Here is a 72,089-nt window from a genome sequence, read left to right on the forward strand (position 1 = left end):
GCAGGCGCATTGAGGATGGAGCGGCCAAGTGAGTGGCCGCCTCTCAGTGCGCCTGCACAGATTGAAGAGAGGTACGGCCGCGGCGCAGGCGCCAGATATTGAATGAAGACAGGCAGTTCCCTGGCCCTGTCAATCAACAAGCGGAGGGGGCGTCATTACTATCGGAGGATGCGGCTGCTACCAGCAAGTAGCCGCCCTACTTGCTGGTAGCAAGGTAATTTACATATTATAAAAATCGATTTTTAGCAAATTCTACTGAACGAAAATCATGAATTAGCTTATGTATGCTGAGATCGCAGTGTAGGGATTATTAGTAAAGAAAAAAAAAAACGGTTTAATGGGGTGACAGAAGCCCTTTAAGAAATGAAGGTCAGTCAGTCAGCCGAAAAATTGGGAAAACTTTGAAAGTAAGGGCTATTTGACCATGAAGGAGAGATGACCTGGCCTCCACAGTCACCGGACCTGAACCCAATCGAGATGGTTTGGGGTGAGCTGGACCGCAGAGTGAAGGCAAAAGGGCCAACAAGTGCTAAGCATCTCTGGGAACTCCTTCAAGACTGTTGGAAGACCATTTGAGGGGACTACCTCTTGAAGCTCATCAAGAGAATGCCAAGAGTGTGCAAAGCCGTAATCAAAGCAAAAGGTGGCTACTTTGAAGAACCTAGAATATGACATATTTTCAGTTGTTTCACACTTGTTTGTTATGTATATAATTCCACATGTGTTAATTCATAGTTTTGATGCCTTCATAGTCATGAAAATAAAGAAAACTCTTTGAATGAGAAGGTGTGTCCAAACTTTTGGTCTGTACTGTTGATGCGCCGATACATACAAAAATCACTCCAATTACTGAAGCTTCCTAAAAGGACACACATTAGTGAAATGTCCTTCTTTACCACAGAAGAAACAGAATCTTCTCTGACCTCTAGAGTTCCTATTACCAGGGCAAGGAGAGACCTGACCTAACTGTTTAGGTTCATCCCCAGGCAGTGGTTCAAGTGTCACTGTGCCCCGAGGGACAGGAGGAACAGTTTCCCCACAAGATAGTGCATCCTGGTTGAGGGGAACCTTGAACCTCTCCCTCAGGCGTCTATCAATCCGTACGGCTAGGGACATGGCCGCCTCCAAAGAATCGGGTTTTCATGAAATGCAAGGGCGTCTTTTAGTCTCTCAGACAGCCCCTGACAGAACAGACTACGGAAAGCTGGGTCATTCCACTCCGAGTCAGTCGCCCATTTTCTCAATTCAGCACAATATGATTCAGCAGAACGTTCTCCCTGGCTCAAGCTAGGCAGCTTAGATTCAGCCAGAGAGACCCGGTCTGGATCATGATAAATCAGGCCCAGGGCTCTGAAAAATTCATCCACCTATCAGAGGGACTGAGAACAGATCAGCAGAGAAAAGGCCCAAGACTGAGCATCACCTTTTAGCAGAGAAATGATAATCCCCACTCTTTGATTTTCGTCTCCAGATGAAATTGGATGTAGACGAAAATACAATCTACAAGATTCCCTGAACCGAACAAAGTTATCACTTCCCCCAAAAAACCTATCTAGGAGAGCGACCTTAGGTTCAAGACTGACCTGGTTCCCACCAGCAGCGCCAGACGCCATGGATCTTTGACACAGTGCAACCGAATTGCGGAGGTCAGCAACCTCCAAATACAATCCCTGCATGCGATCCACCATCAAAAAATAATAATTTTTTATTAGAAACATGTGGAGGCAGAAATAAATGGAAATGGATTTAGGCCTAAATTCATTATCATTCACAGAATTTTTTGCGATACCCTGTGTTTTGTTGTGCTGATTACACTGTTAATGTACTGATCACCTATATGCTGGGTTTAATCAAATTAAACAATCCCCCAAAAAACTAAATTCTAACAGTGTGGGTATGCCGTAGAATGAGCAGAGACTGACGATTGAGGCCTGTTGCTTATTTTTATGCTAACACTCACAGGTAAATTATTGCCCTACCCTATGTATTGGTGTACTGATCACCTATAAACAGGTTTAATTAAATTGAACAATCCCCCAAAAAATAACATTCAAACTGTGTGGATATTAAAAAAAAAGAAAACATGTTTAACCCCTTAAGGACTCGGCCCTATTTCACCTTCTGGACTTGGCCATTTTTTGCAAATCTGACCAGTGTCACTTTAAGTGCTGATAACTTTAAAACGCTTTGACTTATCCAGGCCATTCTGAGATTGAATTGACCTGCGGTTTGCGGTAATCACTGACACGGGGGGGGGGGGGGGGGGGGGGGGGGGGGGGGGGGGGGGGGTGTGTCACGGGACCCCCTGCGCATTTAGCCGAGGTGCCTGCTCAATGATTTGAGCAGGCACCTTGTTCCGATCACGCCAGCCGGGCGGCGGTGATCGGAACAACACATGACGTACCGGTACGTCATGGGTCCTTAAGGACTCGGGAACCATGCCGTACCGATACGTCATGGGTCCCTAAGGGGTTAAGGGTCAGACCTGAAGCTCAATTTCATGTTATCACTCACAGGTACATTTTTGCCCTACCCTGTGTATTGGTGTACTGATCACCTATAAAGAGGTTTAATTAATTTGAACAATCCCCCAAAAAATAAAATTCCAACTGTGTGGCTATCAAATAAAAGAAAACATATGTTTAAGGGCCAGACCTGAATTTCATGTTATCCCTCACAGGTACATTTTTGCCTTACCCTGTGTATTGGTGTACTGATTACCTATATGCTGGTTTAATTAAATTGAACCCCCCCCCCCCCAAAAAAAAAAAATAATCTGTGTGGATATTAAATAAATAAAAATGAATGATTGAGGAAGAGGTCTGACCCTTAATATCATGTTGTCAATCACAGGTAAATTGTTGCCCAACCCTGTGTATGGATCATCTATATGCTAGTTTAATAAAATTCCATAACCCCCCCCCCCCCCCCCAAAAAAAAAAAAAAAAATTGGAACCGTATATATGTGGATATTAGAAATAGATTTAGCCCTAATAGTTAATTCTCAATCACTGCTGTATATGGTTTAAAAAAAAAAAAAAAGTAAGATGACTTGACAGAGTTCTCACTAGTATTCTATATGATATACTAGATTGATGGTAGAACACGTGATGTACAGTTTTGGCTTATTTCACTCCCCCACCCCCCAATGAAAGGATTTCTGGGAAAATGAGGGGAAAATGAAAGGATTTCCTTGCAGGTAGCTGTTTTTGAGGTTTGCAGCAGCTACAGTTCGACTAGGAGGCACAGCCAGCCTCAGCTCCTCACTCCCTGGTGACAACTTCCCTGCTTGTCCCTATTATACATAGACAATTCTTCTTCTTCTTTGTAATTCTAGCCTTTCCCTTCACTCTCCCTGGCAGAAGAATACAATCTTGATTGATTCCTGACTGTCCCCGACTCCTTAAGATCGTTTTCTTGGCAGACATTGCTACACCCAACCACCCTCATGAGTAAAGCTAAAGGGCTTGTCCGAGCCCCAAACCAATGTTAGTTATGGCCCTGAAAGTGTATAGCATAGAGAAAAAAGCCACACACCTCTTCACCAGTGCTCCATTCCAGTGCTGAGCATCCTGTCCTGACTACTTCCAGTCCCCTGTGGACCATAAGTGTGACATCCTGTCCGTGGTCATGTACAGTGTACCATTCACTGGCCTAGGCGGTCACATACCACTTGAGGACATATCAGAGCAGAAGCCAATGGCTGCATGTGACATTTCCAGTCCACAATGTGACATTTCCAGTCCACAGGAGTCTAGACACAGCAGGGACAGGAGCCTTAGATCTGGAACAGAGCGTCGGTGAGGAGGTAAGTGGCTTTGTTCTTTATGCTAAACACTGCCAGGGCCATAACTAAAATTGGTTTAGGAATTGTACAACCCCTTTAAATAAAATTCTCCTTGTTTGTTAAATATTAAACAAAGTGAATGTACTATATTGTACAACTGGTTATTTTATGCTACTGGAGATTGCACAGTAGATCCCTGTTGTGTGTCAGAAAGGGCTAAGACACATATTTCTTCTCTCCTCGGTAACAAAGTGGATGCCTGATGGTGCAAATAATAACTGGCCGACTGTTATTTAATTGCCAGACACAAAATAACACATACTTTACTTCTTGCTTTATAGCCAGACCATAACATGAGTTTTTTTTTATTATCAGAGGATAAGGCAGAAGATCTTCTCTGTGTGATACCAACCGTGCAAAACAAGGTAATTCCAATAAAAAAGCTGTAGGGAAAAATGAAGCGTAAATGTAGTCACCTTCAGCACTTATCATGCTAGCCTTTTATTGCGCGAAGCTCCGGTTTAGAGTCAGTTTAAAAGGTTCCCACGTTGTGAGCAATTCACCAATATACTGTAATGTTATCAGAACTAACATACATAAAAATTCTATATTACAGTTTTACTTCCATCATTATAAGCCCCTTTCCATGTAACCTGCTATGGTATATGAATGTCATATGCGCAGGATCCCCCCACAGAGCAGAGATATGTTAAGGTTGTGTTCACAGTTGCGATGGGAATCTGATATTCTGATCCGACAGAGCATCAGGCTGCCGGAGCTCACTGCATCCGGCATTGCCACACATGGTGGTGTACTGCTGGATCCCCATTGACTATAATGGGATCCGGCGGTGATCTGGCATAAATGCTGGGTTTTCAGACGGATAAATGATGCTGCATGCAACAATTTTTGTACGGCCGACAGCCGGCATTTATGCAGGAACAGCCTAACAGAACAGCCTGCCGGAATAGCGAACGCAGCCTTAGTGGCTCTCACTTTGGTGGACCCATCTCAATCACTATTAATTGGACAGTAATTCATTTTATTGGGCAGCACAGCATTGCCTACTGTCTAGGTAACTGATTGTGCTAATAATTACATGGATCAGAATTACTAGTGGTTTTGCACATGGGTGAGGAAGCTCGTAATGGCAATGCTTTATGACCCTTTACATTAGTGGTCAGGGCCCTTGCTGTCTTTGTCTAGCCCTGGCTCTTTTCCATCAGCGGTAAAGAAGCTGATGATTATAGGTCTATCATGTGCATTGTTTCAGCTTGTAAAGGGATCAGTTCTGATAGGGCTCCTCTTACAACAACAAAAAACATGTTCTCTTGCAGATCTTGTTTCTGAGGCTTGCAGTTTGTGTCTTTGTTGTTTGAATACATTTTTGCTGCGATTCCAGTTCAGCTCTGCAGTTTGGGTTTCTTCTCTGGGTTCTAGCGCCTCCTGCTGTTCATGTTAGGGTCATTATTTCAAATGAGGATTTTCATAGGGATATCTTCAGCGACAGTGAGGGTCAGTGATGTTTGATTTGAGGGTCAGTAGTCAGGGACAGATATAGGGAAGATTGAGGGAAAGCTAGAGTCAGGGTCAGTTATTGTCTGTTATTTCTTGTTATCCTCATCCATTACTTGTCATCCTAATCGTCCGTCTTCTTCATAACCTGACATCATCTTCATACGTTTGTGCTCTTATCCTTGTATCATTATCTTTTGGGTCCTGTCATCTGTGGTTATCTTTTCTATATTTTTTTTCCTGCCAGTGTTGGCCCTACTAGGAGTATCTAAATACCAGGAAACAGCATCAGTACCAGTGGCATAGCTAGAGTTCTATGGACTCCAGGGCAAACTTTTGATGGTGGCCCCTCCCCACGCCGTGCCCAGTCGCACCCTCTGTGGCCGCGATCGTTACACCCCTAGTCCCTGATCCCCAGTAATGCCCCCATAATGTCCCCCACTGCCCCCAATACTGTCCCCCACTAATGTCCCCCACTGCCCCGAGTTCTCACTCACATGTAATGGGGCCCGGTATTGTCACTGTACTTCATGCCGGGCCCCATCAGAGCGCTCAGCTCAGCTGCATCATATGCGCTCCAGCATAAGGCCCCGGCGCTGCCCTACTAGAATTAGTCATGAATTAAATGCGTGAGCGGAGCCTGACTAACATTGGTTAGGCTCCGCAAACCTGCTTAATTTGTGACTAATTCTAATAGGGCAGCGTCGGGGCCTGATGCTGGAGGTCTGGAGCGCATATGATGCAGGTGAGCTGAGCGCTCTGACACGGCCCAGTATGAAGCACAGTGACAAGGCCGGGCCCCGTTACATCTGAGCGCAGCGGGCCACCTCCCCCAGCCAGACCCGGTTGCAGCCACACCCTCGATCTCTACTCCCCTAATTAGTACCCAAAAAGGTGAATGCTATAGGTGAAGTTCAGTTCTGCACTCTTGTCAGGGCCATCTTTAATATTGATTGGACCCTGGGCAAGAATTTTCTTGGGCCCCCTGGATCCCGCCTTCCCACAGCCTAGCATACAATCACGCCCTCCACCACAACACACACACAAAAAAAATAATCCACACACCTCGTAGAGTAGTAAACGTTAATAATGATGAGTGGCACTAGAGGTGTTCCTTGGCAGTAATGTACATACTGCCTTTTTTCTGAAAAGGCAGTGTTTACATTAAAAAGCTTGCAGAGACATTCTATAGACACCAGAACTACTACGTTTAGCTGTTGTGGTTTTGGTGACTATAGTGACTATAGAATCAGCACAAAAGTATCAAATACAATGGCTGTATCATTATTCTAAAAATTAAAAAAGCACAACTTCTGACACAAATATAAAGTATTTTGCAGATTATTATTTTTTTCTTTTACAATGTGCAGACAGTTCTGTACTACTAACCCCTCCATCCACCCCTACATACAGGGTAATACAGCGCCCCATACCTCTTACATCCAGTGACGTCTCTTTGATGTAGATGTTCTCTTTCCTCATCTTCTCCTTTCAGACTTTCAGACCAGACCACCATTTTTCAGCCATTTCTCGTCTCTGCAGTTTCACAAACAAAATCTTAGTTTACTACTTTTCCATCATCCTCCCATCTTCTGGACAAATCATCCTACCACCCCCAATACTGTGCCGCTGTGCTCCCCAATACTATACTGCAGAAACAGATAAACCCCCTGATAATAGTAGTACCATGCAGATAGTGCCCTTCAATAATTATTGGCACACAGTGCCCTAAAATAACTGCGCCCAGCAAATAGTGCCCCTGACACTAATAGTGTAAACATAATGTCCCCCAAAAATAATTGTGGTAAGCTGATACTGTGCCAAGGTGCCCCCATAGTAATAGTGCTCCCAAAAGTCCCACCAATAGGAATAATTCTCTGCTAGAGCACACATTGTGGTAATAGTGCTCCTACAGTGCCCCCAACATGTCCCCACTGTGCCCCAGAAGTAATAATGCTCCCATAGTGCCCATACTAGTAATCATGTTCCCCATAGACTCCCAGTAGTAATAAAGCCCATCATAATGCCCCCCAGTAGTAATAATTTTCCTTATAATGTGCCTGTGCAAAAAATACCCCCTTTTAATGCCCCCAGTTGAGCTAATGTCCCCATCGTGCCCCAATAATGTGCCAGTATAAAATACCCCTATATAGTGCCCCCAGTAAATGCCCCATAGTGCTCCTCTCCCCCTTCTTCTTAGTGCCCCCCATAATGTACCAGTATAAAATGCCCCATATATAGTGCCCCAGTAGATTCCCTCAGTGTCCCCAATGATTTGCAAGTATAAAATACCCCTTCTTAGTGCCCCCCCATAGATAAGCCCATAGTACTCCTCTCTCCACCTCCCCATAGTGCACACCATAATGTGCCCCAGTATAAAATACCCCTATACAGAGCCCACCATATAAAATACCCCTTCTTTGTGGCCTCAGTAGAAGCCCCCATAGTGTTCCTCTCCCCCTTCCCCCATATAAAATATCCCTTCTTCGTGGCCTCAGTAGATGCCCCCATAGTGCCCCCAATAATCTGCCAATAAGAAGTGCCCCCATAGATGCCCCCACAGTGCCCCCCAATAATGTGCCAGTAAGATGTGCCTCCATAGTTGCCCCCAATAATGTGCCAGTAACAAGTGCCCCCATAGATGCCCCCCAATGATGTGCCAGTAACAAGAACCCCATAGATGCCTCCCAATCATGTGCCAGTAACAAGTGCCCCCATAGATGCCACCAATCATGTGCCAGTAACAAGTGCCCCCATAGATACCCCCCAATCATGTGCCATTAACAAGTGACCCATAGATGCCCCAAATCATGTGCCAGTAACAAGTACCCCCATCGATGCCCCCCAATTATGTGCCAGTAACAAGTGCCCCCATAGATGCCCCCAATCATGTGCCAGTAACAGGTGCCCCCATAGATGCCCCCCAATCATGTGCCAATAGCAAGTGCCCCCATAGATGCCCCCCAATCATGTGCCAGTAACAGGTGCAACCATAGATGCCCATTGCCCCCCAATCATGTGCCAGTAGTAGCACCATATAAAAAAAATAAACACTTATACTTACCTCCATCAGGCTGGCAGCGATGCGATGCAGGCCTCTTCCGGCCTGTGTCCCGCGCTGTACAGTTCAGGGGGCGCGATGACATAATCGTGCCGCCTGCATCGGCCTCTGATAGGCTGTAGGCACTAGGCCTGCAGCCTATCAGAGGAACGGGGAAGGGAGACACCTCTCCCTCCCCTGTCCTGCCGCAGCACTTCCATCAGTATCGCTGTCCTGAGGACGGCGATTTAGATGACTATGGAGATGAGCGCTTCCACAGTGGAAGCGCTCATCTCCCTGTGCCCTGCCGCCGCCCCCCCCCCCACGTCAGCAGTGGCCAGCGGGGCTCAAGAGGAAGCTGCATTGGGTCCCCCAGGAGCAGCTGCCCCTTTTGCCCCGCGTTAAAGACGGCCCTGACTCTTGTGAACAACCAGTGTCTTTACAAAGAGCAACTAATAAAGAGCTCAATCCATAAGAATGTGGAACTGACTCTCTCCGACCAAGGCCTTATGAACTTGTAAGGTGATATTTGATGCCCTTCATGCTGTTGTTCTGGAGATCTAAGGGCTGTATAACACCAACAGATTATCTGACCAATATCTGTCTAATCAGACCAATAGTTGGTGTGTATAACTAAAGATCTGGGTGTGTAAATGGCCACCTGACCAATGATTGGTCAGAAAATCTGTCAGATAATCTGTTGGTGTAATACAGCCCTTAGTGCAAACTTCAGCTAGTCTTGCAGAGAAGGTACAATGTTCCCTGGGGTCTCACTACAATGATGAAAACATTGCAAATAGAACGACTGACTCATAAGACACAAAATCCACACATAGCTTGTAAAATGTACTTTGTGACATGTTGGGTAGATGCCTGGTTGAATGAGAGAGGACCTAGGACAGTGATGGTGAACCTTTTGAAGACTGAGTGCCCAAACTTCAACCCAAAGCCCACTTATTTATCGCAAAGTGCCAACACGGTAATTTAACCTGAATTCTACAGTCAAACATAGTATATCCATGTACTCTATCATTTAGCTATAATAGCCTGCTACACTACGTGCTCTGCCTGTGCTGTTCATAGCGAGCCCTATGCTGATGAAGGGCAGGAAAAATCTAAGTCATATTAGTGTGCCATAGACTTTTTCCAGGGTGCGGGTGCCCACAGAGAGGGCTCCGAGTGCTGCCTCTGGCACCCGTGCCATAGGTTCGCCAACACTGACCTAGGAGATGTATGTCCTGAGTAGGCACAAACCATTCATTGAGGCGATGCTGTTTAACCATCATATTGTATGTACAGATGTAGAACATTTCTAAAATCTGTCATTTGAAATTTGGAGAGGTCTTCTTAAAGTAGACAATTCTATGGATTTTCAAAGTAGACTGTAGGCATATATAGAACTTAGGCTGAGTTCACATCAGCGTTTAAGTTCTCCGTTCCTCTAGTCCGTCCGGAAGTAAAATAAAAAAATAATAAAATAATAATTAACGTATCCCTTTTCTCCCCATAGACCTCAATTAACAGACGTAAGCATCAGTTTGTGTCAGTTATTGTCCAATCCATTGCGAATCCACTTTTTTGGATGTAAAAAAAAAAGTCCTGTCTACAGTTTTTTTTTTTTTTAAACGGAGAACTGAAACGCTGATGTGAACTCAGCCTAAGGTTACATGCACATGAACGTGTCCGTTCCGTTTTTTTTTTGCGGATAGGATGTGGACCCATTAATTTCAATGGGCCAGCAAAAAATGCGGACAGCACACCGTGTGCTGTCCGTATCAGTATGTCCGTTCCGTAGCCCCACAAAAAAAATAGAACATGTCCTATTCTTGTCCGTTTTAGGCATTGTTACAATGAATCCACAAAAAAAAAACCCCGGATGGAATGCGGATGTCATCCGTACATACGGTTGTTTGCATGTAGCCTTAGGGTACTTTCACACTAGTGGATTTCTTTTCCGGTATTGAGTTCTATCCTAGGGGCTCAATACTGGAAAAAAACTGATCAGTTTTATCCTAATGCATTCTGAATGGAGAGCAATGTGTTCAGTATGCATCAGGAAGTCTTCAGTTCAGTTACTGTACGGTTTTTGGACGGAGAAAATACTGCAGCATGCAAAATTCCCGAACACTTGCCGGAATGCCGGCATTATTTTCCATTGAAATGCATTAATGCCAGATCCCAAGTGTTCCGGAAAAACGGATCCGGTTTTGTGGTCTGCACATGCGCAGACCTTTAAAAATGTGAAAAGATAAATACTGGATGCGTTTTTCCGGATGACAACCGGAGAGACGGATCCGGTATTGCAATGCATTTGTGAGACGGATCCACATCCGTCTACAAATGATATCCGTTTGCATACAGATTGCCTGCTGGAATCCAACAACGCAAGTGTGAAAGTACCATTATCTGAATGTGTGTAATTCTTCTTATTAATATATTGGTTCAAAAGGATACATATAGCATTGTGACTAGTGTTGAGCGAACATCGCCTTTTAGCGATGATAGCAAATCAACAGTTGTCTTTTATTCTTGACAAAACAATAAACGGCAGTGACCTCCTTGCTGCAGCCGGCCTCAGTCCGTATCTATAGCACAACACAGGTATGGTATTGCACAGTACCGTAACCCCACAGGGTGTATGTGGACCTCGCTTTGTCCTCAGTATTTCAGGCACTACAACTCCAGCTCAGACTCTGTTCCAACACAGTGCTCCACTGTCAAAGAGAGGTAATCACCACCACCTGACACTGCTGGCTGTTTTGTAGGCCAGTCAAGACCCGGCCTGGAATGTGGGGAGTAGTCACCCACCCAGCACTATAACTACTCCCAGTAAGAACCATCCCGGATCAGCTATTCACAGCTATACTAAATAACCAAAGTGTCAACCACCTATTGCCGCTGACACCTGAAATACTGGCTCTTACTTCACCGAGGCCAGGAACCTCAGTGACACAAATCTACCATCAACAATGGTCCCTTGTGCCTTCCTACATTTTAAAAAAAAACAACATACTTCCCTCATCTGTTTGAGCGCGAACAGCCGGCCGCCGCCATCTTGATTGAAGATCCCACGTGATATCCCGTGTGCGGTGATGTGTGATGTTACCACGCTGGCCGACGTGATGAGATTTCGCGCTGGATCTACAACTATTGTGACCAGTGTTGAGCGAATAGAATTCCAGAAAGAGGAATTCGATCTGAATTTCAGGGAAAATTTGATTCGCCATGGAGCCGAATTTCCTCGTGCTTCGTGGTAACGAATCGATTTTTCCTGAATGGCGGTAAAAAATAAAAAAAATCATATTTACCTCTGTTTGAGCGCAAAGAGCCGGCCGGCCATCTTGATTGAAGATCCCGTGCGAAATCCCGTGCGCGGTGACGAATGACATTAACATGCCGGCCGACGTGATGAGATTTCACGCTGGATCTACAATCAAGATGGCGGCGGCCAGCTCTTCGCTATCAAATAGATGAGGGTAAGTCTTATTTTATTAATCTTTTTTTATTTTACACTGTATTATTGCTGTCAGATGCCACGATCAGCTATGAACGTGGCATCTGAGAGGTACAATGACGGGAGCGGCTCAATCGCCGCTCCCTGTCATTGTACCCACTACTTACAAAGAAATGCACTTCGTGACAAAGTAATTCACCACAAAGCAAATTCTTTTTTTTTGTTCGGCGAAGCAGCCAAATCCTATTTACCAATTCTTCGCTCATCACTAATTGTGACCATTTGTGTCACTTTGTGTCATTCCTCTGTTATATAAATAAACAATCCTTTTGTCAGCGTGTATAGACTTGTCCACATAAGGGCTTGTTCACATGAACGTGCCGTATTTTGCGGTCTGCAAATTGCAGATCCGCAAAACACGGATGCGGCCTGTGAGCTTTCCACAATTTTCAGAATTGAATGGGCGGCCCTTTATAGAAATGCTTATTCTTGTCCGCAAAACGGACAAGAATAGGACATGACTCATAATTTTTGCGGAGCCTACGGAACGGAGCAACGGATGCGGACAGCACACAGAGTGCTGTCCGCATCTTTTGCGGCCCCATTGAAGTGAATGGGTCTGCACCCGAGCCGCAAAAAATGCGGCTCGGATGCAGAACCAAACCACAGTCGTGTGAACAAGCTCTAACAAGGAGAACGGTAACACCCAGAGCTCAATTAATCCATACATTTGACGGAGCTATAACAGAGGAACCACACAACACACAGAACTCCCTCTCTAGTTGTTATTTTTTATATTGTTTTATGAGGAATACAAATAGATACTAAAACAAATGGGTGAGAGGTTTTCTTCAAGTATAAAGAGACCAGCCATTCTTAAGTTCTCAGAACCCCAGTTCTTTATTAACCACAGCTTGCTCACAATAACATACAGGAAATAGCACTAATGAAGAGTAGAATATGCAGGCAGCAACTTCCATGGGGCAGAACAGTTTCAAAATCGCAACTATGTTTGACACTTGGTGGCTGTTAGGCAATTCCACACTTGGCACGTGCACCCTGTCTAATGATCCCTGTAGATTTGCTAATAACATATTCAGGAATTGTATTTTTTGCTAATAAAGGAACCTCTCCTTTTTACTGAACCAATGGTAAAGTTCAATAATAATAATCTTACAGGCTCCATACAGAATTACCTTGTATAAATTAGTCCTCAAACAGCAGGGAGAGAGTACAGGGAGCGAATGCTGGGAGAACTAGGACCATGATGGCTTAGGTAAAGGTCCTTGTGCAAATCTGTTGCTTAGTTGTCTTACTCTGCGACTACAAGTGTTTGTTAACAGATTCTATGTGCCTCTCATATGTAGTGTAATTCACCAAAAACAGTGACATCTATTCCCCAGGTGTTACAAACTATCAAACTAATGTAATAGCAGTTTAGCCTACACCGGAAATCACTGTAAACGTCTTACCATGACACACAAGGAAGGAGCGTTTTGGATTTTTTTTTCGGACAATAAGAACCTCTCTGGACCCTGACATGTAATAACATCATTGTACTTGGGTTTAGAAAGACTGAATTAACAAAGTGGAAAGCTTACAAAATATCCAACGTGGCTCAGTGAAGGCAGGCCTCGCCACCTCCGGCCTAGTCATTACTGGAAGGTTATGCACAAAAGAAAAGGCAGCATGGAATGAAATTTGACATAGGTATTTTGGAAAGATTCAGCAAATTCATTTTGAGAAGAAACAGACGACACCTAAAGCCTGTTACAGGACATGTAAGGTTATGAAATAACTTGCATAATGCAATACTTGTAATTTTTTAACAAAAATGTAAGTATTTACAAAATAAGACCACATTTTTTTTACTTTTTTTTTTTTTAAACATGAAGCAAATCATTCTGCAAAGAGACCACATTTTTTTGTTTTTTTCTTAGATTTTTTGTTCATCATGAGTTCTTGTCGTTTTTTTTCTTTGTTTTGATTTTGTGATGTCATACATATTCCATATTGTTATCGCATGATCCGTAAATATAGGCAAATAAGTGACTAATGTTGGTATATTTTCAGCCTGACAGTTCTTCCTGGAGTTCCTTGTTCCTACGGACCTCAGCGGCATGCCTCTCCTGAAAAAACAAACAAACAGTAAGTAGGTAGTCAAGATAAGTTACTCGGAAGTAGTACTTCTTCACCATAAGGCTACATGCACACGACCGTTGTGTGTTTAGCGGTCCGCAAATTGCGGATCCGCAAAACACAGATGGAGTCCGTGTGCATTCCGAAATTTTGCGGAATGGCATGGACAGCCTTTAATATAACTGCCTATTCTTGTCTGAAAAGCGCTGACAAGAATAGGACAGGTTATATTTTTTTTGCTGAGGCCGCGGAACAGAGCAACGAATGCAGACAGCACACGGAGTGCTGTCCGCATCTTTTGCGGCCCCATTGAAGTGAATGGGTCCGCATCCGAGCCGCCAAAACTGCGGCTCGGATGCGGACCAATACAACGGCCGTGTGCATGAGGCCTAAGTATGGATAATATGTGAGCCTAAAGCCTCATGAGCATGACCGTACTTTTGGTCCGTGTCGATTTGCATTTTTTGCGGATTGCACACGGACCTATTAATTTTTGTGGTTCTGCACAGCACAAGAATGTCATCCTCATTTGTACGGCCGGGCCGCAAATGATAGAACCTGTCCAATTCTTGTCCGTTTTGCAGATAAGGATAGACTTTTTTACAGTGGGTCCTGCGAAAATTGCGGGATGCACACGGACCGCTCCCGTATTTTGCAAATCCGCCGTTTGCGGACCACAAAACGGATACGGTCATGTGTAGAACGACTAAGGCTTCATAGCACACTGACCCCTTCATTTCCATGGGGTCATGCACACATCCGTATTTGTTTGCTGGGCTGTACGGCTGTTCCACAAATTGTAGATCATGTCCTATAATTAATTGAATTGCAGATGAAAATAGCCTTTACTATTGATGGGAGTAAGAAAAATACGGAATACACACGGAATGTATACACATTTTTCAGATCTGTTGTTTGCAGACTAAAAACGGACATGGCTGTGTGCATGAAGCCTAACATTAGATAAATCAAAAGCTGACTCTGTAAATGGGCATAGCAGCCCAGCCTCATACAGCAGACTGGGCCTGAGCTGCAGTACCAGGCACAGGTACAAGCATATGTACGGCGCTGTGCCCGTGTAAACAGTGGCGGGGCACTGGAGTGCATCAGCTCTGTCATTCTGCCGACCAGTATGGCGGGTTTATATTGTCTATACAGGCACAGTGCGATACATACAACTGTAGCTGTTCCTAATACTGTAGCTAACAAGCACCATAAGGTGGGCGATTTAAATTTTTCTATGAACACTCTGTATAGCCTTTTAACAATGAATAATCTTTTTAAAGCTCTCATGACATATTCTTCATTAAAAAAAAAAACTCTGGAGCATCGGTTTTAGAATTCTGCATTGTTCCATTCCTTTGTTCAAATTTAAGAATAAAGTGATCACAGGGTCCATACATCGTCTGACATCGCCTAATCAGTCGGACTGTATAGGTACACGTTCTTTTGACAAGGGGAATGGTAATACCTGGTTATACTGTATTTAGGAGGAATTACAGAGGAACAGTGCATGCAGAGCTATGAGATAAGATTTTCCAGGATTAATATTTCACAGGGAAAACAACGATCTACTAAGGGTCCATTCACACGTCCGTGTGTGTTTTGCGGATCCACGGATGCGTGGATCCGCAAAACACGGACATCGGCGATGTGCGTTCCGCATTTTGCGGACCGCACATCGCTGGCACTTAATAGAAAATGCCTATTCTTGTCCGCAATTGCGGACAAGAATAGGACATGTTCTATTTTTTTCGGGATCGGAATTGCGGACCAGGAAGCGCGGATCCGCAATTCTGGATAGAAATGAATGGGTCCGCAATTCTGTTCCGCAAAATGCGGTACGAAATTGCGGACGTGTGAATGGGCCCTAAGACAGACATATCAGGAGCGATGATGGGCCCTCTTTAAAGGGGTTCTGCAGTTTGTTTAAACTGATGACCTATCCTCTGGATAGATCATCAGCATCTGATCGGCGGGGGGCCGATCAGCTGTTTGAGAATTCAGCGGCGCTGGCAGTAGCGCTGCGGCCTTCTCGCTGTTTACCGCAGGCCCAGTGACGTCACGACTAGTATCAATGGCCTGGGCGCCGCTAAGCTCTGCTCACTTGAATGGAGCTTAGCCCCGCCCAGGCCATTGATACTAGTCGTGACGTTACTGGGCCTGTGGTAAACAGCGAGAAAGCCGCGGAAATACTGCCAGCGCCACTGCCTTCTCAAAGAGCTGATCGGCAGGGGTCCCGGGTGTCGGACCCCCGTCAATCAGATGCTGATGATCTATCAAGAGGATAGGTCATCAGTTTAAACAAATTGCAGAACCCCTTTAATATACATAGAGCTTCTTGATAAAATGTACAAAGGAACATATGAAAATGATTTATTTTTATACACCTTATCTACTTAACATTTGATGTCCAACCCGTAGTAAAAATGATTAGAACTCATTTCTCGCCTTCCTTTCATTTTACTACAAACTTTGCAGCCTCACCTTCTCCTGAAGACGTTCCAAAAGGGAAGCTAAGTGGGCTTCACGGTTTTCTTTAATCTGTTCCATTTTAAGAATCAGTTTTTCCTCTGCCATTCGGCTGAAGTTATTGTTTTCCTCCAGAGCCTTTTGGAGAACATCCCGTTCATGCTCTCGTTTCTCTGCCAATTGCTTCAGGATTTGGGCTTCCTGAGACTAGAACAAAACAGAACGTGGCACTGGGTACTACGCTGTGCCTGCAATCATCGGAAACTGTTTTCTCAGTATTATCCATTTCTACCGAAATATAATTTACACTTGGTAAAAGATACAATTTGCAGCAGAAAAATAGCAAAACACCTTTTTTGTACATTTTTTTTTAGACTTTTTGTGATTTTACGCTGCTCTAACCACTTTTGAAAAGTGGGCATAGTGAACTATAATATATTATTTAGGTCTAGGACGGATTTAAAAATGGCAACTTTTTGAAAAGGTGCAAAAAAACAAAAACAAAAAAAGGGCAAAATCTTACTCCAGTGGAGAGGTGTTTTAAAGAGAGAGTACCTTTTAAGGGTCTGGAGCTTATCATATAACTAGCGGGTTGTTTAGGGCATAGTGAAGTCATGTTACAGAGCTTACTAGTTTCTCTATGTGCCGCTCCGTTCCCCTGCTGTCCCCCCCGTAACTGGTTTCCCGCCTGGTATGTAAATTCATACCATTGGTACAGGGTGGAGAAGACGGTCGTGTTTCTCAATGGTCGTCTTCTTCTCCCTGGCTGTGATGCTCTCCGCTGCGATTGGGCAGCTCACAGCTAGGGAAAAGGAGACACCCCCTGAGAAACAGGGCCGTCTTCTCCAGACCCTTGAAAGGTCCTCTTTAAAGAAAAAAAACCTGGAATAACATCTCTAGGCAAAATGTTTTTAGATGTGCCCAATTTATCAAACAGTATGTGATCTTTGATAAATTTGGGATAAATTATGGCAAGGCAGACTCAAGACAAACTGACTAAAAAAATTCCCCTAGTGGAATCCCAGTGCGATTGAACACAATAGTAAAACTCTATTATCCAGAATCCATGGGACAATTGTTTATGATTTTCTGTACATATATATCCTTATATTATCTGTCTACACGTTGTTTGTGGTATTGCAGTTCAGCCTACTGGATTACAAAAACGTAGATGCTTTCTTCCAAGAATACTCCCAGACCAGTTTATTGGCTGATGGCCGCAGGGGTGGTGGTTGGGTAAGGGGTGTCAAACGATCAACTAATGATGGCCTAAAAAATCTGGACAACCCCTTTAAATAATAACAACAACCTACAGGCAATAGACATGCAAACAACTTTTATAAATCATGTAGTGTGTGAATTTATATGGTCCTTTAATCCCTCACAGGCTTTTATTATACAGTGCATTATCATTTATACCATGGTTATATCAGGCTCGGACTGGCCCACAGGGGTACAGGTGAATCCCCCGGTGGGCCCCTGAGCTAGGTGGACCCCTAGTCTCCCACCCCCTGCAAAAGTGGCACATAACGCAGTAGACTGACTGCACTACATACATATACTCAGTGTACAGCACCTCCACCAGCCTATGGTCATATAAAAACTTAGATAGATTATTAAAGAAACTCCACAGTTTATTATTATAGACACAATCAGAGCTGAGCTGGCTTCTAGGTATAGGGGAAAGCCACCAGTGTCCTCTTCTCCCCAGGACCTACCTTCTCAAAGTTGCTGCAGGGACCCCCATATTCAATCATCTGGTAGCATCTTGCTGTTGTGTGAGCAGGGAATATTTGAATGTATCCGTACGGTGGGCCCCCAAAATACATTTTACTGGTGGGCCCTAAGCACTCCAGTCCAACACTGGTTTATATCATGTGATTTGGATTCTGACATAAATGGGAATTCCTGCAGGATTGATGTATTAGATTGGTCATAAATATTCCTAAAACTAACTCAAGGAAACCTCAGAGGAGTTGTAGCAATTATAACTGCTGCTGCAGGGCCTGGAAGCTGAGGGCCCACTAAGGTTCTGTGGGGGAAAAACATGGTGGTGTCTTTATACTATCTCTTCTAAAGCTGGCCGCCATACACTTTACAGTGTTTGGCCTACAGCAATTTCTCCCAACCGTCCATGTTTATGCATGCAGAATGCGCATGTTTTCTGAATGGAGAGATTGGAGTATGATGGACCAGACACTTCTGGTGGTGACTTGTCTCCAGTGTCGGACTGGGGTGCCTTGGACCCACCAGTTGTTTGTTTTGTGGGCCCACTGCAACGCTACATGCAAATATTTCAAATACCAATAAGAGTATATGTAGTTAAATATTAAATCACTTAGTAGTCACACCGTAAACGTAATTATACCATTATATTAACAACATGATTGACATACGCAAACTGGTTTAAAAATTAAAAACAACACAATTGTGGGGGCCTGGACAACAGGATAGACATAAAGTGCAAGTGCAAAATAATAGGATGGTATTAGAAACACAGCATAGCAATGGAGCTGTGGAAATATGCTAAATATGCAGAAGAAAATATAATATAATAAAGATGTATATAGAAAAGAAGCAATTAATAATACCAACCAAAGTATACAATCCCGTATCAGGTCAAACCACCACCACGCCAATGCGCGTTTCGCCGTCAGCTTTCTGAAGGGGTAGTGGCCGGTGGGATAGCAGAGCAAATATTTATAGTGCTATGGGTGGAGTATTGCTAAGTAGGTGTAATCAGTTTAATACAAATGCACCAATACCAAACATAGCTCAGTAATATGATCGTCTCAAATCCCATTTTGACCAATCAAAGGAGACCCCAGTTACCTGTTTCCGATCAACTAATAAATGGGCTGCTGGCTTACCGTATGGCGCACCATCATCTCAGCATGCCACCGACCACGAGACGCTCCCGCAGCACCCGGAAGACACGGAGTGCACAGTAACTTGCGCAGTCCGCATCATCGCGAGGCCGGGGGAGTGTCTCGGGGCTGCGCATGCGTCAAAGGAGTCCTGGCTCTTAGGGCATCTCACAGCATTAACTCTGTGTTCTTTACTTCATGTTATAATATAATCCGATATTGCCCTGAGTGAGTTACAGACGCTCCCCCGGCCTCACAATGATGCGGACCGCGCAAGTTACTGTGCGCTCTGTGTCTTCCGGGTGCCGTGGGAGCGTCTCGTGGCCGGTGGCATATTTTCTGCATATTTAGCATATTTCCACAGCTACATTGCTATGCTGTGTTTCTAATACCGTCCTATTATTTTGCACTTGCACTTTATGCTGTGTTGTTTTTAATTTTTTAACCAGTTTGTGTATGCCAATCATGTTAATATGTGTTTAATAAAATATAATGGTATAATCACATTTACGGTGATTTATTATTTAACTACATATACTCTTATTGGTTTTTGTAGTCTATTATGTATATGGGTTGATGTTACTCTAGAAGGGAAAGTAGGCTTGGTGTTCATACATGCAGATATTATCTGCTCACACAGTGGCACACAGCAGCAGGACAATACACGACGATTGCTTATGAAGGTCCCTGCGACGAAGGCAGGACCCCTGATGAAAAGATGCTGGCCGGCCTGCCTCTGCTTAGAAGTAACTCAGCCACCTGATGTATCTATAATAATAAACCGGGCAGTTTGTTAAATAATCTATCCAGTTTTTATATGGAAATAGGCTAGTTGAGATGTTATATGCTGGCTATCTATATGTAGTGCAGTCAGTCTACTCTGCAGGCGGTGGGGGACTAGGGGTCCTCCTTGCTCAGGGGACCACAGGGGGAGTCACCTCTTCCCCCGTGGACCAGTCTGAGCCTGCTTATCTCACATGTGAAGAGAAGGATCTGTCATGTTGAAATCCACAAGACCTTTACCCTGACGTCCTGTTGAAATTGGTTTGGCCATTAATCTAATGTGTATTATTCCTTGTACAGAAACTCTGATATATGAGATTAATATCCTTCAGTTCACTTTGAACAAGGTTGGGGCCAATTTCTGGCTTTGCTATGGAGCCATATGAAATCTAGTCAAACCTCTGATCAAGGTCTTCTTGAGCTATTGCTTTATTATAGTGCCATGCGTTCTTAGATATTGTAAGTAAACTTGTGGTGAAGATAAGTTATCTGTTTCTAGTAATCAGTGCAGTTCTCAATAGGTCTTAATTCAACACATATGTTTCTCCATTAGTACCAGTTAGCATATCTTTTTTAAAGGGACACTTCCATGAGAAAGGGGTATTTTTTGTTGCCAACAATTTTTGGCTGTTTTTCGATTTCATTTCAGCAGTAGTCTGCCATTGAAATGGCAAAATATTATCCTTCTGTAGCAAGGATACACAAACGATAAGACCTCTTAGGCCTTGTTCACACGTCAGTTATTTGATCAGTTATTTCCATCAGTTTTTGTGAGCCAAAACCAAGAGTGGGGGTTACATAGAGATAAGGTATAAGGGAAACATCTGCAGCTGTTCTGTGTTTTTGACCCGCACCTTGGTTGAACTTGATGGATTTATGTATTTTTTTAACCCTATTAACTATGTGACTATGTGACTATGTAACCTGGTTTGGGCTCACAATAACTGATGGAAATAACCGGTCAAATAATTGACGTGTGAACAAGGCCTTATATAGACAGTTAACCCATTTTCTGTTAACTGTGGGTAAAATGTTATCTGCAAGGGAATCCTCGTAATAATAGTAGGTGTAGGATTGGGTTAGCAGCATGACAGCTCTATTGTTCTCTTGATAGACCTAGATTAAGATGTCAACAGAAGCCCATTGCAATGAATGGTGCAAAGTTTGATCGACTAATTGAGTCACTACAGGGGGACTGTCTGGTCACAGTGATGGCCTGACTGAAAAACTTAAGTGAGGCTTTTTTCTGTGCTAAAAGTCCAAAGAAAGAGGAAGTTAAAGAGCCAGGACAGGAAGTGGAATACATGGAATGATTTAAAAAATGATATCCAGAAAACAATCCTTTAGACACGAAGTAAGAACTTTCTTTATCCCTACTTATTATCTTCTTATTTTTCTTTCATCTTCATTTTCTCTTATATTGGGATGACATTTGGGGCTTTGGAACCAGATTCTAGGTTTCCATAGAGTTATGGACTCAAGTTTTTCCAAAATATTTTCAACTTACTGTTCAACGGTTGTCCTGGAACCAAGTGATATTCTAATTTGGGGGAGCACTGTATTCACATATTGGTTGTTAATATGTAATAATTGAATAAGGAACTGTCATTTTAACCCTATATAATATAAAGACATATATACTACCTTTCTTCTCTCCTCTGCAGCTTCCAGTTTTGCCTGTATCTCTTCTAGGGAAAGTTCCTTCTTCTTTGGAGAAGCCAAGGTTCGTGGAGCCTCAGAGACTGGAGATGGTGGCTTTAGTATCAGCTCAAAAGCCTGGCCAGATGCACGCTTATTAATCTGTTTAACTTCCATATCTAATCAGCAAAAAAAAATGTTGCATTACGTTAACCTCAAAAGGCTGATCATTTTGAGAAAAAATGGCAAAGGTTTTGCAAAAATAATAACTTGGCTAAATTCAAACTTGTTTTGTAGCTTTCATAATAGAAGCCACAACCCTCTGCCGCCTCTGCTGCACAACAGACGCCCCCGCGCCCCTTGACTTATAGCGGGGTCTGTGGGGTTCTGCAGTGGTTTCTGTCACTTTGATTGGAAGAAGAGCACTGCATGCAACTCTGTTCTTTCCATCAAAATTTACTTAAACTGCCGTGATTGTAGAGCCTAAGCTAGTAAAAAAAGGCAAAAGTACAAAAATGTCTCACAATAAGGGTCTATTCACACGTCCGTTTTTTCTTTCCTGATCTGTTCCGTTTTTTCAGGAACAGATCTGGACCAGATCTGGACCCATTCATTTTCAATGGGTCCTGGAAAAAATCGGACAGCTCAATGTCAGATTTTTTCCAGGACCCATTGAAAATGAATGGGTCCAGATCTGGTCCAGATCTGTTCCTGAAAAAACGGAACAGATCAGGAAAGAAAAAACGGACGTGTGAATGGACCCTTAGATCTACATCATACAACTTCCATATTATGCAATATTTAAATGAAGGCTTATATGTATAAGGCCTCATGCACACAGACGCAGCTGATTTTGCGGTTTGCAAATAGCAGATCCACAACACGGATGCCGGCCGTGTGCGTTCCGCATTTTGCAGATCGCAACATACTGCCCTCTGTTAGAACTGCCTATTCTTGTCTGCAAAACGGACAAGAATCGGACATGTTGTATTTATCTTTTTTTGAGGGCCTGTGGAACGGACATGCGGATGCAGACAGCGTACGATGTCCGCATCTTTTGTGGCCCCATTGAAATGAATGCGGACCAAAACCACAGTTGTGTGTATGAGGCCTAATTGATATTGTTTGCTATACTGGCAAGTGTGATGAGTAGATGACCACGTGTACTATCATGACAGTACTGGTTATAATAGTTTCTGCAAAGAAAATTGGGATCTGTAATCAGCTGCATTAGTATAATGTGCTTTTACAGTAAATATATATTGTGTTGATTTTACATAGGACTTCAGTCAAACCAACTACCTGCAGATTGTTTTAACTCGGCATATTAAAGGAATTGTCCCACAATTAAATATTAATTTACTCTATTATATCACACAAAACAGAACACCTTTTCAATTGTAATATTTTTTTTTTTCTAAGGCTCCTGTGTCTAGATATTGCTGTAGAGTCTTTTTACACTGCTTTCTAGTAAAAAGAGACATCCCTAATGAATTATATTACAAATTTTCTTAAAATCACTGTCCCTACACAATGTTAAACTGAAATGACCATTACATTTTAAATAAAATCGATGTAGCAGAGCAGAGTACCACTGCCTCCTCTTGTAGATTGTACAGAGTTGCTTGGAAGTGTGCGCCTGATGAAGAGACTGAAGTTGTCTCAAAAGCTTCCTATCTAACATCATTGCTTCCGTTTTTGTTAGCCATTAAAAGGTATCATATCTGCAAGACTCTTATTTTGTTTCTCTTAATAAGAGCACTAAACTAGCATTGGAAGTTTCTTGTATGCTGTAAAATAAAAATTGTACTTTTACACATTATATATCAGTTTGGAGAAAATGCACGTTTGGCACTTAGTTGCTGTAGTTGTATCCTGAAGACAGTCTGTGCGTAGAGCTGGTGACACAAATGATGCCCATGAATTGTTCGAGCAGTAGTGCAGCTTCCTTGCTGCTCTTCACCACTGTCGTGTCCATAAAAATACAGTATGTCAGTCAAATAGCAGTATCAGCAAAGGATTGCCCATGCTATTATGGCTGATACACAGAATTAATTACATGCAATATTACGTTGGTCACATAACAACATCAATGACCAAAAAAAAAAGGGGGTTAGTCAGCACATCCCAATGCACAGGTGCACACTGCCATGGCTAGAAACATAGAGACAAAACACAATGCAACATGACTCTGCAAACCAAATAAAGAACAATAATGCCATAGTCACAAAAAATATTATAGTGCTAATGCTACGCCTATTTTATAAAGTGAGATGCTTGGCAAATGCATTTTGTACAAAACCATTTGGGCCCGTCTGCCAAACGTCAAGGCGATCTCTGTAAAACGGGAACCTAACACTAAATACTACCTGTTATGTGCCATAATGGCTGCCATAAAGTTCAGGAAGTGTTGGTTCCACATGCATGCTGGGTCCACTCTGCCTTTTACCATTTTGGTGCCATAATGGCCTCCATTACTTCCAGGGGATGCAGGTACCAACATGCATGGCGAGCCCACTCCATACCTTTTCAGAGTGGACCCAGCATGCATGTGGAACCAACACTTTCTGAACTTTATGGCGGCCATTATGGCACATAACAGGTAGTATTTAGTGTTAGGTTCCCGTCTTACAGAGATCGCCTTGACATTTGGCAGACGGGCCCAAATGGTTTTGTACAAAAGGCATTTGCCAAGCATCTCACTTTATAAAATAGGCGTAGCATTAGCACTTGAATATTTTTTGTGACAGGCATTATTGTATTTTATTTGGTTTGCAGAGTGCTGTTGCATTGTCTTTTTTCTCTAAATATCAATGACCAGTCACATAGTAGTGTCCTCATAGCAGTCATTAATACAATATACAAATGTGCCAAACCCAGGGACCCTATAATACAAGGCACCTATGTTCTCCATCCCTATAACAACTTCCACGTGAGCATCTACTTGAATGCAATTACTGTATTTCTTCCTGAGCAAATCTGTGCCGACGAGGATTAGCAGAATTCGTTATATTCTGACATCGTGCCAGGAATCTTAATTGCCCCCTGAATTTTTTACAGCTATTCAGCGTGGGGTTGGGTATTCAGTAGTCACCCTTGTCATACTGTAACCTTATCAATCATATGGAAACTATTGATCCTAGCCCGATATCTACCATACTAAGAAGCGTAGTAATTTGAAGGGAAAGTCCACTACCCCAAAAACTGGAGTTTCCCACTGTTTTCATCGTTCTCTATGAATATTTCTTTGCCCCCATTGTTTCCTAAGCTGCAGCTCTAATACATTTGGGATGTAACATAAGTTTTCACCAGCAGGTGATATGTGCAGATCTCTATGCTCCAGTGGAGATATGAATGTGTACTTGTCCTGGAAGTGTGTATTCAAAGACACCAAGAGCGGAATTTCCGTGTGTATGTATGGTGAGATTTATTAAGAAAAATTTGACAGAATCCCATGGCAAAGAGTGCCTAAAACGTGCAGTACTTGGCGTCTACCAATTTTATTGTGTTATGTGCCTATTATGTATTTTGATATTTTTTGCAGCTCTATCAATAAAAGTATCAAGAGAAACTGCTAATTGTTCAGTTGTCACCAACTCATAGATTCATGCGTCAATGAGAAATCTTTCGCTATGGGTCCGTATAGTCTGTACTGTATGGACACGCCATGTGCATTTTCAGTAGATCCTGGTCCACGCTCTCTTGCTTCTTTTTACTGCTTTATTGTTGCATATTCAGACAAGTTTTAGCCCATCTAAAGCATAGCAGCTGAGAAAGGCTTTGGACAAGCCGAAATGCTGTATGTTTTATCTCAATATGCAAGAATGAAGCAGTAAAAGGAAACGAGTGCATTATTCTACCAGCACTCAGCTCATTGGGTGGCCATGAACATTGTTATAGACCGTGAACACCAGGTGGCGCCATACCATGTTAGTAAATGACATAACTCTTCAGCTGTTCAGTTTCTAACAGCATGTAAATAGCAGATATTCATTTTTTTTATGATCTACGTGAAAGCTGTGTGGAACTGAGAAACACTGGTTTCTACAAGGGGTTGTTACACGATTTAATACTCTACGTATATCAAGGTTTCCCAACCTGCGGCTATACAGCTGTTGGAAAACGTCATCATACCCTGATCGTCAGGCATGCTAGGGGTGTAGTTTTGCAACAGCTTGAGGGAAAGACTAAGCAAGTGAGGGTAATTGTTCTATACTTAACTGTCATATGAACTGAAGCAATATGCTTATGGATCTGTTGGGTAAATATGGAGACATATATACAGAGAACATGCACAGGCCAGTTACTCACCATCAAATGTGTATGCATTGATGTTTCGGGGCTCAGAATGGAAACATGAGCAGATTAGAGACAGCATAGATAGCTCCTTCATTTTTTCCTTGTAGGCTGGAAAAAAAAAGAAAATATATTGTCTGTTAATCCCTTAAAGGGGTTGGACCATCTCACACATTTGTGGCATATTGCTAGGATATTCCTCCAATGTCAGATAGGTGCACAGCTATTTCCAGAATTCCCATAGAAGTGAATGGAAAGCGCACAGCGCAAGCGCGCCTCTCAATTCACCTCTATCGACGTTCCAGAAATTGTTGAGCCGGCACTCCTATGGAGGGAATTGGACCTGCACCTATCTGACATTGGTGGCATATCCCAGATATGTGACTGCAAATCAATTTCATGCATTTCACTGCAGATGTTTTGGCGGTAAGAGATTGTTTGCTGCAAACCTCATTCAGATGAATGGAATTGATTTTTAGTTGCAGAAGATCCTTCTACAAAAGCTGCTACATGTGAACGCGCCGTATTCCTTCTATGGAGCTCCCATACCCCAACTGCATATTCTACTGACTTGGAAAAATCCATTTGTGAAATTATGTTAAAGGGATTATCCAAGATCTGTAATGCCCCCCCCCCCCCATACACAGATTGTACTTACCTTGCTCCCTGGCACCCGAGTTGCTTCTGATGCTGGTACGGCCACCGCTGCATCGCCCCGTCACGCGGATGAAAACATCCGGTGTCTAGGAAGGGCCAGCCAATAGCAGGCCTCGACGGTAACAAGCCTCACTAGCATTGCAGGTGATGCTAGGGAGGCTTGTTCCCATTGCGGCCTGCTATTGGCTGCACACCGCAGACCCCCCATCACCGGATCTTTTCATCCACACGACGGGGAGATGCAGTGGCGGCCGTACCGGCATCAGAAGCGATGCGGGTGCGGGGGAACGAGGTAAGTACAACCTCTGTGAGGGACCCAGGCATATGGGAGGGTATTATTGATCTTGGATGACCCCTTTAAGATAAGCAGTGAACAGACACATAAGGCACTGCTTATTTCCCAGATGAACATGGGATCAGTCACTGAAAATCCAGCATGGCATTTATTGTTTCCCCAGATACAGACTGGTCTCATACTGTACATACTATTCATCTGGCTTTGGTTGCTACTAATGAGTTACCCTGTTTATCCATTTTATACACAATGTCAAAGTAGTCATAGCACTTTATGTTTCTTAATTCTACGATAAGTGACAAAATGCTGAAAACCCCTTAGCTATCTGAATCTATGGCATTATCTGACAACTTCTGCAAACTATTTATTCAAAGAAAATTAAGTACTAGCTATTTAGACCTTGATGTCAACGGCACAGTTTATTTAATATGTTACAATACATATCTGATTATTCTAACACCTATATAGTTGTTGCGTCATTATTAGCATAGACGGATTTGTCGCGGGCTGCTTCATACTGAAAATGTAAACTGAATTTTTTTCTTTTAGGATGTAAGCACAACAACATGATAGGAAAATGATAGGAAGATTAAGTAACATTTTCTATATAGTATTCTTTTATAAATTGCAAACCCTCAACAAGCAGGTTAGCTGCTGATAGATCTTATTATTCTTGCTATAATAATGTATCTGTCTAATCTTATCTTGTCTCTGTCTACTTTTTTGATATTGTACTGAAAAGGGCCTTGGGACGAGGGTCTGGAGAGGATATGCACCTAATCTTCCTATACTAATCTGTGCTGCTCAATTTTTTTTGTATTACCTGTTATCTATCTGTCACGAGACGCCGGGGCGCTCGCTCTCCTCAGCGCCGCCGGTGTCCCGTTTCTGTGAAGGAGCGAGGACGCGCACATCTTGGTGATAGGGGGCGGGACGGACCGGCCGCGCATGTCTCCTCCGCGCGGCCGGCGTCCCCAGTTCCCCCTGCAACCAGGCGAGGTCTGAGCACCGAGCTGGGCACTTGGTGCTCAGCTGTACTTCCTGGTGCGGGTCATGTGATGCTGGCCACGTCACATGACCCCAGTTAGCTAGTATTTAACAGGCAGCCTGCTGGCCACAGGTTGCCTGTTAATTTAGGTTCCTGGTGATTTGTTTGATTTCTGTATGCTTACCTGATCCTGTTCCCTGACGATCCTTTGCCTGCTCCTCCTGTACTGCGCATCCCTCCTGGTATTTTGACCTTGGCTTCCACCTGACTATTCTTTGCGGACTCCTGTTGTACTTCTCTACTCTTCTGGCATTTGACCCTGGTTTCTCCTGACCATTCTTTGCTTATCCCTCTGTACTGCGTTGCCCTCTTGGTTTTGACCGGGTCCGTTCACGATCCGTTTTTTGTCTCGTCTGTCCTCCCTTCACATATTCTAAGTTAGGGACTGCCGTCCAGTTGTCCCCTGTCATCAGGACTCGTGAGGCAAGTAGGCAGGGCCAGGGGTGAGGGTGGAGCGCAGTGGTCACTATCCTCCCTCCTGTGTGTGTGTGGACGTGACCGTTACACTATCTGTCTGTCTATCTATACAGTGTCTATCTATCTATCTATCTATTATCTATCTATCTTCCTAAATATTTCTGAAATATCCCCACATTCTTTGCTAAATCAATCTCTGCACAGAGCTTTCGCCGGTGAATTGAATTCTAGTCTTTCTAAAGTAATCTGTTGACAAACTAACTTTCTGTTATGGAAGTGTCTGATAACTCATCTACTTAGGACCTATTAGAGGTCTACTGTACTAGTAGATCTCAATCTTCTGGTTGCCTGTCTGAGGTCAAATGGCTGGCAATGTAAATTAACTCACCTTTTCAAGAAATCTTCCGGGAATATAATACTGATGATTTATCCTTAAAGGGGTTGGCCATTTTCTGGTTATTGTTGACCAATGTGTATATAAGATAATTATATGACACTTACTAATATAGCCTATGTGGAAATTCTGCACCATTTTCTATATTTCATAAGGTACACAACGTCTATTGTGCTGTCCACACAGACATCTTGTCCATAAAAAGGCTGCTGATGGAGGGTCATGTGACCAGGCAAATCACCTCCATGTGATGTCTCCTTCGTTCAGATACACTGCCCCACCATTTGCGCTTGTTCTGTTTAGTGCAGGTGCAGTGTGTTTGGATGGAGGAGACATCACATGGAGGTGATTTGCCTGGTCACATGACCCTCCATCAGCAGCCATTTTATGGACAAGATGTCTGTGTGGACAGCACAATAGACGTTGTGTACCTTATGAAATATAGAAAATGGTGCAGAATTTCAACATAAGCTATATTAGTAAGTGTCATATAATTATCTTATATACACATTGGTCAACAATAACCAGAAAGTGGCCAACCCCTTTAAGACAGCCGACACCACCACTGATCAGCTGTTAGAATTGTCAGCTGACCTCCGGTGAGCACTGCAGCCTCTTCATGGCATACCAGGCACAGCACCGTTCATTGTATAGTGGCTGTGCTTGGTATTGCAGGCCTATTCTTGTGAGTTCCACTGCCTTTCTGAACAGCTGAATGGTAGGGGTGCTGCGAGTTGGATCCCCACCAATCAAATATTGCGATGAGCTATTCTAAGAATAGGTCATCAAATATTGTACTCCTGGAAAACCCCTTTAAGTTTTTCTTGGCTGGATTTCTAATCTTTAAGTGAACACAGATCTCTAAAAAGTGCTGGGGAAGGGCTGTTAGGAAATTAATTGCAGGGAAACATCAGTAAGAAAATGAAAATGTAACATTTGGGATTCCGGTAATCAGCAGAAAACAACAGAAATATATCTTGCCCTAAATATAATCCTAAAATTGGCTAGGCAAGAAGACAGAAAAAGACTGCATATTAATGACAGCCTCCATTACTTGTTATGATTTAGGCTGCTAGCAGTAGACAGATGGAGTACATATTAGTGCAGCATTTGGCAGAGCGCCTTCTCCCCCGTAATTATCAATCCAAAAACTCCACTGCCCTGTGCTCCATCTGCATGGCTAAGTCCTACATTTTACATACCGACAGATTGTTTCATCACTAATTAATCAATTCTCATCAGTCTTGGCCTCATCTTCTGTGCAATTCCAGTTAAATTGTATTAGAAAAACAAAAATGGTACTGTAAGTGGTTCAGTAAACTGCACTGACATTGTAGCACCTTGGTTTTACCAAGGAATATATAGAGATGTACAGTGTTAGACATTAAAGGATATGGACACCTTTGGGGCAATTTTTTATGTTTGCAATTTTACTCATTTTGGGCTAAAATAATTTTTTCAGTTGGTCTTTATTAAACAATTTCAGCAGGTTTTGTGATACATGTTGTGAGGAATATGGATTAATATTTACTGTCAGCCATGTCCTCACGCCCCCATTTGCTGACAGATAGCAGAGGTAGTAAACTCCACAGGAGGGCCCTGCTTCAAAGCCCCAGCCCTGATTGTCATTTGATTCACCTCTTGGCATGTTTATCAGTGTACATGCAAAATAAGTTCCCACCCCCAGCCATCTGAGTGTCAGCTGGCAAGGAAGAAAGCCCCAGGGGTCCAGGTTTCAAGGAGGCCCCAGGTGAACAATGTCACACCTCCCAGTTTGGAGGCAAGCTAAATCCTGCAGGAAAACCCCCCAGCAGGAGGCATCAGCCCTCCCAGGATCAAGGATACCATCCAGAGATGTTGGGACCTACATTTCATAAGGGATTATGAATCGCCCGGCCATCGCAGGCGCAAACCGGATACATATTTGTGTCCCGGTGGCCACGATGTACCTGCCCATGGGCTTTATTTGATGGGGGCATGCCAGGAAAAGAAGATATCCATATCTCCCCATAGAAACCACATAACAGTACCACGTTTGGACTCTACTTGTAGCCGGAACCCAGGCAGGCCCGTTGGTCCCAGAACCATCTCTCTGTGACCCTCTGGTCTGGAGCTATGAACCCTAAAGGGTTTTGTGGGTCATTTGCTGCCAGCCCAGAGGAGGGGGAGTGGACCCCTCCCTGAGGCCGGGGGGGGGGGGGGGGGAGGAGGGGCCAGCTACAGGTTAAAAGGCTTGTGCCAGCAAGCGGGCGTGTCTTTCTCTGAAAGGGGGTCACATCGTGCAAATGTGCTTGGAGAGACCTGGAAACCGCTGACATCACCGCCCCCCCGTGATTGAAGCCAAGGGCTATTTCACCCTTATGACCCAAAGGAACTTTCATCTACCCGGTAACTGACTTTTACACTGCTTAACCCTGTTGTACCCATATAATCTGTTTCTGTAACCTCACTGTATATATTCTCTGTGTATATTGTGTTGTATCTAGTGTACCCTTACGGCGATTAAATATATAATTTAATCTTGTGCTGCCTTGTATCTCGATCACGAATCCCCACGTCCGTGTTTCGCCTTTTTATAAGCTACAGCGGGTTGCTTTCTCACCCTATATAATCCCTTTAGTGGACCGGGCTTATATCAAACGAGAAGCTGGTGGCAGATTTCCCGGGCTGAGACAGTGCTGTTTTCACTGCGACAGGGAAAAGGCTCTCTCATCTTGTTGCCTCTCTGTGCCCGGGTGGACAGGAGGTGTGTGTGTAAACTGTACCAACCTGACCTTACCTGCTCATCTGGAGGGTGTAACATCACGTTTTTTGTAACCAGTGACTATACCGCATCTCGTGAGCTCGACGTAGGTGACGTCAAGCGGGCACGAGGTGTGATATTCGTCACATATGTGGTTAAAACTCTTATTGGACTGATAAGTATATGGCTTACATAAATGTTTATGAAGTCAGGAGATCAGAAATAAGGCTTCACATGAGCTGTCAGCTGACGGAACTCAGGATGTACAGTCTGCAAAACTACTGAAATTTTTTATGAAGACCAACCCAAAATGAGTAAAGTGCAATAATAAAAAAAATTCCTCAAAGGTGTCCTTAGCCTTTAAACCTAAAGTCTGCCTCATAGGCTTTGTTCACATCATGTCTATTGTAATACACCTTTCCTTGTGGTATGCTGGAATATACTGGTCAGACATACGCCAAAAGAACACTCTTTTGGCCTCCATCAGTCCTATACATCAGACATTTGTCCTGTTATACACACTATGTGGACATCATACAGCTGTATACAAAACATATACGCACGTGGACAAAATTGTTGGTACCACCTTCTGTTAAAGAAAGAGAAACCCACAATGGTCACTGTGATAATAAATAAAATGACTGAAGATCAGCTAATGAAAATCAAACACTTTATTATAATTGTTGCCCTATGAAATTGGTGTTGTGTTCGAGATTGGATGTAGATTGTGAACCCAATTGGGGACCGGTGAACGATAAGAATATGTGTACAGCACTGTGGAATATGTTGGCTTAACCCCCAGGAAATATTTGAATAAAAAAGTACCAACGGCTTGTTTTGCATCTGGATATCTCTAGGTCGTGAATCTCATAGTTTTGCACACTGTAGCCTTTATCTGCACCTCTGATTTGTGACTTATTTATGCTCCTATATGATCAGGGCTTACAGTGATGAGGGAGGAACCCATAACAACCAAAACAGATGCCTCCTCTCATGTCTTTGGAAGCTGCCAAGTTGACTCATACATCCTCCACTCAATGGGGAATATTCCTCCTCATAGTCATTTCATTTTCTTTTTGATTTTTTTTTTTTACACTGATTTTATTTTTGGCAAAGGCCATTACAAGTTCAGAGGACATACTGTAATTCATTCTGCAAAAGTTTGTAGAAGGGGAAACATTGTCAAGTAATCATATATATTCCACAATCATTAGATTCCATCAGTCGCAGTAAGCTTTTTCCTGTGTGGCTTAGTGAACATCAGCATAGCTTTAGGCAAATGTCTGATACTTTATACTAAATGGGTAAAACTAGAATAATGGGCGAGCACACTACATTTGTATCATAGAGTGCATAAAATTTTTAATTAAATCCAATATATCGACACGTGTATAAACATAAAATCAAGTCATACAATAATAAAATACAGTAAAATGACCTAAAATATCACTTGTGTACTTGGAATAATACACTTCTAAATACCGCAGGTGAATGGGATGGTTTGCACAGTGTGCTGAAGTCCAATTGCTGTTGTTGGACCAGATTAACATATACCTATAAGTATCATGTAGAAGTCCGCTAATTTAGTGCGATATCTTGAATTCTCCTGTCCAGGAGGTCTCCAATCACAGGTCTATTGCACAGATGTATGCTGGTGATGGCTCCAATATAAATAGAAGGTATAGAGATCACCTATTTCAGTCTCTTGTATATTCCCTAAACCTTGGGTGCTGATTTTATACACCCGTTTGTTGAATCGTATTGCAAAGTCCCGTAATCACTGTAAATATAGCAGCTTGTATATGGAAGCTTCTTACCTCCCTCGTGGTGGACGGTCTGTTTCAGTGTGAGTCGGGCAGCGCGGGACACTGCCGGCGTCTGACTACGTTCAGCTGCAGCTGACTTACCCGAAGTCTCACGGGATTTCCCAACGGGATTTCGTCCGGCACAGAGGAGAGGATACAGTGAATCGCCAATATATTTCTAGTTATTGGAAAAGTCCTTCGGTTCAATTTCACAGCATGGCCATGCTTGTGGACGTGGAGGTGCTTTTAGTTACAGGTGTGTGATCCGGCCCATACGCGTTTCGGGAACGCTCCTTCCCTTCATCCCACTGATGAAGGGAAGGAGCGTTCCCGAAACGCGTATGGGCCGGATCACACACCTGTAACTAAAAGCACCTTCACGTCCACAAGCATGGTCATGCTGTGAAATTGAACCGAAGGACTTTTCCAATAACTAGAAATATATTGGCGATTCACTGTATCCTCTCCTCTGTGCCGGACGAAATCCCGTTGGGAAATCCCGTGAGACTTCGGGTAAGTCAGCTGCAGCTGAACGTAGTCAGACGCCGGCAGTGTCCCGCGCTGCCCGACTCACACTGAAACAGACCGTCCACCACGAGGGAGGTAAGAAGCTTTCATATACAAGCTGCTATATTTACAGTGATTACGGGACTTTGCAATATGATTCAACAAACGGGTGTATAAAATCAGCACCCAAGGTTTAGGGAATATACAAGAGACTGAAATAGGTGATCTCTATACCTTCTATTTATATTGGAGCCATCACCAGCATACATCTGTGCAATAGACCTGTGATTGGAGACCTCCTGGACAGGAGAATTCAAGATATCGCACTAAATTAGCGGACTTCTACATGATACTTATAGGTATATGTTAATCTGGTCCAACACCAGCAATTGGACTTCAGCACACTGTGCAAACCATCCCATTCACCTGCGGTATTTAGAAGTGTATTATTCCAAGTACACAAGTGATATTTTAGGTCATTTTACTGTATTTTATTATTGTATGACTTGATTTTATGTTTATACACGTGTCGATATATTGGATTTAATTAAAAATTTTATGCACTCTATGATACAAATGTAGTGTGCTCGCCCATTATTCTAGTTTTACCCATTTTACCTTTCTGAGGGTGGGTGTCCCTCATATTTGGGCTAGCAGCACCTGTTCCACATCTCCGTTTAGAGTGAGCCACCGTCCTACTGTTTACTTTATACTAAATATATATCTGTCACCCGCAAGTGTTATCGGAAGGGTGAAATGTGATGTCAAATAAAGGAATCTAATAAATTTAAAATACAACAAAGCAAACTTTATGCAATAGAGTGGAGCTGGTTAAAGGCACAGACCAGTATGCCTTAAAGGAGTTTTCCACTTATGACTTATACCCAGGATGGCCCATCAATATCTGATTGTTGGGGCATTTGAAACTCCCTGATGCTCTGACCATTGTGCAGTTTGTGGAGCTTGTAACTGCTGCATTGCTCCCACTGACTTCAGAAGAGCACTGCAGTAACCAGCTCCATCTACTCCATGGATGGAACTGTCTAGTTCTGGTGAAGACTTTTGGAGCTACTCCAAAACTCTGACTGGCAGGGTGACAGACTCCAGTCCTGCCAATCAGATATTGGTGGTCTGAGGATAGCCCATCAATAGTGTAGAAAGGGGCAAACCCTTAATACTCAATAATGAAAAATGTGTGACTATTTAAACTATGGACATTGGAGCACACACAGTGAATCCTGGAAAAAGCTCTAACGGGAAAACCCAGGGTCAGGCTAAGGACTTGGTGTGCCACATGAAATGGCGTATCACTGGTTGAGCTACTATGGGGCTGTGGTGGAAGGGGGAGGGGGGATGTTCAGGCACTGAGCTGTTTTCACTTCTTCCCAACTTCTTTCCATTAGCAGCCACTAGGGGGAGTTCACTGCATAGACATAGACATAGACGATTCTATTGTAGCTGTATAAATTCATATATACTGACTTCCCTTTAGTGGTGATTGCAGACAGCCAGAGCATTATCGTTTACAATGGGATATGGAGTTCACTGGGGGAGATTACTCAGTGGCACAGGTTTACCAAAGACAGAACCAAAGACAGAACTTGTCTGATTAACCTAATTCGTTTTTATGAAGGGGTGAGTGGAAGCCTGGACAGAGGGGCGGCTGTGGATGAAGTGCTTCTGGAGTTTGCAAAGAAATTTGATACTGTCCCTCATAGATGCTTTATAGGTAAAATAACGTCTAGGTTTAGAAAGTAAAGTTTGTAACTAAATTGAAAACTGAATTGTCCAGAGGTTTGTGGTCAATGATGCCTACTTTGAATGGTCCCCGGTTATAAGTGGTGTACTCCAAAGTTAAGTCTGCAATTTTTAAACTTATTTATTAATGATATAGATAGAGGATGGGATTATTACCACTGTTTCTTTCTTTTTTTTTTTTTCAGATGAGAGCAAGCCATATGTGCTATGCAGTCTATGGAAGATGTCCATAAACTAGAAGCTGACTTGGGCACTCTGAGTGTTTGGGCATCCACTTGTCAAATTCAATTGTCAGTCAATGTGAATACATATATAGTTGTGCATCTAGCCACTGATAATTTACATGCATCATGTGTCCTAGGGCGAGTAACGCTGGGAGAGTCACTTGCAGAGAAGGATTTGGGTGTCGTTGTAGATCATTAAATAACAGCATTCAAAGTCAATCAGCTTCTTCTAAGACTAGCAGGATATGGTCTCGTATTAAAAGAGGAATGTAATATTACCACTTTACAAAGCTTTGGTGCAGCCACATCTGGAATAGGCAGTTCAGTTCTAGGCACCAGTCCATAAAAAGGGATGCCCTGGAGCTGGAGAAAGTACAAAGGGGAGCAACTAAACTGATAAGGGGCATGGAGGATCTTAGTTATGAGGAAAGATTAAAATGATTCAATTTATTTAGTCATAAGAAGAGTAATCTAAGACTCCCGCTCCTGAGAATCAGTAAGTGATGGCATACTCTGTGCCATCATTTTTTATCTTTTGAACATCCCTTCAAAGAAATTCTTTGGTTTGAAAAAAAAGCAAAACATTTTCATATACCCTATAACAGTATTAAGAGTTAATAGAAAATGAATGTTCAAAGTTCTCATCTTATAGTCAGAGTTGGGAGCGGCTACAAAGAAAGTCTCTATCTGGGGGACCTGGTATGTCAATGCATTACATGGACGGCCCCATGATTTTAGTGGGAAATGTATAATGCTTAATTTTTCCTGTAAAGGCACTTTCTGCTAATTACTGCTAATCTGTGGGAGCTTCAGTAGATTTATACCCTATGATTGGCTTGTCTTCAGGGGACAAAAATGGATTATCCATAGTGGACAGCACCTTCAATAAGAGGAACAGGGGCGTTGCTAGGGTTATATTAAAGAAGCACTCCCACAACGATTTTTATTCTCTGACCTGTTAGAAAGTTACATGAAATAAACTGTAGTGAATGTCATCTTATTACTGGTGACTGTATTTGTGAGTTATCCCCTCCCTTCTGGTCCTCAGCTGTGTCATGTGACCAATACACTGACTTTCCAAATAACACAGCATCTTATGTGTGGACAGGAAGTCAGTTTCTCTATGTATTCCTCAATGTCAGTCTCATACTGTAGGAATGAATAGAGAAGTAACTGACTTCCCGTCCTATGTCAGTTGGAGATCAGAGAGTTGGTCACATGACACAGCTCAGGATCAGAAGGGAGGTTATAACTCACAAATACAGTCACTGGTAAGAAGATTATCTTCACTACAGTTTACACCATACACCTTTCTAACAGGTCAGAAAATAAATTGTGGGAGTGCTTCTTTTAGTGGTGTCTCCTCTGATTATACAAGTTCTCTTTCATCATTTTCTCCATTCAGCCCATATTGCCATGCCGATTTCTTTCAGCCATGTATTGCATTTACCAAATTTGCTAAACAGACATCTTGTATTCCTCACTTAATTATCATCCTCTCCTCCTGGTGCCAAAACATTGTTATCCTGCTGCTACCCACAATACTCACTGTGCTCCCCAATGTCCTCAAAATGCTATATTGAAGAAATAACAGTACCTTACAGATATCCCCTCCATGCTATTAGTGTTCCCAAAAGTCCCACCAATTGTAATCCTTCCAGAGTTCCCTCATTACTAATAGTACCCCCTACAATGAAAATGTTCTCTGAAAGTGCCCCCATTAGTAGTTGTGCCCTCCATATTGTGCCCAATAATAATAAAGAACTGGCCGAACCTAGACTGCAAGCCTGGGGGGAGGCCTGCATGACTGGGTTTGGAGTGAGTGGGGAGAAAATGACAGGCAAGGGGTTAAGGGCGGTGCTGAGAGGGGAGTGGCTGGTGGGAGGGGGGACAGTTAAAAGGGGGGACTAAAGGCGGGAAAGGGGCCATTTTAGAGGGCACAGTAAAGGGATCAGTCCCACCCACCCGCCCTGTTGTATGTCAGTAGTCAGAAGTGGGGAGAGGGGTTTGTGTTGGTACAACTGGGGGTCTGGTAGGTGGTTACCGTTTGTTGGCCGGGTCATTCTTTTGTCATGGCGGCCTTAGCGGTTGGGGGGTCCTTAGAGTTGGTGGAATGGTGGGTCTGGAGTGGTGGGGAGGGAGCCAAGAGAGCTCTGGACTCATCAGGCCTTGGAATCGGAAGGGTGAGATGGCGGGAATCTGCCCAGGTGTAGCCCATGTTTGCACAGTTCTGCCTCTGAGCTGGTGGCTATATGGCTAGAGATAATTTAGATGAGGAGCAGGGCAGATTTCCGCCACATTTTGGGTCTCCAAGGACCCTCCTTGTTTTAGGAATGTTTTTGGGGTCATTGAGGGGCCTTAAGGAAAGAAGGCCTTTGGGGATGTTATATGTTATTTATGGTATTTATGTTATTTATGTTGTTTTGTTAATAAAATGTCTGCTGTGGCCAACTAAATCCACCTTTGGCTGAAGTATCTTTCTTGGGATTAAGGGAAGTTGGGGGGTGGCAGTAGCTAGGGGGGAGAGAGCGATTCAACAGTACCCTAGTCATGCCCCACAGAGCCCACAAGAAGTAATAATGTCCTATAGTGCCCTCAGTAGTGAAAAAGCTCCCCAACATTCCTCTTGTAGTAATAAGGCCCCCTAAAGTGTCATCAGTAGTAATAAGGATCCCTAAAATGTCCCCAGTAGTAATAATGCCCCTAAAGTGCCCTCAGTAGTAATAAGGCCCCCCACAGTAACCCATTAAGCCATTACGTTTGTTGCCCTAGTTAAGACCTGTGGGGCACAAGACCCGGATGTTTTGTCCTTGCAACGCCCCTGGAGAGGTATGTTTAAACAAGTTTCTGGGGTGTTAAATAAATTCTGCATAAAAAAATATAGGGGCACATTTTTTAAGACCGGCATTTTAGACGATGGTATTAATAAACCCCTAAGCTGGCGGTGGCTCCGCAGAAGCTATGAAGAGGCGCCAGCCTCTTCATAACTTCGGCAGATCTTCCGCCAGTTCTAAATGTAAGACAGCTGAAACAGGTGTAGAAAATGGTAAATCAGCCCACTTTTTTAGACCTGGTGTGAGCAGGGAGAAGTCGCAGATTGTGGTGCAACTAACTGCTGTGCCGCAATCTGCACCACAAATAAGCCTAATATAGGCGTATTTCAGCATCATAAATTACCCCCTATGTATTTTAAAAATACATAATATTGAAGATGGCTGATGTAAAGACTCCATGTCCTAGATGACACACAGAATGGGGGCTGTGAGTGACAGAAGGCTCAAACTAATCTGTTGAAGTACTTATCACAGTATGAGCGAACACCTAGAGGTGTCCATATGCTGCCTTCTGCTTACAAGGTGAAGCATCTTCTGCTAAAATCTTCCATAATCAATTTATACTGAGCTGCAGCTCAGTTCAGTGTAGTAATTTAACAAGTCAAACATGTCTCTCCTTGGCTTCCCTGTATTGAAATGATGGTTTAGGGCCTATTTTCAAGGCAGTTCTTCAAGGACCAACATCTGAGGTGTAAATCCTATCATACAAGGAATAAAATAAAAGTATCTAAAATTGATTATCCATGACACACATTAATTGATAGTAATAAAGCAGATTAAATCTCTTAAAATAGCATTTCTATAGACAGATGGTACTAAATGTGCAACTCAGCCCCTCTGAAGTGAATGGGGCTGAGCTGCGATACCAAGCACAGGCGCTATACAATGTACAGCGCTGTGCTTGGTAAGATTCGAGAAGGATGCAGCGCTCACAGGAGCGCTGGTGCCTTCTCAAACAGCTGATCGTCAGGGGTCCCAGGTGTCAGACCCCCAACGATCAGATACTGATGACCTATACAGAGGATAGGTCATCAATATTTAAATCTCGGAAAAACCATGATAATGAACCTTCACTAATCATCAAAATCATATACTGTAAATCCCAAATCAAAAGTTTCCATAGCTGGAAATCTGTCAGACAATTCCATAATTAGATATATAAATGTTACTAGAGGTTCCCAGGACCACACATACATACAGTACAAGGGTGCATTAACATGACCTTATTTTCAGTCTGCTTACGCATTTTTTGCGGATCACACGTGGATTAATTTATTTCTATAGGGCTGCAAAAAATGCGGCTGAGCCGCATATTAAAGAACATGCCCTATTTTTGTCCATTTTGGGGACAAGAATGGGCACCTGCAAAAAGTTCAGGATGCACATGGACCTCATCCATAGTTTGTGAATCTGCGATCGATCACACGGTCGTATAAATGCACCCTAAGATGCGTAAGCATTTTCTGTAGTTTTTTGCCAGTAAGAACAATGCATTCCACTTTTCCCAACCTATAGTTGCCTAGAGGAAGCTATCAAAGTTAACTATACCTATTTTGTTAGTGCAGCAGAGCTTTGTCCTTCATTTAGAGCAAGCTGTTGGGTATATACACAATAAATTTGGAATCATTAGTTTTCATAACACTACAGATAATCTTCTAAAAGTTCAAATAATTTGGCGCGTATATGCTAATTATATACATATATTTATTAAAGGTGGTCTATGTGTGAGAGCTGAGTCACTTTCAGATCTCTAAACTCAACAAGAGCCACGTGAGTACTCAGGGTAGACACATTTGGCTAAACTTTTCTGGGGGCACATGGCTGATCTGTTCCTAGGGGGAATTAGCCGTTTGGAGTAGGCCTGAGGCAAAGCTGTTTCTGTGGTGGTAAATGTGGCTGATCTCCTTCTGGTGGACATGAGGTGGAACTGGTTCTTGTGGGAAATGAGCTGTTTCAGGGTGGGCCTGAGACAGCTGTTTCTAAAGGGCCTTTTACATGGACCAAGAATACGCCAGATAATCGCTAATGAGTGTTCATAGGAACACTCGTAAGCAATTATTTGACAGTATAAAGGTGACCCCAATAACCCAAGGAATAAGCAAAATTCTCGTTCGTTGGGTAATATGCTTGTTTGTGTAGGCATCTAAATCGTCGTTTGCCGGCAGCAGATTGTGCACTGTAAACATGCTCTGCTTCCGGCAAACAACGAATCTCTATAGGGACATGCAATGACATTAATGATCACTGCTCTCCATACTGTGGAGGAGATCACTGTATGTAATAGCAGGGGTCTCCTTCACTGTCAAGCAGATGCTTGCCAGAAAGGAACGCTTCCTTCCCGACGATCCCCTGCTGAATTGGACAGTGTAGGATACCAGCGCCGTACATGGAACTGGGTCAGAAATCCCAGTGCCATACAGCTTCTACGCCTGCCCAATCAGCTGCAGGGATCCGGCAGTCACTGATAGCGGGACCCCGGCTGTATGCGTCGGCATCGGTGAAAACACCAATGCCGGCGCATTAACCCTCATACTGCAGCGGCCAGCGCTGACCACGGAATGTGCGGTATCCTGATGGGTCCCGATGTCCATCGGGTCCCCGTCACAGCAGCGGGCATCGTGGCTGCCATCCCCATGAGCCTGTGATCTCACCTGGATCTCACAAGAAGCAGGCTATAAGTGTATTACACTCAGTAATACACTTACAGCCAATGCATTACAATACAGATGTATTGTAATGCATTGTAAAGGGGATCAGACCCCCAAAATAAAGTTAAAAAGGGAATAGGGAAAAAGAGAAAAGCAGACATATTAGGTATCACCGCGTCCGCATCGATCGGCTCTATAAAAATATCACATGATCAACCCTGTCAGGTGAACGTCGTAAAAAAAACAAAAAAACAGTGCCAAAACAGCCATTTTCTGGTCACCTTGCCTCACAAAAAATGTAATACCAAGCGATCAAAAAGGCATATTTAGCCCAAAATAGTACAAATCAAACCATGCTCTCATCTCGCAAAAAAAGAGTCTCTACCTAAGACAATTGGCCAAAAAAACAAAAAACGATTGCTCTTGTGGCAACACAAAAACAAGATTTTATTCTGTTCAAAAAGGCTTTTACTGTGTAAAACTTGACAAAAATAAAAATGATAGACATATTAGGTATTGCTGCATCCGTGACAACATGAAATGGCCCCTCAAGTGAATGCTGTAAAAAAATCTTTTTAAAAAACTATGCCAAAACAGCCCTTTTTTGTCACCTTGCCTCACAAAAAGTGTAATACCAAGCGATCAAAAAGGCTTATGTACCCCAAAATGGTACCAATCAAACCATCATCTCATCCCGCAAAAAATGACATCCTACCTAAGACAATTGGCAAAAAAATAAAAAAAATATATAGCTCTCAGAAAATGGCAACACAAAAACAAGATTTTATTCTGTTCAAAAAGGCTTTCACTGTGTAAAATTTGACAAAAATAAAAATGATAGACATATTAGGTATCGCCGTGTCCGTAACAACCTGCTCTATAAAAATATCAGATGAGATGGCCCCTCAGGTGAATTCTGTAAAAAAATATAAAAAAAATATGCCAAAACAGACATTTTTTCACTTTGCCTCACAAATAGTGCAATACCAACCAATCAAAAAGTCTTATGTACCCCAAAATGGTACCAATGAGAACGTCACCTTATCCTGCAAAAAATTAGCCCCCACAGAAGACAATTACTTAAAAAATTAAAACCAATGGCACCCATAAACCTATCCATCAAAATCTGTGCTGCAAAAGCCATATGATGCTCCTTCCGTTCTGAATCCTGCCATGTGCCCCCCCAGCAGTTTACCATCACAAATTGGGTGTTTCTGTATTCAGGAGAAAGTGGGTAAAAAATTATGGGGTGCGTTTTCTCCTGTTACCCCTTGTGAAAATGAAAAATTTTGGGGATAAAGCAGCATTTTATTGGAAGAAATGAAACTTTTGATTTTCACAGCCAAGTGTTTCCAAATTCTGTAAAATGCTTAGGGGGTGAAAGTGCTCAGTACCCCCTTAATATATTCTTTAAGGGTTGTAGTTTCCAAAATGTTTTTTTTTTTTCCATCCCCACTGTAGGGGTACATCAGGGTCTCTTCAAATACAAAATGGTGCCTAAAAACCATTCTAGCAAAATTTGCCACCAAAATCCATATGGCGCTCCTTTCCTTCTGACCACTGCCACGTGCCCATAGAGCAGTTTACCACCACATATGGGGTATTTCTGTAAACTGCAAAATCAGAGTAATACAGTATATATTGAGGTTTATTTTGCTGTTAACCCTTGCTGTGTTGCAAGAAAAAATTTATTAACATAAAAAATCTATCAAAAAAGTGAAATTTTGAAATTTCACGTGCATTTTCCTTAAATTCTTGTGTAACACCTCAAGAGTTAACAATGTTTGTAACATCAGTTTTGAATAATTTAAGGGGTAGTTTCTATAACGGGGTCATTTATGGGTGGTTTCCATCAAGCACCTCACAAAACTGAATTAGTGCTTAAAAAAATTGTTTTGGAAATTTAGTTGAAAATTTTAAAAATTGCTTCTAAACTTCTAAGCTTTCTAATGTCCTAAAAAAATAAAATGACATTTACAAACTGATGACAACATAAAGTAGACGTATGGGTAATGTTAAATGATAAATATTTTATGAGTTATCACTTTCTGTTTTAAAAGCAGAGAAATTGAAATTTAGAAAATTGCTAATTTTTCAAAATTGTTGGTAAATTTGGGATTTTTTTTATAAATAAAGGTGAAATATATTGACTCAAATTTATGACTGCCATGAAGTACAATGTGTCACGAGAAAACAATCTCAAAATGGCTTGGATAGGTAAAAGCGTTCCAAAGTTATCACAGTGATGCATGTCAGATTTGCAAAAATCGGTCTGGGATTTAAGGTGAAAAGTAGCTTGGTACTGAAGAGGTTAAGGTAAGTGGCTGTCAGGAAAACTCAAGAGATATGCTTTTGGGTGGAAAATGAAAGGCTGGATATTTCCTATTCCATTATATAATTTTCCCATATATAAGACAGAGATTTTTGGCAGACAGTAATTTCCCAAGACAATTTTACTTCAGCGGTGTATTTGGTAATATAAAGAATATAAAAGTACAAAGCTAAAGTTTTTTTTATAATTCTAGAACAGGAAACAAGGTTAGATAATATCTTGCAGTTGTGTTGTTACTAATAGATCTGAAGATGCCTTCTGAATTATAGAACATTTCTCTTTCCTTATTAGTGGAAAAAGCAGAGTTCTTAGTGCGGCTTCCAGCTCGTAATTACCCTGGGAATCGGTTTTAGGGCATGCACAGTGAGAGGAAGCTGCGGCATGATCCCTCAGGTTAACCTAGATATGTCATTTACCGGGCTTCATGTTTTATAAGAGCTTAAGAAAGGAATTTAGATAGAACTGCAGAATCTCATTATTTTCCCAAAGCGCTCTTGGTGATAAAACATGCATCTGATTATAAACCCATGCCAGGCATCAAGAAGCAGATATCATTTCAATGTTAGCTTGGTGCTCTTAGTCTCACTAATATAATAGACCTACTGCCAGAAAGATGAAGTTAAAATCATCCTATCACTACGTCAAATGAAACCTGAAGCTGGATTATACTGTAAGAAGGTTGACATCCTGGGTTTTAGTACAGTATGCACGGATGTACTATCATGAATCAGAAGTGTTTCCTAATATTTTAGGTGGGCTGAGTGACCAAAAAGGAACAGTCAGCAGATATAATTTTGTTTCCACCTATTACACTCATTGGCTTTATTCAGCATGATGTTATGACACTGGGTCTTGCCACAAGAGTAAAGAGTAAAAGTGCTACCCCCACTGCCCCACAGAAGAACTCTCAGAGGCTACTTTTAGATAGTGTACCTCGTTAATTGCTAAACATGCCTTTACAACACATCCAAAGATGTTTTGCCCATTTGACAGAATTTGAGAGGGGCGCAACACTGAGCTGAGAGGAGCAGGATGGTTGTTTAGATGAATTGCCTACCATCAATACTGACCTAACTGTTAGGAGGTGTTTGGAGCAGTGGTTACATAGGGCACACATACATGTTGAACAGTCTCTGAATGGCCCAGACAGACCACTACTAGATAGGATCATTTGATTCATTGACAAGCTTGAGAGCGCCACATTTTTGATGTCCACCATCAAGAGGCAGGTGGCACCTTTCATTACACACCCCTGTCTTTATCCGGACCATTTCCAGGCGCTTAGCAGCAGGAAATTTAGTGTCACATGTCCTGCCATTGACAGCCAGCCAGACTCTTGTCTTCATTTGCAGTGGTGTAATGAATTAGAAACCTGGACTGCTATGGACTGAAACTGTATTGTCTTTAGTGACAAATCCAGGTTTTGCTTGGGTCAGGTTCAGGCATGGAGGCCTTGTAGGGAACACTTCAATCCTGGCTTTGTTGTGGAGCGACTCACTGCCCCAACTGCTGGGGAGTTATTGCATAGGACAGTCACCGATAGTGGGGATACTTTGAGTAATAACAGCTTGGTGATATGTGCAGGACATCCTGTGGCCACATGTGTTGCCTCTCCAACCCTGCGTTTTTCAGCACGATAATGCTCCACCACATACAGCAAGGGATTTCCAGGAATGTCTCTGCAGAATCGCAACACTTCCTTTGCCTGCTTGCTTGCCAGATTTATCACCAATCAAGCATATATGGGACCAGCTGGGACCCCAGCTTTGGCAACCTACGAGTGTGCATCTGTGGGCAACTGTGCCACATAGATGTGACACAATACAGAACCAATGTGCTTCCATGTCCAGCCGTGTCTCATCCTGTATCCAGGCTAGAGGTGGCCCAACAGAGTGCTAGAGCCTCCTTTCTATTTTAGTGTTTTCCCTAATAAACATATCCCTTTGCTCTATTTTTGTATCACTTAGACAAATCATCATTACATCCACACATAATAAGTTTTAATTCAATTCTAACAAATCCTTTTTAGTGCATTATATATTACAGTACCCCATATACAGACATTGAAATCTATCTAATCCAACAGTAGCAATGTGCTTGGAGTGGGCAAAGCTATTTAAGAGTACGTACAATGAAATATCTACATGGCTAGGGTTTTCTAGCCATCGTCGGGACAGGTCATCAATGTCTGATCATCTGACACCCTGCACCCCCCTCCAATCAGATGTATCTGATCATTATCAATGTCTGATTGTCTGACACCTTGCACCCCCGCCAATCAGATATCGTTGACCTATCCTGACGATAGGTCATCAATACTAATGGCTGGGCAACCCCTTTAAGCTGGCCATAAACATGCACAACTATTTCCTCCAATTCAACCATAAACAACTGCCACATAAACTTGCCTGCTCAGAGAAGAAAAGATTGGGCATGTTTGATCCTTCTTTCCTCTGACATCTGTAACTTGGTGTAAAGTCAGGAAGCCCCCATACATTGTAGAATTGTTCCACTGATTCAACTTATATTTTACTGGGAGTTGCTAAATAAAAACCCAACTGTCCATACCATCACCCATAGGGATCACAACCTCTGATCTGACATAATGCCATAGAAGCAACAAATAGAGACATAGGTGGACCCTAATTCAGGAGTAAGACATCTAATAGAAATGTTTACCTCACCCGTCCATTCCAAAGCATTGGAATATATCAGTGAGTGCACAGAATGACCGTAGGAAAGCTAAAAACTGCTTTTATATGTCATAAAAAAGTAATAGGGATACAAATATGTATCGCTCACAGATATGATGCACATGAATTTTTACTCTGACACTTAACAAAGTTACAATCTCTTTAAACCACACACAATTACAAGACTGGCTCCTAAGATAACAAATACAAGACCCAGGGGGAGGTAACAGTGTGCTACTACTACAACGACTACAACAACAAACATTTGTCTCACAAGGGACTCAAAATCCTACAAGTGAGTGACCAAGAAAACTTGATCAGGTGTATCATGTCAATACAGTGGTCCCTCAAGATACAATGGCCTCAGGATACAATATTTTAAACATATAATGGTCTTTAATGAGCCATCGTCAGTTAACACCAGACTCAACATATAATGTCTCAGACTCAGATCCAAACAATCAACAGCCACTTCTCTGGTAAACTAGCTGTATTCCTGACTGTTTTATGTAAGGGCTTGTTTTACGATATATGTTTTAGTTATCGGCTTATTTTTCTTTAGTCTTCATTTTCTCTTATCTTGGATGACATTTTGGGATTTTTGGAACCGATTACTCAAATTACAATGGTTTCAACGCACAATAGTCGTCCTGGAACCAATTCATATTGTAACTTGAGGGACCACTGTATTCCCGAATATTAAGGTCAAGAATAATACAGCCAAACACTAAACAGACACCTTGACCAAAGCCCCAAATTAAGCATTAAGCAATTTTGGAACATTCCTAAAAAGGTAACAGTAATGGGGTCCATAGTTTTGCAAAAGCTTCTATGTCCTTAAACATCCATATAATGGCCCCAAGACCTGGACACCGGCCCCCCTCCCTTCCCTTTGTTTTACATTATACTTTACTCATCATAGATGCCCCAGTTACAGGTGAATACAGCCATCATCCTTTTAATGTTAAAAAAGTTAAAAAAAAAAATGTAATCTACAGTATTTTCCTCATGTTTCTGACATCTCACAGTTTGAAGGGAACCTTACAAGACCCTGGGATGCTCCATTTTTGCATTTTCATTTTTTACCATAACATTTATATATTTTCGATCACATAGCTGTATGAGGCTTGTTTTTTGTACTTTCTAATGCCACCATTTGACATAGCATACAATGTATTGGGAGCTGGAAAAAATTCCAAATGGGGTGGAATTGGAAGAAAAAATGCAATTCTAGCACAGTCTTATGGCTTTTGTTTTCACAGAGCTCACTATGCGATAAAACTGACCTGTGCCTTTAACTCTACGGGTCAGTACTATGCGTGAGCGAACTTGTGTTTTACAAGTTCGGGGTTCGGGTTTTACTACAGTTCCGTTATGGATTCTAGTACCACGGGCCATAACGGAATTCTATGACTGAATGCATAACGAATGCCTTTTAAAGGCTTTCCGTTATGCATTCCATCATAGAATTCTGTTATGGCCCGTGGTAACAAAATCCATAATGGAATTATAAAACACAAGTTCACTCATCCCTATTCAGTACAATTACAATGATACCACATTTGTATAGTTTTTCTTGTTTTTTAATACTGAAAAACAAAATAAAAATTTAAGAAAATATTTTTTCTTTTTATTGCCATAATCTGAACGCCATAATTATTTTTATTTTTTTTGATTTAAGTGTATGGAGCTGTATGAAGGGTTAGGAAACAGCTGATTGGTAGGGGTGCAGCATGTGGACCCTCACTGATCAGATATTAATGACCTATCCTGAGGATAGGTTATCAATATCAGGACCCTGGAAAAACCCTTTAACCAATGGCCTGTCAAAAATAACTTAGTGGGTTGAATTCTATCCAGAAGACAAGCATTGAGTCAGAGGATGACAGAACCAATCCTTTACTCTTTTAAAACAGGAAGAGTCACTGTTGAAAACAGCAAGGATTTTTTCTGCTTCTTGTTTGGCATATTCACAGACTAGATAATGAACCTTGAAATGCAATAAGCAAGAAAGAAAAGTGACTTTCTATATATTTGTGTAACAAATTATTAGCTTGAAAAATACAAACTAATTAAGAAAATGTATAAGCAATGTCAGCTGCTCAAGAGAAGCAAACAATTAGCAAATTCTGGAAGTGGCCGTTATACACATGTGTGCTCTCAGGATATAAAATTTAGAGAACATTCAGTCTTTCTATTATGTCCTCAATGTCCTTGACCAGCAGTGTAGCAGTAGTCTTTGATAACCTGCAGGCTTCATTGTACTGCAGGCTTCTTTTACCTTGATTTACTGTGTTTTTCAAAAATCCTTTTGAAAGGTCAGAGAATATTGATTTTTGGCAGTTTGACTAGAGAATCAATAATGAATTCTGCAGGTTTTATTATATCCCTCTATAAAATGAATGATTGTGGATTAAATGGGAGACATCTACATACAGTTGGATTATTTCTAAAGCTGCCCATGCCCATTTAATAGCTGTCAGCTGAACAATCATTCGGCTGACAGCTATCTCTTATGACTCCCTAAGAGCTTCCCCATACACGTACACGTTTGTGTATGTCTATTTAATGGGGAGAGGGGAGAAAACATCTGTCAGAGACTTCTTATCTACAGGGAGAACAAAAGTATTGGGCGAAAATATTCATTTCAGCCAATCGTTGTTTCCCCTATTGAGGGAGAGTTGGGAGCTCCTCACATTAGTGTATTGGCTGAACCCGCCATTCTTGGTCGGGGGGGGGGGGGGGGGGGGGGGGGGATGTTGGTTGACAAAATACTAATGTGTATGGCCAGCTTAAGCATCCAAAACAAACAACCTATGAACACACATGGGGAGATGTACTAAGATGCTTTTATACTTCAGTCTAAAGGTGTGCTTTAGACACTTTTTGTGGCAGCATTTTGGTATAAAATATTACCCCTAAGTAAGACAAGGAAGGAAGAGAAAAATGTCTAACATGCTTAGCAAGATGCACCAATGGAGACCACTGGTCTAGAGGATGGAGGTCTCCTGTTCTTGACCCCCATATGAACCAGAGTGGATAGATGTTCCATTTGATTGCCAGGCTAGCTTCTGTTTACAGGGGATCACCTTCATGTCATAGGCAGCTGTGAACCCCCGTGATATTGAGAATGAACAAGTCCTGGCCACCATTGTTTTAGAGCAGAGGTGGTCATGCACATGCAATCACATTTCTACAGGGAAGTCTCCATCAAGAGAATCGGTCACTATGATAAACCGGTCAGTAGGATACCCTGAAAGAGCCCCTTAAAGTGGCAGGCAGGCTCTATCGCATCAAACGTCATAGTTTGATCAGTTGGATTACTGCCTTTTAGTAGAGTAGGTCCCACTCGAAAGCGACAACCTTGATGTGGTGAGTGGGCTTATGCACTTTGATGAAAATGTACACAAATAGCATTGTGCTATGACGATGTATACTAGTAATTATGCTGAGAAGCAACAGCTCAATGCATGGCTTGTGGATGTGTGATCCATGTTTTTCTCTTTTTGGGGAATTTTACTGCCTTTTAATCTCCATTTTCTTACATAAACTTGCTTCTGTGAAATTGTTTTCCATCTATTTAGAAATTGTAATTACTTTTTTTTGGCCTTCTTTTTAGTAGTCACTTGGGAAGGTGGACACTACTGCTAATTAATGTGCTCGTAGGAAAGTTGATGACATAAGAGGAAGAACTGTCACCGAGGGCATAAAAATATTGAACCTCTGGTGGTGATTTACAAAGAGAGGTTCACATAAGCATCTTATACATGATTTGCTTTCATTAGCCTAATTGGCACTGGCTCAGTCATACTGTACAAATTACTGGTTGTTTTTTACGGGTTACTGCACATCTGAACTTTTGCACCTGTTTCCATTAAAAAAATGCATCTGAGAATGAAAGAAAGAGATCACCTATTGACACGGCTCTGTCATTACCACATCACTGCTTTCTCAAAAATACTGACAATACACATAATTGCAAAACATGTGGTATACATGTATATTCGTTGAAAATGACAACTCCTACCAGTTTTTCCCAACAGGATCAGTTCATCCCTTGATGTATTATTGGTTTGTACAAGTTTATTTAAAACTTAAATGGTGCCAAATGGAAGGATCACACATGCAGAGTGCCTACAGCTTTGTAGGACAGGGCCCTAACGAATCAGTTGGATGCATACTCAACTGAATGCTAACATACATGGATAATCAGACATATAGAGGGGTTACTAGAGACGCAATGCTTAAAAATGCTCTGTCGTTGAATCCTTACTACCATATTACTATGTTTTGTTCATCTGTCTCATTAGTATGTCATTGTATTGACTTGTTTGTGGGTTTACTTACAATTAACTTTTCTATGTTTACAAAATATGTAATTAAATGTCTCATATGAAAAATAGCTTTAATGTATCCCTAGCAACCAATCTTTTTTAATCTCAGCCTATTTTTATATTTCTGTTTCTCCTTCCCGGCCATAATATTTTTAATTTTCAGAATTAACACAGCCATTTAATGTCTTGTCTTAATGGTATTTTCTTAATGGTGCTGTTTACACTGCGTGCAGAATTATTAGGCAAATTAGTATTTTGACCACATCATCCTCTTTATGCATGTTGTCTTACTCCGAGCTGTATAGGCTCGAAAGCCTACTACCAATTAAGCATATTTGGTGATGTGCATCTCTGTAATGAGAAGGGGTGTGGTCTAATGACATCAACACCCTATATTAGGTGTGCATAATTATTAGGCAACTTCCTTTCCTTTGGCAAAATGGGTCAAAAGAAGGACTTGACAGGCTCAGAAAAGTCAAAAATAGTGAGATATCTTGCAGAGGGATGCAGCACTCTTAAAATTGCAAAGCTTCTGAAGCGTGATCATCGAACAATCAAGCGTTTCATTCAAAATAGTCAACAGGGTCGCAAGAAGCGTGTGGAAAAACCAAGGTGCAAAATAACTGCCCATGAACTGAGAAAAGTCAAGCATGCAGCTGCCAAGATGCCACTTGCCACCAGTTTGGCCATATTTCAGAGCTGCAACATCACTGGAGTGCCCAAAAGCACAAGGTGTGCAATACTCAGAGACATGGCCAAGGTAAGAAAGGCTGAAAGACGACCACCACTGAACAAGACACACAAGCTGAAACGTCAAGACTGGGCCAAGAAATATCTCAAGACTGATTTTTCTAAGGTTTTATGGACTGATGAAATGAGAGTGAGTCTTGATGGGCCAGATGGATGGGCCCGTGGCTGGATTGGTAAAGGGCAGAGAGCTCCAGTCCGACTCAGACGCCAGCAAGGTGGAGGTGGAGTACTGGTTTGGGCTGGTATCATCAAAGATGAGCTTGTGGGGCCTTTTCGGGTTGAGGATGGAGTCAAGCTCAACTCCCAGTCCTACTACCAGTTTCTGGAAGACACCTTCTTCAAGCAGTGGTACAGGAAGAAGTCTGCATCCTTCAAGAAAAACATGATTTTCATGCAGGACAATGCTCCATCACACGCGTCCAAGTACTCCACAGCGTGGCTGGCAAGAAAGGGTATAAAAGAAGAAAATCTAATGACATGGCCTCCTTGTTCACCTGATCTGAACCCCATTGAGAACCTGTGTCATCAAATGGTCATCAAATGTGAGATTTACAAGGAGGGAAAACAGTACACCTCTCTGAACAGTGTCTGGGAGGCTGTGGTTGCTGCTGCACGCAATGTTGATGGTGAACAGATCAAAACACTGACAGAATCCATGGATGGCAGGCTTTTGAGTGTCCTTGCAAAGAAAGGTGGCTATATTGGTCACTGATTTGTTTTTGTTTTGTTTTTGAATCTCAGAAATGTATATTTGTGAATGTTGAGATGTTATATTGGTTTCACTGGTAAAAATAAATAATTGAAATGGGTAAATATTTGTTTTTTGTTAAGTTGCCTAATAATTATGCACAGTAATAGTCACCTGCACACACTGATATCCCCCTAAAATAGCTAAAACTAAAAACAAACTAAAAACTACTTCCAAAAATATTCAGCTTTGATATTAATGAGTTTTTTGGGTTCATTGAGAACATGGTTGTTGTTCAATAATAAAATTAATCCTCAAAAATACAACTTGCCCAATAATTCTGCACTCCCTGTATTTTACCGTAGCTTGTATTGGAAAACAGGAAATAAAATTCTATCTGCAGTGAAATTGGAAAAAAATGGCAATTCCACCAAGGTTTTTTCAGTTTTCTTTTTATAACATTAAAAGTGCACTAAAACTTACTGGTCAACCTTATTCTGTGGGTCAGTACGATCATGTTAATACCCAGGGGCGGACTGGGAACTTAAAGTGGCCCTGTTTTGTAGTTGGGTCCAAATTGATGGAAGGCAGGGCCATCAATTTCATATTGTGGCACATTATGCCACCTCAGCAGAGCCAAATACCATAGTCCATCACAAAATACTGCCAGCAACTTCCACTGGCTGGCCATGAGGACGGCCCAGGAGGCCCCCTGCTCTTCGGCCTACCGGGAAATTTCCCTGTAAGGTCTATGGCCAATCCACCCCTGTCAATACCAAATTTATTTAGTTTTTATTATGTTTTACTACTTTTAAGAAAAAAAAGCCTTTTGAAAAAACATTTTTTTTCTTTGCATCACCATATTCTGACATCCATGACTTTTTTTTATTGCTGTCAACAGAGCTATGTGACGGCTTGTTTTGTGGGGTGAACTGTAGTTTGTGATGGTACTATTTTGGGGTACATATGACTTTGCAATCACTTTTTATTCCAATTTTTTTTGGGGGGGAGAGACAAGGTGACCAAAGAATGGTCAATCGTTGATTTTTATTTTCTTTCCAGGAACAATATTATAAATTTAGAATAATTTGGACATTTTTGAATGTGGTGATACCTTTTATGTTTATAACAGATGCTGGTTATCTTTATTTTTTAATTGTTTAATTATTTTTAAACGCAAAATTAGGAATATGGGTGATTTTAATTTTAATTATTTTTGTAAAATATTTGTAATATTTTTTTTTTTTGCTAAATTTTTAGTCCCTTTAGAGGACTTGAACTTGCTATCTTTTGATCACTTGTCTTACAGACCACAATAGAATCTTACTGCAATCTATGGGGTTCTGACAAGATGCCTGAGAGTCTGTTAGCCATGACAGGCCTGGGAATTTTCACAAGGCCCCAAGCTGTCATTGCAATCAGTCAGAGCCCAATTGGAGGAAGGATCCCCTGCTCAGATGCCATGGTTGCTATTAACTGCAGCATCTGAAGGGTTAAATGACCGTGATCAGTGTAATCATCGATGCCAGTCATTGCGGCCTGGTGCTAGCTAGACTTTACACTTTATAGTGCACCATGACATTTTAGACTGTACCATGACATACAGTTACCGTATGTCATTGTGTGTGTAAGGGTTAAGGCTGGATAAGCGTGTGTGGAGTGTGGGAAAAAAGATGGATAGTATTGGGGTCCCTATACCTGTATTATTATTACTATCATTATTAATATTTTTGAAAAAATAAACCATGATTTACTTTTAGAAAAACACATCTTTCTTCCTCCAAGAACAGCGCCACACCTGTCCACAGGTTGTATGCTGCATTGCAAGTTGTATTATCAGATACAACCATTTGACAGATGTAGCACTGCCCTTGTAAAAAAGGCAACAATGTTTTTTTACTTTTTTACTGCATTTTTGCGGTGCATGGTACACAAAATTACAACCTATGTCATTTTCAGTTCAATGGATAGAATCAGAAATAGAATTTCCAGTATATTTCTTTATGCTGTCAAATCCTAAATATATCATTTTTCACAAAGGCTCTTTTTGAAGGTTTTATACATATGTATATAGACATTGAATGCTTACAAAACTACCAGCCCTAAGAAATACGAAAGGTTGTCATCATTATTTATTCAGTAAAATGACCAGACAAACTATTACCTGGGGCTAAGTGCAGGCTGGGTTTTTAGAAGTGGACTCACATCATACACTGCAGGAATAATTACTTGTAATTACCTTGAGTAATTGTCTGTCAGACTCTTCTCTTGGCTATAGCCATAAAAGCTATAACCAGAACAAGTATAAAGCATCCTGGACACTTACATGTGATTGCAGACTACAGCTTAGGTAGACTATGGAGGTCCTGCTGGCTGCTGAGTGATGGATAATGCAATTATTCTCTGGTGCTTTTTGTAGTTTCAGTGCAATCAAAATCTAACCAGGCTTTAGAGAACCAGAGTGGCCACAATATAAGGGATAGCCCAAAAAGAGAATTCAAAGGGTTGTCTATATGCCCTATTGGAGCAAATAGACATCACAGAGAAGGGTCTGTCACTTACAGTAGGTCCCTCATCGTGCCACAATGGAGAGCTGCTCTATAAGAGTGACTAATGGTCTGAAAGACCCAATGTGTCCAGGCATTGCATGAAGGTCCATTTATTTGAATAGCTGCCATGGAATGCTACATTACACCTAGACACAGCTGATCATAACAGCACCATATTCATACATGTTCTGTGATTAAGTCCTCTGTGCTATAAAGGAAACATGAAAGGTATGATAGGCGTGTTTATTATTTTTGTCATAGAATTTTTTTGCAAAATTTTAGACAATGCAATATTGTTAGAAGGTCCACCCACTAAAAGGCTGATCACAACATGTTCCTTTGCTGAGACATCCGGTGGAACTCAACTGCACATGTTCAAACCCCCTATAGCACCACCACAGGAGAAATTAAGCATTGCACCGTTCTAATTGCAATCATCGGCTGTCCACATAATGCATGGACTAGTTGGGTCCTCCAGAACAAGAGACACTCTTTTATAGCCGCCCTCTGTTCTGGCTGATTGATTAGGATCCTGAATGAGAACAGGCTGTCAAAAGAATTGTTTGTCATCAGTTTATCATAAGATCATTTAATGGTGGCTATTCATATGGCTGTACTTCCTTTTGTGTCTTGTGCACAAATGGCTGCCACAACAAAAGTGAAAGCTAAAGGGACATCATTTTCAACTTTTTGCTGCTGCTCCAACTTCTCAGGTACTAACATATGAACATTTTATGGTCTGGATGAATATGCTCTTAAATTACAAGATGGTTCCAAAATAATTTCATGTAGTAAGTTGATTACTAGCTTCCAGTGTTGCCTTCTGCTGATCTGTCCCATTGTCTACATTGAACCCCTTAAGAAGGAGTGAAGAAGATGATTGTTCTGATTGTTGTCAACACTGCCCAGAAGTCTTTAGTCATCAATACTATTTCAGTTTTCTTCATTAGGTGTTGGCATTCAACATGTTTCAGGGACTAACTCCTTCATCAGACAGGAAATTACAATGACCCTAGAGTCTTCCAAGAATATCTTCTGTTTGTGCACTGGTAGAATTTATCAATGTGATTATCTTTTGTTAAATTGGAATTTCCACAATTTGTACCAAATCCAATAATATGATCATGTTGAATTGATGTGTAATCCCTCCAGGATTCACCACCATCATCAAACATGCCCTGTAGGCTGATTGATCTTGACATCTGTAAGTTCTTAAAGATACTATTGTGAGGCAACAGTATTGTATTATAACTGATGACTGTGAAAAATACCTGCCGTGTGATTCTCATGTCACATTTTGCTGACAAGGTATACGGTTTACGAGTTCACATTTCAATAACTGTTGTAACAACAGAGGTTTTATATACCTTAAAGGGGCATTCCAGTTTTTATTTTTTTTAACTTATTTATATAATAGGAAATCATACAATATTCTGATATAATCCACATGTAGATACACTCGAGCTCACCTTGGGTATGAAGTCTGGTGCACGGAAGGGATCAGGTAAAGTCCAAGAAGTAATAATGAAGAAGTGTCCAGCACCTTTAAAAAAATCTTTGTTGGGCTTTATTTGATTTCATAGCAAATAACTTACAAAGACTTAGTCCTCCACCCGAGCATCAGTTGACGCGTTTCGAACACGAATGTGTTCTCAATCGTAACTAGCCAGTGTCACTTTTGACTGGCAGTGAGGCATGGCTCCTCAGCTGCAGGCCACAAAACAGCTGCCATGCCCACTCTCTTGATAGTTACGCCCCTTGACAGGAATGGAATAGGAAAGATGGCCGTTCAGATGGGAGTGGCAGTACTATAATTTTTACAGCCATATTAGTTTTAAAGCAAATAGAATATGTATATGTCAATTTGAAACAACAGCCTGTACTTTATGCCTATCTGCTTTGGTGCTCTCAATGGGAGGCACATTATTGATTTAGTAATGAAATAAATTGAGGCTCAATCTGTGGTGGCTCTTGATGCAAAACTAAATAGAAATAATAGTATGTCCATTATCATCCACTCGACTGCAAACACATAAACCTCATCTCTCTAGTCAGCACATTCATCGAAGTAACCCGCTGAGAGGACATGGTCCATTAAAAAGCCCCACCGCTTTGGCAGTGGACAGGACTACTCCTCTCTACAGGTCCTATAGCACTATCATCCGATCTGATTATAGCATGGAGGTGGGTTGTATGAATCAGCATATGGTAGAGCCACCCGTTTAGATTTTTCTTGTTGGTGCCTTCTCTTCTGTACGTCCCAAATTAACTGATATCCAAGGATGGACATGAATGCGATTTTATATACTAAGAAAAATAACTTTCATGCAGAGAGAGCCTTGAAACAAACAGATAAAGATTGTGATTAGGAACCATCACAAGAACATTGCAGTGATTCTAGGCCATTCAATTGTTCAAGGGCCTGGAAGAGTGACATTAGTTACACCTCCTTAACTCCAAGTCATTTCACCTGCAACTTGTGGCCTTGAAAATCAGTAACAAGCAACGATTTCCTGCTGTAAATGTCCAACATAGCCTGACTATGCTGCTAATTTAAGGAGAAACATTCCATACTGGCCCATCCATGAGCAACCTTCATTACCCTTCAACATAAATCAGAATATCTGGAGGGTCGAATTCTAATTCTTACTACAAAGATCAGATGTGTGGCTTTGTGACTGTAATCTGATCTCGACATTACACTTCTCCTTCAGGGACTTGTCTTCCAGCAGACATTAGATATCTCTTTATTTTCAGCTCTGAGTCATTTGGGAAGAGGTTGGCTCCTGGTGATGTCACCTTTACCAATCCCAGTGGTATTACCAGACATTGCCAAGTCATTGTCTGGGGACATATTCAGGAAGATGTCAAAGTAGGCAACAACTGAAAGAAAAAAAGGTATCCATGCAATTCCTAGTATCGGTCATGTATGGGCTATGCCTACATTCAAACAAATGGAGAGTAGAAAAATATTTGGGTAGGGTCAAATGGAACTTTTGGGTTTCTTTAGGTTCCAGTACAACTGCTACACCCTAAATACTGCAGCTGCACTCAGACCTTAAGGTATCAATGAAAATTGTTCTAAATAATAATTTTAATCGACTAATAATAATAATAATAATAATAATAATAATTTTGTAGCCTATGTAGTCAAAACCTCATGTCACCAATCCCTAGTGGTTCTCAGGCATATTGGTTCAACCCAGAAAATGGCTGCCTCCTTACAGTATATACAGATTCAAGGCGTCTTGTCAAACAAAGGCAGGTTAAATGAAAATGAAACGAACAACACCAAAACCTAAACTCAATATGGATACAGAACATTTTTAAATATTTCAAAAAGTAAGCTTCAAATTTTCTTTAAAAAAATAAATAATTGTAAACTCCCTAAGCCATGATTTTCATTTTTTTTTTCCGGAAATGCTTGCCATTCCTCTCCCACACACCAGGGGGCAGCATTTTCACAAGGTTCTTCCCTTGTCATGCTGATAAAGATCACACAGAAACACTCCCAAGAGGAAGAATGCAAAGCCTATTGTTTCTGCTTAGTTTTTGGGAAAATTGATGGAATTGAATTTATTAGATCCAATATTTCGTACAGTATTGTTCTTTTCTATACGGACATACAATGACATAACATTTTTTTTAATCGCATTTCATATAAAGTCTTTAGATGGTTTTGAACTTATTGGCTATTAAGTCATTTGTATGCCTTAATGACTGATTCCATAATATAAGTGACAAGAATAAAAATAAAAAAATCTTACATCTTTGTAACTAAGAGTAGACAGTATTTTAACGTATGAATTTACAGTCTTCCAGAGGAGATCCAATTAGAAGACATACTTGTGGAACTGAATCATTAAGCCTGATGGACAATTTTAACGATCTGAGACATCTCCAAGATGCCCAGAGACATTCAAGATTGACGAGATGTGAAGCCATATATCATACAGTGACAGCTATGCACATCCATGGAATTCATAAAACAGTCATCAGTTTCTAAGGGACTGCAAATTATCAATACTGATCACTATATTGCTGCAATAGGGAGGGGTGGCATGCTTAGTACTGCAGGGCTGGCCAGACTCCCATAGCTCCAGGTTGACCACATTTACATCTAAATCTGCCATTCTGGCCTCCCCTCCACTGGACCCCTCAGTACTGGTGCTAGAGAGTCAAGACGACTTACTAATTGTCAATGATGGGGCATGCCTCACAAGGCACTAGCACTTATATGATTTTTTTTTTTAAGTGCAGTGATGATCTAAAATGCAATAAGAAGAGCAGCTATGTCAACCCAATTTAGGTCCAGTCCTTACACATTAGACTCTGGCACAATTCAGTTTACAACATGAATTATATGTTGAAAAAGACCTCTTATTTGTCTAAATATTTGCAACATAAAACGAAAATATTTATACATGTAGTAATCTTCAGCCTTCTACATGCAGAGGGAATGATAAAGCTATATGGGCTGATGATAGATTCCTGACCTACGTAGGCACAAAAGCAAAATAAATGAATGTGATGCCGAAAATGGACATGAAATCAGTTCTGCATAAGTGGAATATGTTGATTTTTTACTTTGGTAAGACGAATGGATTGTCTGGTAGATGAGTCTGCAGCCTTTCTAATAGCAAGAGGGCAGCAGAAACCCATTGAGACGTTGCAAAGTGCTTCACATAGAGGAGCTGCCTGTGAACAAGAAAGGAGGCAGATGGGTGGGGTCTGTCTGCATTGTGCTATAGAGCCAGCAGTATAGAAGTGCAGGTGCCCTATATCCTTTGTATAGCATTGCCTCACCCTACGGATTACTGAACTCAGTGCAAAGCAGGTTATATTATCAGCAATATAGGAAATCACGTGAAATAATAGGACAAAAAAATAAATAAAATCACTTTCATTGCATCTCCTCCACATATGAATCCATATATTGGGTGTGTCTGTGTCTAACAATAATTCACTGTCCATTTATTCTGCAGCATTAATATGACTAGATCTGAAGAATAAACTAGACTGGTATACAGACAATATAAACACTGATTATATATATATATATACACTACTTGCACAATAGAAAGAACATATATATATAGCATCAATCTTGCAACAATTCCTATGACACTTTATAATAGGATCCAATAAACCTGCCTCATGGTTAAGCTATAACACAGAGTATATAGGATGGGCTCCCGTCCTTACCTATTGCTGTTTTGGCCATGTTGATGTCTATAGATGCTCGGAGGTTGTGATGGCAAGAGATCCAGCTACAGCAGTGGAGAGGGAGAAAAGACTGAATAAGGCACTGAGTCAGCACTGTGGGGCTGTGCAGGAGAAAGAGCAAGAGGCAGGAGCCCATGAATAATTAGCAGTCCTAGGCTGAAGCAGATTGGCTCCGGTGGTCCCCTGATATGACTCATGTGAAGCTTCAATCTCTAAGCATTAAATATTAATCCGCCAATAGGACCGAGAGATAAAATAGAATGATGAAGCTCGACTTGACTATCTCCAAAACACCCCCTTTTAGTGCAATAGTACATTCCATAAAAAAAAAGAATAAAAAATGAAAGTCAGATGCTACCGGCAAGTCTACATTATGCACAGTTTACCACGACATAAGTCATCAGAGCTAATATACATATATATATATAGTCCTAAGTTCTATGTATGGATTCATGTGCATATGATCTAGAATCATATAATGTGTCCTTCAGTGATCGAGTTTATATCATCATCAAATTAGAACACTGTATTTTCTCCTCTTTGTGTAAGGATTGACCTGACGGAGCTGTCCTTGGTGCTGAAAGCTGCGCTGAATGCTGATCTGGAGCGGCTCCACCAAGGCCGCAGGCGAATAAGTGCAGCCTCATTGTAGGTGTGACGGTATACGGAATCACACTGCAACACGGGAGGCTGCTTATACCAGCGTAACGTCTTTATGCTTATGGTTACTAGATATATGTATATACGCTTTAAAGACATTATCACTAGCTTTCCCCAGTGGGGCTCACAATCTAAGTTCTTTATCAGGATGTCTTTGGAGTGTGAGAGGAGACCCGGAGGAAACCGACACAAACACGGGGAGAACATACAGACTCTGTGTAGGTGTTGTCTTTGGTCGGATTCGGATCTAGGACCCCGGGGCTGCAATAGTGCTAACCACTGAGCCACCCTGCTGCTATAACTGCTATAATAATATATATTTAAATATACATAGTACCGTATATAGTATACCTTTATGTAAATATATCTACAGCTATCTATATTTATATATATATACATAAAGGTATAGTATATTGGATACTATGTACATTTAAAGGTATACAGAATCACACTGTGACACAGGGACCCATTTATAGGTTTCATCTCTTTATCTTCACATTTAATCTCTCTCACTCTCTCTCTCTCTCTCTCTCTCTCTCTCTCTCTCTATATATATATATATATATATACAGTATATACGTATGAGGAACCTGAATGACTGATATTCTCATACTACCAGATTGGAGACAAGTCTTATTTCCATCTTTCATTTAGCAACCCTGCCACAGCACATTCCCAGCTGGAGACCACTTTACAGTGCATTTGGCAATGCCCAGTAGCTGGTGTGGAAAGGCGTGATTAACCCTTCCTCCACTGTGTGGAATGTCTCGGGAGAGAAGGCAGTAATCAGAGTGAAAAGCCAGGTCTTGTAAGGCACAGATAATAGGCGCAGGCTTCAGAAAGACAAAAGACACCGGCTTCACACTGTAACGTGCAGCATTGTGTGCCTGCGGGCGCTCGGCTCTGGGCTGCTGACCACACCCTGGCACATGCTCAGTTCTCCGTCAGTAAATCACACGGTTGTTTTGCACATTAATAACATAAGCAGGGGATATTGGGGGGGATGGATGCTAGGCTTTTGGATGTTTTCTCCTGAAAAAAGCCAAAACGTTAGATCTGAATGTGAATGAGGGCGGTCATAGTTAGAAAATACCCTTACCTTCTAAGATGTAGCGGGGGGTCCCTACCTTCTAAGGTGTAGCTGGGGGTCCCTTCCTTCTAAGATGTAGCTGGGGGTCCCTACCTTCTAAGATAGTGCTGGGGTCCCTACCTTCTAAGATAGTGCTGGGGTCCCTACCTTCTAAGATGGTGCTGGGGTCCCTACCTTCTAAGATGTAGCTGGGGGTCCCTTCCTCATAGAATGTAGCTAGGGGTCCCTTCCTCCCAGGATGTAGCTAGGGGTCCCTTCTTTCTAAGATGTAGCTGGGGGTCCCTTCCTCCTAGGATGTAGCTAAGGGTCCCTTCCTCCTAGGATGTAGCTAGGGGTCCCTTCCTTCTAAGATGTAGCTGGGGGTCCCTTCCTCATAGAATGTAGCTGGGGGTTCCTTCCTCCCAGGATGTAGCTAGGGTTCCCTTCCTTCTAAGATGTAGCTGGGGGTCCCTTCCTCATAGGATGTAGCTGGGGGTCCCTTCCTCCCAGGATGTAGCTAGGGGTCCCTTCTTTCTAAGATGTAGCTGGGGGTCCCTTCCTCCTAGGATGTAGCTGGGGGTCCCTTCCTCCTAGGATGTAGCTAGGGGTCCCTTCCTTCTAAGATGTAGCTGGGGGTCCCTTCCTCCTAGGATGTAGCTGGGGGTGCCTTTCTCCTAGGATGTAGCTGGGGGTCCCTTCCTTCTAAGGTGTAGCTGGGGATCCCTTCCTCCTAAGATGTAGCTGGGGATCCCTTCCTTCTAAGATGTAGCTGGGGGTCCCTTCCTCCTAGGATATAGCTGGGGGTCCCGTCCCCCTAGGATGTAGCTGGGGGTCCCGTCCTCCTAGGATGTAGCTGGGGGTCCCATCCTCCTAGGATGTAGCTGGAGGTCTCTTCCTTCCAGAATGTAGCTGGGGTCCCGTCCTCCTAGGATGAAGCTGGGGGTCCCGTCCTCCTAGGATGTAGCTGGGGGTCCCTTCCTTCTAAGATGTAGCTGGGGGTCCCTTCCTTCTAAGGTGTAGCTGGGGGTCCCTTCCTTCTAAGGTGTAGCTGGGGGTCCCTACCTCCTAGGATGTAGCTGGGGGTCCCTTCCTCCTAGGATGTAACTGGGGGTCCCTTCTTACTAGGATGTAGCTGGGGGTCCCTTCCTCCTAGGATGTAGCTGGGGGTCCCATCCTCCTAGGATGTAGCTGGGGGTCCCATCCTCCTAGGATGCAGCTGGGGGTCCCATCCTCCTAGGATGTAGCTGGAGGTCTCTTCCTCCCAGAATGTAGCTGGGGGTCCCTTCCTTCTAAGATGTAGCTGGGGGTCCCTTCCTTCTAAGATGTAGCTGGGGGTCCCTTCCTTCTAAGGTGTAGCTGGGGGTCCCTTCCTCCTAGGATGTAGCTGGGGGTCCCTTCCTTCCAGGATGTAGCTGGGGCTCCCATCCTCCTAGGATGTAGCTGGGGGTCCCATCCTCCTAGGATTTTGCAGGGGGTCTTTTCCTCCCAGAATGTAGCTGGGATTCCCTTTCTCCCAGGATCTGGAAGCTGCATTGCTCTTTATGCTTAAACATCATACCCCCTCCAAAATAGGAAGTTTGCGGCTACATTTTCACAATTTGAAATAGATATCAAAATACTGTACTATATCTCACGACTTGGACCATACAGCGTATGGGATCCAGACTTTTATTTCAGGATGTATGGTTTATATAATGGCTTTTTACGGCTAATCGCATTATCTGTTTGCTTCCTCTGCTCCGAGAGGATTATGAGTAGGAAGCAATTTGTCACTAGCCCTCACTGCTTATTAGAACACCCCCAACACAGACTGGTGCGTTTACTTTTGTATATTGATTTATGTAAATTATAGGGGATGTTGTTGCATTAAATTACATGTTTTCCGGTCTGAAACAGGGGCGAGAAAATAGAGAAAGAAAGGGTATTTCAGTGCAGAGCTTTAGATACTGAAAGGAATTCGCTAGGGGCTATGTACATCGGGGCGATTAAGCTACTTTCATACTCGCGTTTGGTGAGGATCCGTCATGGATCTGCACAGACGGATCCGTTCAGATAATACAAACGTCTGCATCTGTTCAGAACGGATCCGTTTGCATTATCTTTAACATAGCCAAAACGGATCCGTCTTGAACACCATTGAAAGTCAATGGAGGACGGATCCGTTTTCTAATGTGCCAGATTGTGTCATAGAAAACGGATCCGTCCCCATTGACTTACATTGTGTGCCAGGACGGATCCGTTTGGCTCAGTTTCGTCAGATGGACACCAAAACGCTGCAAGCAGTGTTTTGGCGTCAGTCTCCAAAGCGGAATGGTGACAGAACGGAGACAATCTGATGCATTCTGAGCGGATCCTTTTCCATTCAAAATGCATTAGGGAAAAATTGATCCGTTTTGGACCGCTTGTGAGAGCCCTGAACGGATCTCACAAACGGAAAGCCAAAACGCCAATGTGAAAGTGTGGTCCGTAGCCCCGCCAAAAAAAATAGAACATGTCCTATTCTTGTCCATTTTGCAGACAAGGATAGGCATTGTTACAATGGATCGGCAAAAAAACGGATGCAACATGGATGTCACAAGGACTTCATCCGTATTTTTGCGGATCCGTATTTTGCGGACCGCAAAATAGATACGGTCGTGTGCATAAACCCTACGGGTATTATTCTTGTGGTTCCATGGTATTCACCCTTTAAACCCCTTCTGTGTGTTTTCTGCATCCGTATGTCCGGTCCGTAGCCCCGCAAAAAAGATAGAACATGTCCTATTCTTGTCCATTTTGCAGACAAGGATAGGCATCGTTACAATATATCCACAAAAAAAAAACAACGGATGCAACACGGGTCACACAGACGTCATCCGTATTTTTGCGGATCTGTGTTTTGCGGACTGCAAAATACATATGGTCGTGTGTGTGCATGATCCCTAAGGGCGTTATTCTGGTGGTTTCATAGTATTCACCCTTTGAACCCCTTCTGAGTGTTTCCCGCATCCGGATGTCCATTCTGCAAACAATAGAACATGTCCTATACTTGAGACCATAGACCCATTAAAGTCTATGGGTCAGCAACAAAATGGACCATGCACACGTGCCGCATCCGTATTTTGCAAATCGAACACGGTCGCGTGCATAAGGCCTAAAGTAAATCTATATCTGGCTTAATAACAAAGCTGCCTGTAATTAATTTTGTGACCGATTAACCCCAAAGCTTATTAACATTGTACATTTCATGTGGAAGATGTAGCTAAGAAGAAAAACATTCTTTAAACATAACATTTACATACAGCAACACATTAATTAAAATATTTAAATGAGAGGCTGGATAATCTGCTGGTAATACAAAAAAGAGACAAGCTCGCCGCACCATCCAGACACTGAGGAAATGACAGGACATTATTCTAATAAGACACATATGGCATATTGAATACATGGAAGTCAGAGCGCCGCTTGCATAAAACCACAGTGATCATTTAGTTGAACCATGCTTCTCCGCATGTCATTATCTGCATCGGAAATGTAAAACATAAATTCCTTTCTATTGTAATCCAGCAGCAATTAGTGACTGAGGTGGTAACATGTCTGCACCGGGCTGGGATGGTCATGGTTCAGACGACAAATTATATGTTGTGCGATATGTAAATGTCATTAGTGAACATGAATAGGATTCGTATACCACTTCATATATAGGGAGTCAGGTTGTCGGTGGAAATAGTACATAGCAGCTGTGTGCTGCATGCAGAAAATAAACACCATTTGCATATGTGCAAATAGACATATATTACCTTGTGCCATACTAGGAGTTTAATTACAATTGGCATTTGGACCTAAATTGTCTTATTTACATTTAAAGGGGTTATCCAATCCTTATAATGACCCCCAGAATGCCCTGGCACCTCCTCCAGAGCACACTTACCTGCTCCCTGGCACCCTCATCCCTCTGGATCCTTGCCCGGTCACCGCTGCATCTCCCTGTCACATGGAGCAAAACATCTGGCGACGGAGGGAGCACCAAATAGCAGGCCGCGATGGTGACCAGCCTGCTTAGTATCGCAGGTGGCGTGGGTGATGCTGACTCCATTCAATTTTAGGAACGCAGGTCCCACATCCATGCTGATATAATATAGTGTGGGCTCAGCATGAAATGTGGAACCTGAATTTAATTGAGGCCATTGTGGCACCAAAAGAAGTATAATACAGTATAGGCTCGGCATGCAATGGAAGCCAGTATGGCACTAGCGAAGGTAGTATTTAGTGTAGGTTCCTGTCCTAAAGAGATCGCCTTGTCGTTGGTGAACAGGCACAAATAATCTTGTACAAAGTGTATTTGCCAAGAAATTCACATTTATAATGTAGCACTAGTTAGTACATTTTCCATAGTGAGTATAGCTCTATTGTATTTACTTGATTATTTGTGATTGCAGAGCGCTGTTGCATTTTTTGCAATGTGCACCTGCGCATTGGGATGTGCTGACTAACCTCCAGTTCTTTCTTTGCAGACTTCATTATAAGTCATGAAGTGTAAACCATTTCCATAACTGTGCCATCTAATGGATAGATAACCATGACATATAGTAGTTATGTTTTATTGCATTATGGTTCAGCTGTGTTGTTTATGTCTGAAGACTTGTTTATGTCTGGAAAAACTGCTTATTAGTTCCCATAGATTTGCATTGAAACTCTATACAAGTCTATGATAAACAGAAATTGTAACAATGTTTCTGTTTAGGCTGTGTCTCTTCAGTCCAGCCCTTGCACTAGAAGGTTCTAGTTCAGCTAGAAACTGTATATAACGAGATCAGTCGGAACTCCTAGTTTTCTGAAGACTGCATGAATGACCAAAAAAGACATTAAGATGGGGATGCTGAGCTACAGACCCAGGGTTATCAGCCCGTTAACCAGGAAGCAAGCAAAACGACTGAGCCACAGACCCTGGACAAGCAGCCTTTGGCCAGGGTACTAGGCTTCTAAGAGAGAGAGACAGCTTGCTCAGGCATTTTCTCAGTATGAAACCTTCTTCTGCCTGGGAGGAGACTGGAGAAGCCAACTCAGTGTCTTATCTGTATTGTTTTGCACTTGAGGTCCTCTAGTAAAGAAGCACACTGGTTAACTGCAGACCCTGACTCTCTGGACTTATTTCCCACTGCGGTACCCCATGCCTAACCATCCCTTCAGGAGAGCAGCAACACATGCTGATACCTTGATAGTGTCCAGGGGACCGAGAGCGGCCCTGGGGTTTCCCCAAACCCAGCCACTGCACTATTTTCATAATTTCCTCTTGCAACTAGGTGAAGTATAATATTGCATACTATACACAATATTACATTCATAATATTTAATTGTTTTAACTAGAGGTGGGACGAATCCAATTTTTTTAGAATCAGAATCCGAAAAGGTTCTCGAATCTATCGAATCTTTCGAATCTCGAATCCTACGAATCCTGTACATAAGAATTGTGTGAACGGTCTAAGAAACAAAATGATCCAAACACTTAAGGGGGGATCTGTGGATGACACTGCTATGGGGGGGGGGGGATCTGTGGATGGCACTGTTATGGGAGATCTGTGGATGGCACTGTTATGGGGGATCTGTGGATGGCACTGTTCTGGGGGATCTGTGGATGGCACTGTTATGGGGGATCTCTGGATGGCACTGTTATGGGGATCTCTGGATGGCACTGTGATGGGGGGGATATGTGGATGACACATATATAGCATCTTATGCTATGTGCCATCCACAGATCCCCCCCATAACAGTGTCCCTGCAGTGTGAATGACCCCCAATACAGGGGCTGGGGGCCGGCATATGGATATGGATAAGAAATAATAATCCATCTGTATTACTTACATTACAACATTAAATTCCGTAGCAGAGAGGAGGAAGGAGGCAGGCCGGGAGGACGGGTCGGCGGCGCATCACTACGTCACGCGCCCGTTCCGCCTGCTTCATTCATAAAGTGGGCAGTGCAGGCACGTGACGTAGTGGGTGACGCGCCGCCCGCCCGTCCTCCCGGCCTGCCTCCTCCCTCCTCTCTGCTACGGAACTTAATGTTGTAATTTAAGTAATACAGATGGATTATTATATCTTAACAATGCAGGTTAGATCATAAGATTATACTACAGTGATCGGGGCCGGTGAATTAGAACACAGGGACTGCATCGGTCCCCGCTGTCATGGATTCGTCGGATTTGAATTTAGTAAATGAGGTCGGGATTCGAGTTCACGAATCCCTCGAATCCAACAAGATTCGAGGGATTCATGGATTCGACGGATTGGTCATCCCACCTCTAGTTTTAACATGTGGGTATTGAAAATGGAAGAGGAATTCATGAATTCATTATATTAGCTCTTGGTGTGTCGGTATGTTGTCATTGATACTCTGGTAACACTGTAAGGCTAAGGCTAGCCATATACATTGGACAGATGTTGGTTTATTCGTCTGACAGCTATCTCTCCCGACCCTCCATACACATGCATGCTAGGCTTGTCTGAGCATACATGTGTTTTGAAGAACCAGTGTCTGGCAGCAACTTATCCTATAGAGAACAAAAGATTCGGACAGAAAAACAAGTTCAGATTGTTGCCACCACTGGTGGCATAGTTGAGAGGTCATAAATCTCAGATGTTCAGAAATTGGTGGGTTTGATCAACGTTTATTTAATATGCTTGCAGCTTAAAGGGAATCTGTCACCAGCAACCTTCCTATTAACCTGTTTTCATAGACGCATAGCTGTAGTTTACCTGATTTAGCAATTTCAGTCATGTGTCACTTTATGTAGTAATAACTTTGGAACGCTTTTACTTATCCAAGCCATTCTGAGACTGTTTTCTCGTGAAACATTGTACTTCATGACAGTGGTAAATTTGAGCCGATATATTTCAGCTTTATTTATAAAATAATCCAAAATTTAGGGTACTTTCACACTTGTGGCAGAGGATTCCGTCAGACAGTTCCATCGCCGGAACTGCCTGCCCGATCCGGCAATCCGGACGCAAAAGGATGGCATTTGTCAGATGGATCCGGATGCGGATCTGTCTGATGAATGCATTGAAATACCGGATCCATCTCTTTGGTGTCATCCGGAAAAAACGGATCCGGTATTATATTTTTTGGGGGGATTTTTAAAGGTCCGGATCCGGTATTCTATTTTTTTTGCATTTTTAAAAGTCTGTTTTGCCGGAACACTTAATGCCGGATCTGGCACTAATACCCTTCAATGTAAATTAATGCCGGATCCGGCATTCCGGCAATTGTTCAGTAATTTTGGCCGGAGAGAAAACTGCAGCATTTTTTCCGTCCAAAAAACGTAAGAGGGACTGAACTGATGCATCCTGATGCATACTGAACGGAATACTCTACATTCAGAATGCATTAGGATAAAACTCAGTTTTTTTCGGGTATTGAGCCCCGAGGACAGAACTCAATACCGGAAAACAAAAACGCTAGTGTGAAAGTGCCCTTACCAAAAATTTTGAAAAATTTTCAATTTTCTAAATTTGAATTTCTCTACTTTTAAGACAGGTAGTAATACCTTATAAAATGGTTATCAATCAACATTCCTTATACAGTATGTCTGCCTTATGTTGGCATACTTTTGTAAATGTCATTTTATTTTTTTAGGACGTTAAAAGGCTTAGGCCCCTTTCACACGAGCGAGTATTCCGCGCGGATGCGATGCGGGAGGTGAACGCATTGCACCCGCACTGAATACTGACCCATTCATTTCTATGGGGCTGTGCACATGAGCGGTGATTTTCACGCATCACTTGTGCGTTGCGTGAAAATCACAGCATGCTCCTCTTTGTGCATTTTTCACGCAACGCAGGCCCCATAGAAGTGAATGGGGTTGCGTGAAAATCGCAAGCATCCGCAAGCAAGTGCGGATGCGGTGCGATTTTCATGCACGGTTGCTAGGAGACGATCGGGATGGAGACCCGATCATTATTATTTTCCCTTATAACATGGTTATAAGGGAGAATAATAGCATTCTGAATACAGAATGCATAGTAAAACAGCACTGGAGGGGTTAAAAAAAAAATAAAAAATTTAACTCACCTTAGTCCACTTGATCGCGTAGCCCGGCATCTCCTTCTGTCTACTTTGTTGAATAGGACCTGTGGTGAGCATTAAGTACAGTTACAGGACCTTTGATGACGTCACTCCGGTCATCACATGGTACTTCACATGATCTTTTACCATGGTGATGGATCATGTGATGACCGGAGTGACGTCATCAAAGGTCCTGGAATGAATGCTCACCACAGGTCCTGTTCAGCACAGAAGGAGACACACGAGATGCCGGCAGCGCCAGTAAGTGGATTAAGGTGAGTTAATTTTATTTTTTTAACCCCTCCAGTGCTAGTTTACTATGCATTCTGTATTCAGAATGCTATTATTTTCCCTTATAACCATAAGGGAAAATAATTCAATCTGCAGAACACCGATCCCAAGCCCGAACTTCTGTGAAGAAGTTCGGGTTTGGGTACCAAACGCGCGTGATTTTTCTCACGCGAGTGCAAAACGCATTACAATGTTTTGCACTCATGCGGAAAAATCGCGGGTGTTCCCGCAACGCACCCGCACATTTTCCCGCAACGCCCGTGTGAAAGAGGCCTTAGAAGTTTAGAAGCTATTTTTCAAATTTTCAACTACATTTCCAAAACCATTTTTTAAAGCACCAATTCAGTTATAAAGTGATTTTGAGGGGCTTACGTAATTGAAACTACCCATAAATGACCCCATTTTAGAAACTACACCCCTAAAATGATTCAAAACTGATGTTACAAACTTTTTTAACCCTTGAGGTGTTCCACAAGAATTAAAGGAAAATGGAGGTGAAATTTCAAAATTTCACTTTTTTGGTAGATTTTTTATGTTAATCAATTTTTTCTTGTAACACAGCAAGGGTTAACAGCAAAATAAACCTCAAATATATACAGTTAGGTCCATATATATTTGGACACTGACACAAATTTAGTTTTTTTACCTGTTTACTAAGACATATTTAAGTTATAGTTATATAACGGACATGGACATAAAGTCCAGACTTGTAGCGTTGATTTGAGGGTATCCACATCAATATTGGATGAATAATTTAGGAGTTTCAGCTCCTTTACATGTGGGATTCTGTTTTTAAAGGGACCAAAAGGAATTGGCCAATTGACTCAAATGCCGTTTCATGGGCAGGTGGTAAATATCCTTCATTATTTCATTCTCAATTAAGCACATAAAAGGCCTGGAGTTTATTTAAGGTGTGGTGCTTGCATTTTGAAGATTTTTCTGAGAAGTAAACATGCGGTCAAAGGAGCTCTCCATGCAGGTGAAACAAGCTATCCTTCATGTGCGAAAACAGAAAAAACCCATCCGAGAAATTTCTACACTATTAGGAGTGGCAAAATCTACAGTTTGGGACATCCTGAGAAAGAAAGAAAGCACTGGTGACCTCAACAATGCAAAAATACCTGGATGCCTACGGAAGACAACAGTGGTGGATGATCCCAGAATAATTGCCATGGTGAAGAGAAACCCCTTCACAACAGCCAACCAAGTGAACAACACTCTCCAGGATATAGGCGTATCAATATCCAAATCTACTATAAAGAGAAGACTGCATGAAAGTAAATACAGAGGGTTCACTGCATGGTGCAAGCCACTCACAAGCCACTCAGAATAAGAAGGCTAGAATGGACATCTTTAAAAACCAGCACACTTCTGGAAGAACATTCTTTGGACAGATGAATCCAAGATCAACCTCTACCAGAATGATGGAAAGAAAAAAATTAGGGCGAAGGCATGGTACAGCTCATGATCCAAAGCATACCACATCATCTGTAAAACACGGCGGAGGCAGTGTGATGGCTTGGGCATGCATGGCTGCCAGTGGCACTGGGTCCCTAGTGTTTATTGATGATGTGACACAGGACAGAAGCAGCAGGATGAATTCTGGGGTTTTCAGAGACATACTGTGCGCTCAAATCCAGCCAAACTGGTTGGTCGGCGTTTCATAATACAGATGGGCAATGATCCAAACATAAAGCCAAAGCAACCCAGGAGTTTATTAAAGCAAAGAAGTGGAATATTCTTGAATGGCCAAGTCAGTCATCTGATCTGAACCCAATAGAGCATGTATTTCACTTGTTAAAGACTAAACTTCAGACAGAAAGGCCCACAAGCAAACAGGAATTGAAAACCGCTGCAGTAAAGGCCTGGCAGAGCATTAAAAAGGAGGAAACACATCGTCTGGTGATGTCCATGAGTTCAAGACTTCAGGCAGTCATTGCCAACAAAGGGTTGAAATTAACCTTTTATTTACAATTATTTAATTAGTTCAATTACTTTTGAGCCCCTGAAATGAAGGGATTGAGTTTAAAAAATGCTTTAGTTCCTCACGTTTTTATGCAATAATTTTGTTCAACTCACTGAATTAAAGCTGAAAGTCTGAACTTCAACTGCATCTGAATTGTTTTGTTCAA

At 42.2% G+C, this 72,089-nt stretch overlaps 1 protein-coding gene across 1 annotated transcript; it reads right to left on the minus strand.

Moving 5' to 3' along the window:
* Window positions 1-13,770: 13,770 nt before the first annotated feature.
* STMN2 (stathmin 2) lies at window positions 13,771-59,970 on the minus strand. The gene is made up of 5 exons (XM_040432401.1): window positions 59,873-59,970; window positions 26,007-26,102; window positions 21,702-21,874; window positions 16,423-16,614; window positions 13,771-13,925 (listed from the first exon to the last, which is right to left on the minus strand). The coding sequence occupies exons 1-5, from the start codon at window positions 59,889-59,891 to the stop codon at window positions 13,866-13,868; spliced, it is 540 nt and encodes a 179-aa protein (XP_040288335.1). The 5' UTR covers window positions 59,892-59,970; the 3' UTR covers window positions 13,771-13,865.
* Window positions 59,971-72,089: the final 12,119 nt, after the last annotated feature.

Source organism: Bufo bufo, chromosome 5 (genome assembly GCF_905171765.1).
Source record: "Bufo bufo chromosome 5, aBufBuf1.1, whole genome shotgun sequence".
Lineage (NCBI taxonomy): Eukaryota > Metazoa > Chordata > Amphibia > Anura > Bufonidae > Bufo > Bufo bufo.

What these genes read in the sequence shown, in the direction of transcription:
- STMN2 (XM_040432401.1), bottom strand. An exon ending in CAATGCATACACATTTGATG is followed by an intron (nt 21,875 to 26,006) that starts GTGAGTAACTGG and finishes TTTGCTGATTAG; the next exon opens with ATATGGAAGTTAAACAGATT. An exon ending in TGGAACGTCTTCAGGAGAAG is followed by an intron (nt 13,926 to 16,422) that starts GTGAGGCTGCAA and finishes TTGTTTTTTCAG; the next exon opens with GAGAGGCATGCCGCTGAGGT.